This window comes from Cucurbita pepo, chromosome LG03, assembly GCF_002806865.2.
Source record: "Cucurbita pepo subsp. pepo cultivar mu-cu-16 chromosome LG03, ASM280686v2, whole genome shotgun sequence".
NCBI lineage: Eukaryota > Viridiplantae > Streptophyta > Magnoliopsida > Cucurbitales > Cucurbitaceae > Cucurbita > Cucurbita pepo.
Genome location: NC_036640.1, coordinates 3,864,297 through 3,933,399, shown reverse-complemented (window position 1 = coordinate 3,933,399; position 69,103 = coordinate 3,864,297). Strand labels below are relative to the sequence as shown.

The 69,103-nt window shown below is 34.0% G+C and overlaps 9 protein-coding genes, 1 long non-coding RNA gene and 1 pseudogene across 12 annotated transcripts; 6 read left to right on the top strand and 5 right to left on the bottom strand.

Annotated features, from left to right (window-relative positions):
* Positions 1–299: 299 nt before the first annotated feature.
* LOC111790424 (pentatricopeptide repeat-containing protein At3g26630, chloroplastic-like) lies at positions 300–2,234 on the top strand. Of its 2 annotated transcripts, none has more exons than XM_023671310.1 (2): positions 300–559; positions 693–2,234. In XM_023671310.1, the coding sequence occupies exons 1-2, from the start codon at positions 519–521 to the stop codon at positions 2,020–2,022; spliced, it is 1,371 nt and encodes a 456-aa protein (XP_023527078.1). In that variant the 5' UTR covers positions 300–518; the 3' UTR covers positions 2,023–2,234. The 2 variants fall into 2 exon arrangements, with proteins under 2 accessions (XP_023527078.1, XP_023527079.1); XM_023671311.1 differs by having other exon boundaries at positions 662–2,234.
* A 2,133-nt stretch (positions 2,235–4,367) lies between these two features.
* LOC111790422 (transcription factor ICE1-like) lies at positions 4,368–7,465 on the bottom strand. The gene is made up of 4 exons (XM_023671308.1): positions 6,243–7,465; positions 5,874–6,119; positions 4,864–5,034; positions 4,368–4,682 (listed from the first exon to the last, which is right to left on the bottom strand). Exons 1-4 carry the CDS (start codon positions 7,350–7,352, stop codon positions 4,599–4,601), a joined length of 1,611 nt encoding a protein of 536 aa, XP_023527076.1. The 5' UTR covers positions 7,353–7,465; the 3' UTR covers positions 4,368–4,598.
* A 3,921-nt stretch (positions 7,466–11,386) lies between these two features.
* Positions 11,387–14,499, bottom strand: LOC111790426 (short-chain dehydrogenase reductase 2a-like). Its single transcript, XM_023671313.1, has 3 exons — positions 14,232–14,499; positions 14,064–14,138; positions 11,387–12,345 (listed from the first exon to the last, which is right to left on the bottom strand). Exons 1-3 carry the CDS (start codon positions 14,249–14,251, stop codon positions 11,550–11,552), a joined length of 891 nt encoding a protein of 296 aa, XP_023527081.1. The 5' UTR covers positions 14,252–14,499; the 3' UTR covers positions 11,387–11,549.
* A 5,831-nt stretch (positions 14,500–20,330) lies between these two features.
* Positions 20,331–23,672, top strand: LOC111790425. Its single transcript, XM_023671312.1, has 2 exons — positions 20,331–21,137; positions 22,692–23,672. The coding sequence occupies exons 1-2, from the start codon at positions 20,553–20,555 to the stop codon at positions 23,391–23,393; spliced, it is 1,287 nt and encodes a 428-aa protein (XP_023527080.1). The 5' UTR covers positions 20,331–20,552; the 3' UTR covers positions 23,394–23,672.
* A 2,145-nt stretch (positions 23,673–25,817) lies between these two features.
* LOC111790420 (pentatricopeptide repeat-containing protein At3g26782, mitochondrial) lies at positions 25,818–29,377 on the top strand. The gene is made up of 3 exons (XM_023671305.1): positions 25,818–26,458; positions 26,718–27,201; positions 27,871–29,377. The coding sequence occupies exons 1-3, from the start codon at positions 26,007–26,009 to the stop codon at positions 28,912–28,914; spliced, it is 1,980 nt and encodes a 659-aa protein (XP_023527073.1). The 5' UTR covers positions 25,818–26,006; the 3' UTR covers positions 28,915–29,377.
* A 97-nt stretch (positions 29,378–29,474) lies between these two features.
* LOC111790427 lies at positions 29,475–31,921 on the top strand (annotated as a pseudogene).
* Positions 31,700–36,638, bottom strand: LOC111790429. The gene is made up of 4 exons (XR_002814475.1): positions 36,437–36,638; positions 36,321–36,367; positions 34,369–34,425; positions 31,700–32,061 (listed from the first exon to the last, which is right to left on the bottom strand). It is a non-coding gene; the product is annotated as an uncharacterized LOC111790429 (long non-coding RNA).
* Positions 36,639–50,270: 13,632 nt separating this feature from the next.
* Positions 50,271–53,220, top strand: LOC111790421 (protein AUXIN SIGNALING F-BOX 2-like). Its single transcript, XM_023671307.1, has 3 exons — positions 50,271–51,429; positions 51,647–52,142; positions 52,240–53,220. Exons 1-3 carry the CDS (start codon positions 50,978–50,980, stop codon positions 53,008–53,010), a joined length of 1,719 nt encoding a protein of 572 aa, XP_023527075.1. The 5' UTR covers positions 50,271–50,977; the 3' UTR covers positions 53,011–53,220.
* Positions 53,221–54,048: 828 nt separating this feature from the next.
* LOC111790428 (cysteine-rich and transmembrane domain-containing protein WIH2-like) lies at positions 54,049–55,846 on the bottom strand. Its single transcript, XM_023671315.1, has 3 exons — positions 55,686–55,846; positions 55,402–55,606; positions 54,049–54,372 (listed from the first exon to the last, which is right to left on the bottom strand). Exons 1-3 carry the CDS (start codon positions 55,738–55,740, stop codon positions 54,315–54,317), a joined length of 318 nt encoding a protein of 105 aa, XP_023527083.1. The 5' UTR covers positions 55,741–55,846; the 3' UTR covers positions 54,049–54,314.
* Positions 55,847–57,124: 1,278 nt separating this feature from the next.
* Positions 57,125–59,533, bottom strand: LOC111791560 (translocon-associated protein subunit beta). The gene is made up of 6 exons (XM_023672947.1): positions 59,251–59,533; positions 58,161–58,259; positions 57,956–58,064; positions 57,802–57,873; positions 57,669–57,674; positions 57,125–57,557 (listed from the first exon to the last, which is right to left on the bottom strand). The coding sequence occupies exons 1-6, from the start codon at positions 59,415–59,417 to the stop codon at positions 57,441–57,443; spliced, it is 570 nt and encodes a 189-aa protein (XP_023528715.1). The 5' UTR covers positions 59,418–59,533; the 3' UTR covers positions 57,125–57,440.
* A 3,187-nt stretch (positions 59,534–62,720) lies between these two features.
* On the top strand, positions 62,721–67,211 carry LOC111791015 (BRO1 domain-containing protein BROX homolog). 2 transcript variants are annotated; one of them, XM_023672186.1, is made up of 12 exons: positions 62,721–62,920; positions 63,276–63,515; positions 64,410–64,484; positions 64,565–64,614; positions 64,706–64,841; positions 65,012–65,108; positions 65,196–65,262; positions 65,413–65,511; positions 66,318–66,407; positions 66,487–66,641; positions 66,723–66,824; positions 66,912–67,211. In XM_023672186.1, exons 2-12 carry the CDS (start codon positions 63,317–63,319, stop codon positions 67,081–67,083), a joined length of 1,242 nt encoding a protein of 413 aa, XP_023527954.1. In that variant the 5' UTR covers positions 62,721–62,920; positions 63,276–63,316; the 3' UTR covers positions 67,084–67,211. The 2 variants fall into 2 exon arrangements, with proteins under 2 accessions (XP_023527954.1, XP_023527953.1); XM_023672185.1 differs by having other exon boundaries at positions 64,556–64,614.
* Positions 67,212–69,103: the final 1,892 nt, after the last annotated feature.

Genomic DNA, 69,103 nt, shown 5'->3' with positions numbered 1-69,103 from the left:
ATGATTTTAAGATACTAATGCTACTTTTAAAATTTTACCGGTATAGTTTTGAATATATGTATATATATATTTTTATTATTATTTTTTTTTTTAATTGAAAGATAGTAATGAGTAATTTAAATATACTATAAAATTATTTTTAAAATAATTAATGGTTTAAAATTATTTTTAAAATAAAATACTAAACACTTTTCATAAGTATTTTTTAGATTTTAGATTTTTTTTTAAGTTTTAAAATAAACTTTTATATTTTTTAAAATTAGCATTCATAAAAGCGACGCCGAAGAGAAAAGCTCAGAAGAATTTAGCCCACACAAATGGGTGAATATCGGTATGATCTGCAGCCGATAACAGTTCTTGGCTCATCAATCGGAACTACAAATTTCATCTCTTTAATGGCTCATCCATGGTGAACTGAATCCTTCTCTCTTGATTCAGAATCTCAAGTCTCCATTATTCCGGCACTCATTCCCCTTGGATTACGATTTTCTAAGAAAATCCGATTCAGAAATGTCCAAATGCTGCGATTGCAGAGCCTCTCCTGTCTCTCTAGCTTCAGGTTTGGGAATGTTTAATTTCGCAATTTCTTGATTGCTTCTTTGTATCCTGTGGAGTACTAGGAATTTGTTCTTCTTCTTCCTCCTCCTCCTCCTCCTTGCAGAATGTGTACTGAATCTGGATTCTTGAACTAGCTGTATAATGGTTCCATGTCTTTCATCTACGCATGACGTTTTTGCGACCACGAATTTACTCCTGAGCTCAAGAGGTAACATCGGAGCGAAGAAGGCTCTCTTCTTACTTCAGAACTGCAAGAACTTCAAACACCTCAGGCAAATCCATGCCAAGATCATTCGTAGTGCCATTTCTAACGATCAATTACTTACTAGGAAACTGATTCATCTCTACTCTTCCCATGGAAGAATAGCGTATGCGATTTTTCTATTTCATCAAATTCAGAATCCTTGCACGTTTACTTGGAATCTGATAATCAGAGCCAACACTATCAACGGCCTCTCTGAACAAGCCCTAATGTTGTACAAGAACATGGTATGTCAAGGAATTGCAGCCGATAAGTTTACATTTCCATTTGTCATCAAAGCTTGTACGACTTCCTTTGCCATTGACATTGGAAGAGTGATTCATGCGTCTTTAATCAAATACGGATTTTCAGGGGATACATTTGTGCAGAACAATCTGATTGATTTTTACTTCAAGTGTGGACATAAACGTTGTGCACTGAAGGTGTTCGAGAAAATGCGTGTTTGCAATGTGGTGTCATGGACGACCATGATATCAGGGCTGGTCTCTTGTGGTGATGTACAGGCAGCGAGAAGGATTTTCGATGAGATGCCATGTAAAAACGTTGTTTCATGGACAGCAATGATCAATGGATATATTAGGAATCAAAATCCTGAAGAAGCTCTTGAACTATTCAAGAGAATGCAGGCTGAGAACATTTGCCCAAATGAGTATACGATGGTGAGCTTGATCAAAGCATGTACTGAAATGGGAATCCTAAGTCTTGGTCGAGGGATTCATGACTATGCCATCAACAATGGTTTCGAAATCGGTGTTTATCTCGGGACAGCTCTGATTGACATGTACAGCAAATGTGGTAGTATAAAGGACGCAATAGAAGTTTTCAAGACGATGCCCGGAAAAAGCTTGCCGACATGGAACTCGATGATCACTAGCTTAGGGGTACATGGATTGGGGCAGGAAGCTCTCAATCTTTTCAGTGAGATGGAAAGGGTAAATGTGAAGCCTGATGCAATCACTTTCGTGGGCGTTTTATGTGCTTGTGTACATATGAAGAATGTAGAGGCAGGCTGTGCTTACTTCAAACGAATGGCACAACATTATGGTATTGCACCAATTCCTGAGCATTACAAGTGCATGGCTGAGCTATATGCTCGGGACGAAGCCTTCGAATCAACAAAAGCGATGTCGATGGAACCCGATTCGGGTTCCTTGGCTTTACTCGGGGTGATCGAGAACGCCGATGGTACTGATAAGGAGTAGAGAAATATGCAAATGCAGGAGGGAGGTCGCAAGCTTGGCCAGCGGCAGCCAGCCCTTCTCTTTGTTTTGATGCCAGAGCTAAGCAGGTGCGCATCTTGTGTTGAATATTTTGAGCTTACTACTTGCTTTTGACTGTCATTTCAATATGTATACCCTGTTGATTTTTATGAATTTCAAATTGTTTATAGCAAAATCAGTGTAATTGCCTGGAATTCCCTCGTCTACCATTTTCTCTTCAGTTTGAAGGTCTTTACATAGTTAAAAGTTTGGCTGATTTGTGTCTAGTTCTTGAGTAAAGCTCCTTTGGTGGAAACATTAGTAACCTCTTAAGGACCTCTCTTTGGTTAAAACCGGAACTCCCCATTGTGCCCGATATACGAAGTTTAGATTCGAAAACCAACTCGACCAACTCATCCTACTTATTAACTCGTCCCGTTTCTCTCTCCTACATCAATTCTCGAGCTTCTCAACTCACTCGTTTCTTTTTATCAATCTTCTCGCTTCCTTTATTTCCTTCTCTTTCTTTCTTATTGCTCTTTTACCTCCAAAAATAGTTCTGAAATGTAAGTTTGATATATTTTAAAAACAAAGAACAAAGTTAAAAGGTTTTTTTTTTTTTTTTTTTTTTTTTTTTTTNTTTATCAAAAAATAAAATAAAATAATAAACCGACCAAATTTTACCAAAGTAGTTAATAGCGACCACCCAAACTGCAGCTAAACTCCTGAAATAAGCACAACGTTTGTTTCCATCAACCCTCTTTACAATTAGAGCAACAAACCATGTGTTAGGCCTAGCCCAAAAGTATTTCGGCCCAGGTTGAAAATAAGTTCATTATTGGGCCTAGCTCAAAAGTATTTTTGGCCCAGGTTGAAAATAAGTTCGTTGTTGGGCCTAGCCCAAAAGTGTTTCGGCCCAGGTTGAAAATAAGTTCATTATTGGGCCTAGCTCAAAAGTATTTTTGGCCCAGGTTGAAAATAAGTTCATTGTTGGGCCTAGCTCAAAAGTATTTTTGGCCCAGGTTGAAAATAAGTTCATTATTGGGCCTAGCTCAAAAGTATTCCGGCCCATGTTTATCAAACCGTAGCTCTACCTTATATTTTGTTTGAAAATAAGTTGTAAGGCTTCCATTTCAATCTCAGTGAATCATTATTTGTAAGACTCTGAGCTATGAAATGTTCATTTACTGATTTAGCTACTTATGATTAATCACGACACATCGTCTAATGAGTCATATTGCATAAGTAAACGACTATATATGTTGAATAATACTTTTACTATAGTAAATATATATAGAGGTCTATTGCCTTCTACGAGGGCCAGAACCTAGTTTTAGTAGGACCGACCTTCGATCCAATTCAAATTAACCTATTCCGTTAAGTTGTAATCGGTGGGACACCGCCAAATTTGGCAGTGTATGTAGAGAGCAAAAATATCTTAGGAAATTCAGAAAGGAAGGAAGAGGAAGCAAAGGAATCTTATCCAGAGGAACAGGCTCTAATGTATCTTACACTGTTCTGTATAATCAGGCACTAGCTGATTCTCTTAAATCTCAAGCTTACTAAACACCATCACTTCCATTTTCAATTCCCCTTCTTAATCTCGTATGGCTCTCTCTCTCAGGTCACTTGGAACACAAAGCAATCACCTCGGTCGCCTACAACATATAGGTGGTCGATTATAATTTTGCTTATCTTATAAGTCATTTTTTCTTATCAGCTTCTCTTTCGTAAATCACTCATATATCGATAGAGGTATTCATTTAATTCGTAGGATTGAGATTCTGTGGAGACCCGTCCCATATGGGGAATGAGAGAGAGAGTGGAGAGAGATTTCTATCTATTAGCTACACGAGGCCGAGATTGTTGTTATTTGGAGTGTATTTTCAAGCTCATAGTTAGGCCATATCATTTTCACCATTCTAAACCCTTAAATGTTAACCCATTTTCTAATAGATGTTCGGACTGAATTAGATTTTTTATTTATTTATTTGAGTTAGATTGAATTTTTCGAAAAATTAAAAATTTTGGTTCACAAATTTTTATAGTTCAACACAACCAACCACCCAATTCAATCCTACTCTACTTTTAAAATTTTTTAAAATATTTAACGGTCAATCATTCAGTCACCAGCTCAAAATTACGAGTTGACCCAAAAGAGTTTTTCGACCCGACTCAACCTATATACACTCCTAACTAACTCCTAACAAAATCGTATATACGTTTCTTCAAATTGAATTATGTTTAGGTTTCTCTCATACATCTAAAAAGCACAAAATTATTGGAGGAAGGCTGTTGAGTTCATCATGGAGATGTTAGAGCAGTGAAAAATTTTCAAATGGGAGAAAGATCAAGAAGGAAACTACGTTCAGAAGAAAATCATATTCCAAAAGAACTCAACCAAATGAGGTTGGTTGATCATGCAGTGTGTTCTAAAAGCAAAATAAAATATAGTAGCTGTGGATGATGGGAACGCACCCGCCTTCATGAATAAGACGGAGCTAACTGTGGTTGCATTTACAGAACTTGTAGAAGCATAAAAACATCACTGCAATGGCTGCATTTCAGAACAGCTTCACTTAAGCAACACCATGTAAACCAGCTGAATCCAACAGCACTGCTTTAATTTGCTCGGGTGAGATCTCCTCGCCTTCCTTGGATTGCTGAAACGAGTCAAAACAACAGTGAATCTTTCGGATATATAAATACGAACATGGAAGAATTCGAACCAAAACGACAGAAATGGCGTGTTCCATGAGCAGATATGCATATATATCAAACCATACCAGATTGAGGAATTCGATGGGGCGAGACGAAAAAAGGAAAAAGGAAAACAGATCGAACCTCGGCGCGAAACACGTCTAAAGCAAATCCATTGAAACAGCTTATCACAGCTTGTTGGATGTCCAAGCCAAGGTTGTCCAGAGCCTTCATGGTTGATAGCAAGAGACCTGGCTTGCGAGAACAAAACATGTGAATATTGACAGCTCTACCTTCTCTGGCTCGGACTTCAACCTGTTATATATGAACGATACCGATACCGATACCGATACCGATCACAATTTGAAGCAGAACTTCATAAGAAAATGCATACAAATCCGATAAATGTTCGAAAACGAAACCAAGTTCATAAGAATAGTTGCAGAAAATGAATGTAAATCATGGTTAAGTTTCATATTCATCGGTATCCTGTTGATCTGACTTCCTTAGACAGAAGTAAGATGAAAGGGATTCATCTCCTACAGTTGATCATATTTTCTGAAGCTGAAAGAGACTGACACTCACATGATACAGCTAGTTTAAGAAACTACAGACAGTACACCATTGAAAGTGTGTTTGGTAGGACTCTTCAGAGTAACCTTGTACAAGCCCATCACTAGCAAATATTGTCCTCTTTGGGCGTTCCCTTTCGAACTTCCCCTCACGGTTTTAAAACATGTCTTCTAGGGAGAGGTTTCCACACCCTTATAAAAGAATGTTTCGTTCCTCTCTCTCACCGATGTGGGATCTCACAACCCAATAAGCTTGTGCTGTTACAATGTCCCGTCCCACACAAGTATCAGATAGATCATTGGATCTCATTATTTGGGGGACGTCCTATTGATTCATTTGACTAAAATTACGCTTCAGACCTAACCCATTCGATCAAGGAGAATTTAGTTCATGCAATGATAGCTTCTACATTCAAGCAAGCTTAAAATTACTAAGCAATCATTTAAATCACTAATATAAGAAAGAACTGCAATGCCCTTAGCTCTTCCGAACCCAATTTATTAGCTCTAACTGCATATAGATATAAAGCACAAAAATACCACCAAAGCTATAAGAAGCAAAGGGGGAAATTCGATAGTTACCCTGGCAGGCTGAGCTTTGGGGCTTGACATGGAGCTTGGACACAGCTCTTCTTTGACACGACAGGGAAGATTCGGCAGCGTCGGTATCGGCAGCGTCGGCGTCAAAGGGTGAATGCTTGCAGGAGGCTGCAACGAAGAACCAGGAGGAGGAGGAGTCGACTCAAGTTCATTATGGAGTTCATTTATCTTTTGAAGAAGCTCCTTCAGGTAATCAATGGCATCTCCAAGGATTGAAGCTCTATCCATCTGTTACACTTAACAGTTACAAATTCGATGCAATTATGCCAGAAATCCAAATGATTCAGAGCCATAAAAAACTAAGAACATTTATTCTATCTTGAAATCGAGAGCAAGAGCCAGAATCCGTACCTTGCTGATTTTGGGTACGACGGACCTAAGCATGTAGAGTCTATCATTCAGCTTCTTTCTCCGCCGTCGCTCCGCCATGAGATTTTTCGCCGGCATCCCCTTCCTCTTCCCCTTCTGGTTTCCGTCAGTTACAGTGGTGTTGGCATTGGAATTGCTTCCGGAGTTTTTAGCATTAACATTGTCCTCTAGCTTATTATACTCATTGGCTTCATCGGAATCGTAATTCAAGCGAGAAATATCCAGGCTGTCGTCCTCAATGTCCTCGTCGCTGTTCTTCATCAGCCTCTCCATATTCGGCATCCACATTGAGCCGTCTCCAAATTTAGAACCCGAAACCTCCAAATTCTCTAGTTTATCAACTCCGGAAGAGCCAACTCGATGCGCCGCCCGCTTCTGGAACAGCGTCGGCTGTGTGCCGCCGACCTGAGGGAACGATTCAGGAGGTCTCAAAGCCTTTGACCTATTCTGAAACAGAGCATTCCCGCAACCATCGAAGCTCTCGAAGGCATCCGTCGGATTAAATCCAGCGCCGAATGCCGGAGGGTTATCAGCGACCGGAAACTCCGCGTTGTTTAAGCTTAGTTCCTGATTACCGATTTGAGGAAGAGAAGAAATGCCGTTGAATCCCATCATACCTGAGGAATTCGAAACTTGGTTCCCCTGGTAAGAACCAAGCAGGCCATTCTCACCGCCCAAATCGAAGCCGTTTTCAAAATTACTGCTACAAGCAACGTTAAAAAGAGAAGGGAAACAGGATTTCTGAGGAGGCAACATCGATTGGGAATGGGAAGGATCCATAGCAAAAGCCTGTGATGCAGAACAGGCAGAGGAAGAATCTATGGGGCGTAAGAGCAAGTTATCCGGCGGATTGGAGTTGAAAGGAAGGTCTCGAACATCGGGGTGCGAAGAGAGGGAATGAAAATCTTGGTTGGAAGGATTCAAAGGAGTAGTAGAGTTCATGTACCAGTCCGATTGGAGCATGGATTTGAAGGAGGAAGCGGAGCCAGCAACAGCGATGTCATCGTTGTTGTGGTTGTTGGTTCTATTCCAAGAAGCGCCGTCGTGATGGTCGCCGTCAAGCCAAAGGATTCCGGTGGATTTCGGTAGCATTTGGGCGGAGAGAGTTGCAGAGCAGAGGAGAGGAGAGAAAATGGTGAAGGAAGGGAAAAGGCTTTTGAGAGTGAGAGATGGAGAGACGAAATGAACACAAATATATACTAAAACTTTGAAGGTTACGTTTTAGCGCAAAAAGAGTAGACCGCCAATGTGTGGTTCTCTCTCTCTCCCAATTTTCCTCTTCACAATCAAAATTCAACACAAAATGGCAAACCATCCCGATCGACATCGCCGTGTCGAGCATTTCGGTCGATGTGAGCTCTCAGAGAAGATCATACTATTGTCCCGAAGTAACATATATCTGTTGAGCAACGCCCTTCCACTCGGCTTTGTTGGACCACTGAAGTCGACCTTCATCCCTGCTTGACAAGCTAAAGAGAAACTGATCTCAAAGCAGCTCAACTCGACCGTTCTTCAATCTATACACTAACTGAAATATCGAAGCACGTTGGACAAAACATCATGTCAGGATAAATATCTTTGTGAGACTCCATGTCGGGAACAAAACATTCCTTATATGGGTATGGAAACCTCTTTCTAGTTGATGCGTTTTAAAATCGTGAGGCTGACGGTGATACGTAACTGGTCAAAGCGGGACTTTAGATGTTACAAATTGTATAAGAGCCAAACAGAGCATTCTTATATGGGTGTGGAAACTTTTCCTTAGTAGACGAGTTTTAAAATTGTGAGACTAACGGTAATGGGTCAAAACAGACAATATCTTTCGAAGCTTACCACTCAGCTAACTGAGCTAGCTGATCGAATATCTCAACTAAGATATTATGTAACTTAATTTATGTATATGTTGATCTATTTACGTCTTTAATGAAAAAACTTAACATTATCTAGATTTGTTATTAATGCAATTCATATGGTTATTTGAAGAAGTGAAAATGAATTTTTTTATAATTGGATTAGATTTATTTTTTTTAATATATTTATTTGAAAAAGTCGAACGTGATGCTTAATTGTCAGTTATGTCTTATATGAAGAAAAACGTTCATTGAACACAAAATTTGTGTGATTTAAAATGTCGCGAGATAATCGTTTTCCTGTTTTTCACATACATGTATCTGTAACTGTTCTACGCGTTTTTCTTAATTTAATCATCAAAAAGATGAAAACGACAATTTAAGATAACCGTTCCGTTGTTTTTATCTTTCGTATGAGTATGATATTTTTCTTTACCAATTTGGACGTATTAGCATGAATAATTTTTTTCAATTAAGTTAATTTCAAAATATCTTATCTCTTAAAATTGTAATTTAATGTTATAAAAGCAATGTTAATATTAATTTTGAATTTATTTTAAACTTACCGGAATTTAATGTTACCATCTTAGTCTAAATATCTCGTATAAATAAAGATAGCATCCCGAATTATCTATAAACAAATGAATGAATAAAATATAGAAAAACTTGTAAATATTAGTAAAATATAGATTTATTTATAAATTTAATCTTACTTTTATATATAACATAATTTTTAAAAAAAAAATTAATTTGATGATAAAATCATATAAATTTATAATTTTATGTTCATCCCGCTCTTAAATTATTTATGATTTTTTAAAATTTAAAAATTTAGAGATTTATCGGATTATTTAATAACTTCAAATACATTAAAAATTTTATCAACCCAATTTTTTTTTATTATACCACTTGTTACAATCGCACTTTTAATGGCAGCGGACTTGTGATTGTGCGCACTCACTTTTCAACAAATTAAGTCAATTCGTTCTTACGTCGCCTACGGCCAAGCGACGTATGCTTAAACCTCTGGCCTCAGTTTTAGAAAACGATGGCAGAAGAGATTTTCGAAAGAGAGATTTTGAAAGAGGTGTTATATATGCAAGTAACAACAACGGCTCACGGTATATAATTATTGGGAGAGGAAAGTTATATATAAATATATATAATTAAAAAAATATTAATTTTGTATTGCCATTGGAACCACGCCACATTAATTACAAATTGGAAAAGTAAATTAATAATGGAGGAGATGAGAGGCAAATTTTGGAATAAATTTTATAGAACAAACCCCAAGTTTCTCGTGATTCTCTTCCCTTCTCCAAAATTCACCGCCATTTTTCTAATTTTCAAATTAACTCAATTATTAAAAAAAAAATTATTATTTTTATTTTTAAAATCTATAGAAACCAAAATAAATAAAAAAATTAAGAATATAATTTTTTAATGATGATTTAATTTTTATATTCTCAATTTTATAATAATTTAGCCTCGAATATAAGTAATATTTGAGTCCATTTTCTACCAAATTAAGACGGACTTAATCTTTATAGTTTATAAATATTATGATTCCATATAATTTTTTATAGTTTATAAATATTATGATTTCATATGATAATTTTATTTAAATTTTTATAATATTTTTACAATCGGAACTGAATCGTTACAAATTGTAAAATACAAAGATTAAACCTTTATAAACTAATATTTAACGACTAAATTGTCAATTTTATGAAAGTTCAAAGACCAAAAGTGTTTTTTTTTTTACTTCCAACTTTATTTTCGAGTCAAAGGCATAGTCTTCTCCTTTGTTCATAGTTGATTTCCACTCCTTTCTCTATCTACCTCTAATAATATTCTCTTTTTTTTTTCTCTTTTCTTAAAGTCAACAAAGTAGGATATAGATTACGATGTATTGCGATTACAACAGGTATGATTTTTCCCTCGTAAAAGAAAATCTCTATTTATATAGAAAATGAAAGAGAGAGCGGAAATAGATTTTTATTACTGGACGGGGTTGGAACGGAGAGTATGATTCTTCCCTGTTAACTAAACGGGTCTAGGAACAGAGATTATTATTTTCTCGGTTAACTAAACAGAGCTGGAGATCGAGATTATTATTATTATTATTATTTTTTGGTTACGAATGAAATGTTAGTTCGAANGACACCAATAATTATAATGACCATTTATATCTATTTTTGAACAACGTGAAATCAAAATATAAAATTTATTAATGTATAAAAATCATAATAAAAATGATTATATTTTCATATTTTGAACTAATTAATATATTATATATGTTGGAATTATAATTAAGAGATAATATAATACAAAAAAAAAAAAAAAAAAAAAAAAAAAAAAAAAAAAAANAGAATGGGAGTGAATCTCCATCACATGGAAAGGAAAGTTGGGGTTTGAGAGAGAATGTGGATAGTATGGATAACGCAGGGCACACGTGGCCAACATGCAACTTCACCAGACATGCAGTCACTGTAATGCAAGCTGGATAATCCTCTCCATGTGCTCACTCTCATTTTTGTCCCTCTCCCTCCTTAAAACTATACCCTAAATTCAATTCCGACCTAAATTCTTCCTATATTAGTTCTTGTTTAGCTCTCGATCCCGTCGATATAGTCGAGTTTTCATATAACGCAACGTTCTCAAGATTCAATATAGTTGAACTTATAGTCGATTCTTTATGTAACGTTTCATACCCATATGTGAAATTTGTTATTTTCCTGCCTCCCGCACGATATGGTCACATAAAATGAGCTATCGAATAAAGATGCACTGTTAGATGAACACGACTCTCCACAATTGTATGATATTGTCAACTTTAAGTATAAGCTCTCATAGCTTTGCTTTGTGTTTCCCCAAAATGCCTCATTCCAATGAAGAGAGTATCTTTTGATTATAGACTCATGATCATTTCCTAAATTAGCCGAGGTGGGACTTTCATCATCNAATTATAATTAAGAGATAATATAATACAAAAAAAAAAAAAAAAAAAAAAAAAAAAAAAAAAAANCCCACCACATTTTGTCTTGATCTGTCTTTAAGCCGCATCTTACTGAGAGAGGTACCGCTCGGATACCATTTGTTTCATGTCTAAGATTCAGATTCGACATCTGTATACACTAGTATACATCTTCTCCCCTACACGTGTGTTATCCTTGAGCTTGACTAAATGAATCGATGTTAGATCGAGTTCAAGTCCGAATAGGGTTAATTTATTGGATTAACTCACTTAAAATTAAAATTATATAACTAATAAAATCAATGTTGCCAAATTCGCTCATTATTTGAACAATAAATTATGAACAAATAACAATTCAAAATACAAAAGCGGAATTTAAAACATTTTAGGCTTGGAGAACTAAAAAACAAACACAAGGGGGGGCTAAATTTGTCTTTTCCTATCTACACACGTGGCAGCAGACTAGTGGAGGGAAGGGAACTCGAGGTTTTTGAAACAAGTAAAACCGCCGTCGACGACAAGGTTATGACCGGTGATGTATTTGGCATCATCAGACGCCAAATACAGAGCCGCTTTCGCCACGTCACCCTCCTCGCATTTTGCGCCCTTGAGAACCCCAAGCCCATTGATAATTCCAATTATCTCTTCCCTACTAACCCCTTTGTATACTTCCCCTATCCCACTCACCGCCATCGCCGTCGCCACCGGCGCCGGCGATATGCAGTTCACCCTCACTCCACTCCGGCAGAGCTCCGTCGCCACCGCCCTCACTATCCCCGGAATGGCGTGTTTAGATATAGAATAGGGATGTGGGCCCAACCCACCCATGAGCCCACTTATACTCGAGGTACACAGGATGGACCCGGACCCAGTTGGGACCATGACTCGAGCCGCGTGCTTTATACCAGCCACGACACCACGTACGTTGACTCTCATTACTCGATCGAACTCCGCCAGGTCCAGCTCTGCTATACTCGGCGGCAACGCCGGTCCGGTGATTCCAGCATTGTTGTACATAATATCCAGCTTCCCGTGGTGGACCACCGCGAAATTCACAGCGGCGGCAACTTCCGACTCCACTGCCACGTCGCATTGTACGAATTTGGCGGTGGGGCCCAGTTGCTCGGCTACTTGTGAGCCCAGTGTGGTGTCGATGTCGGCGATGATTACATGGGCCCCATGATCGACGAACTCTTGGGCTGTGGCCCGGCCCAGCCCATTTGCTGCCCCAGTGATCAAAGCCACCTTGCCGTCCAGCCTGATTCGAAAAACAAAAAGGGAATAATTAAGGCCCATTAATAACGATTTTTTTTTTTTAATTTTCATTAATTCCAAATATATTCAGGACTAAATTTAAACTCACTTTTAATATGAATTATTAATAATAATAAAAAAATGTGGTAAAGAAATTAGGAGCAGGACTCATTTTCATGCTGTCATTTTCGGGCCTATAATTAAATATTATTACATTTTGCCGAAAAGGAATTGTGACAGAAATGACAGCTGCAGAAAGCGAAGGGGGGTGAGGGCAAATTCCTTAAATTTTCATATTTCATATTTATTTTTATTCGTATTAATCAAAACATTCCTACAAAATTATCGTCTCAATTATTTATAAATAATTGTCGTCGCAAAACAAAACTATTTAAGCACGATAAATTTTAACAATTTAAGAGTAAATGAGCTTTGCAATGATTCAACTAAACTCCTAAAACTCCAAATCATAAAATTTACGCATCAATTTAAATCTTAAACTTTCGTGATTAATTAAATTTTTCTCATTTACTTTAAAATATATTTTTTTAATTGGACAACTACCTAACATGTGCATGTCGACTATAGTTGCGTAGACAACAGAAGAAAGACGAGTTAAAAATGTTACACCAAATAAGGCATAAAGTTTATGACATATTTTCTCAATGTTTTTTTAATCTATTGTCGGGAAAAAAATGAGTCAAATCATTAAAAGTTATAGGTCAAAGACTATATGGATATTATTTATTAAAGTTTATTCTTCTAAGAACAATAATTTTTAAAAAATGTGTTTGGATGCATTATTCCCTTGTTGTAATTTCAATATTTATAGTAATAGTAATATTTAATATAAAAAAATTAAATTATACAAAATATTTTCAATTATATATTTAGATTTTAAAAGTTTCTTTTAAGTTTTTTTTTTTTTTTTTTTTAATCATGTGATCGCAACAGTTAAGCATGACCTATAATATCATTCACATAAATATATGTAATAATTAATATTTAAAAAATCATAAGGTAAATTATTATAACTATAAAACAATCTTATTTTACTAAACAAAAGTAAATAATAATATCAATCCTGTGATCTAATGTCTATGAATTATTTTTTATTATCAAATTTTATAATTTATATATATATATATTAAATAATTTTAAAATTCGAAATTTATTTTTTAAACAAATCAACTAACATAATTGAAACTTATCTCAAACTTCAACTTAAAAAGTAGAGAAATTAAAAATAATAATTTAAAAAACGAAGATCTATAAAATAATTTAATACCATTTTAATTTATATATTTGAAAAGTTTAATTTAGTTTTAATACTTTTAATTAATTTTAAAAAGGATCTATAAAATTCTCCTTACCAGCGTCCTCTTCATAAATTTTGAAAAAAAAATCACATAATTTATTTGTTTTTAATGAAAATATGAATACATACATTTAAAATGATATTTTAATAAAAAAAATTATTAAAAACGATGAAGCGAATCCCAAGGAGTCACGAAAGTAAAGTAAATCCATCAGAATCTTCTTTTCGAATTATTTTAAAAAACAAAGAAAATCAAATTAATCCAAACCGAAAATGCAAAAGAGATGAACAACCTCCACGAATTATTCATGTTCTTAACAGAATTCAGCAAAGCCAAACGGAAAAGATTAAAAATAAAAAATAAAAAAATAAAATCGGTGAAAATTAATCGAATTATTTATTACCTTCTGCGACTGGAAACTGAAGAAAATGCCCTAAAACCGCCTCTGAGAAGATCATTGCCGATAATCTCAATCTCTCTACAAAACGCGGCGTCGAAGATCAACGGCGGCGATCGCTTTCAACACAGTAAGAGAAAACAAAGGAATCGCCTAATAGAAACTAGAACTAACCTGGCGAAGGATCGGAGCATGGCGACGGCGACCGGACGGCCGGAAAATCGCGACGGCGGAGGTTGGATCTGGTATTGTGGAGTAAAAGTTAAAGCGAAAGTGATCGGAGAAATTAGAGAGAAAAATTGGAGAATTTATGGGAGAAGAAAAGGAACATTTCTGCTGCAGTTGTAATCGACACGCATTTTCATGCAATCACAGATCAGAAAGAGAGAGAGAAAAAAAGAGAGGCGGATTGATGTTGAAGTGAAGGGAACATGGGGTTGTAGACGAGCATCTGACCTGTCCTATTTAATGAACAGTTACTACTTAAATATTTATTATTATTTTTAAATAATATATTTCGTTAAATTATATGCTTAATTTCATAATTTTTTTAAGTCCGTGTCAAAAATAGTCTAAAAGATTTAAAAAATTAAAAAATTTATAATAAGTTATAAACTTTCTAAGTTAAGTTGTGTTGTCTCACTTTAGTTGGCTAAGAGAACGAAACACTTATGTGGAAACTTCTCACTAACATATCCATCTTGAAGTTAAAGTTTAAAGAAAACAATATCTATTTTCGGGGGTCTAAGTCGTTACAAATGGTATCAGAGCTCGACACCGGATTCTATGTCAGTGAGGAGGTTGTGTTCCAGTAAGGACGCTCGCTCGAAAGGGGGTGGATTTGGCAAGAGTCCCACATCGATTGGAGAAAGGAACGAGTGCCAACAATATCTGCTATTGGTGGGCTAGATCGTTACAAATGGTATTAGAGCCAGACACCAAACTGTGCTGACCACATCAATTGGAGAAAGAAACGAGTGTCAGCAAGAACGTTAGGCCCCAAAGTAGGATGGATCGAGAAAGCTATGTGCCAATAAGGACGTTGACCTAGAAGGAGGGTGGATTTGGCACGGATCCCACGTCGATTGGAGAAAGAAACGAGTGTCAACAGAACGCTGGACCCTGGAGGAGAGTTTATTGTGATGTCCCACATTGATTAGGGAGGAGAACTAATCATTCCAAGTATCTTTGTGTGGATATGACAACAGAAAAAAAAAAATTGTATTAATTTAAATCTTTTATTAAAATACATTTTAAGAACGTAAGATATAACTTTTTTTTTTTACTCGGGTATAAAATATTTTTAATTGCAATAATTGATATAAATTAAAAAAATAAAATAAAAAATGTAACGATTTTTCGTAAAATTTGAACCGTTTTATTTTTTTATTAGCTTGTCTTTCTCTATTTGTATTACTCATTTTAAAAAAAAAAATTATCTACACAATAATTTTTTAATTATTTTGGTGAAGTTGTTGTAGAATAATAATTTTATTTTAAGTAACTTGTTGTCTAAATTTATTAATATATAATATTTATAATTTAAATTAATTTTATTATAATATATGATGCTGGATACCGAGTTAATTTATTAACACAAATGGGTCAGTCTGAACTGAAAATCCCTATTTTTAGGGGGGAAACATGAAATTAAAAAAGGACTGTACTGTAAATTCAGAAAATGTTGGGGTTTTTTTTTAAGTGCTTAAAGTTTTATAATAAAGACAAAATATATATTTAATTATAAAGTATGTGTACGTACAAAATTATGTGCTGCCAAATCCTGCCTGAAATTGAGGAGAAAATCACATTTATAACATTTTTGACCCATAAAATAATGCAATTCCTTTGTCAACTTTGGGAATGCCTCTCTCTCTCTCATATTTTTGTAGCCATATTTATTTATTTATTATTTTTTTCGAAGAGAATAAAATAAATAGTTTATTTTATTTAATCTTGGATAATTTAATAAATAAAAAAACAATTATTATTGTAAAAAAGTTATGTTTTTATTTTAAAATATTTAAAATTAAAAAAATACGTGGCAAAAAAATGGTGGTGGATTATATAAAATTAATATAATGTAATAAAATGAAGCGCGTGTTAATAATTAGATATATGTTGGGAGACAAAAAGGTAATCAAGCTACTATTATAAACATATAATAATTAATAATAATATGAAAAGGAGGTTGGACATACAGATAAAATCCAGCTGTACCACAGTTGAAGTTATGTTCCACAATAAATATTATCATGCTCGTATTTAATATATACTTTTAATTAATTACAGTTCAATATATAAATTGTGGATTCGTTACGCATGCATCTTAATTTATTATTATTTTTTTTTTCTTTTTTTTTTCCAACCGACCATTTGCCTTTTAACATAATTTTAATTAATTTTACAATAAATGGTTGATTGAGCTAGTTAGTTAAACAATTCAAAAAGGGAAAGCTTAATTATTCTTTTATATATATATATATATATATATATATATATATATATATATATATATATATATATATATATATATAAGTGAGTTATTTATTTATCTATTCATTTTATTTTTTAGGATTTATTATAGTGCAACAAAGGCGGGAACTATTTCTGAAAAAAATAAATGACCTATTTCTCATTCTAAGAGTCGACATATATGAAAGAGTCCCCTCTCTCTCTCTGAGCACTAGTAAGTAGTTGTGATGGATAGATTCTGATCAAACTGAAACATCGACTATTATTAATAAGCTAGTGCAACTGTTCTTAACCAAAGACAAGTCGATGTTTCTTGTTTTTTAATCTGACTCTTTTAGATATTTGAATGAGTTTAGGCTGATCTCGATCTTGATATATATATAGGTAAATGTCATTACTAGCCCAATGAGGTTAAGCCTAACCATAGTATGAGTAATTATATTTATGATTTAAGATTTTAGAAATAAATTTACTAAAATGATTTAAGGATTTTAGGATTAAATTTAGGAAAATGATTAGGAATTTCAGAATAAACGTTGGAAAAAATTTAGGAATAGATTGATTACCCTACATCTCCACCCTACTTAGTTCATAAATCCCAAGCAACACAGATCAGTAGTTTCAACTATTTTGTTAATCTCCATTCGTCTTAATAAAGTATATATAAAATTGTTGGTCTTAATAAAGTATATATAAAATTGTTGGTCTTAATAAAGTGTGTGATGTTTCCACAGAACTTCTCCATTAGTCTTAATATATATATATATATATATATATATATATATATATATATATANTTTCTTTAAATTTATTTACAAGAAAATAAACTAAAGCTATAGATTCATGTACCTCCTCGTCCAATTTGGATTAGCTCACCATCTAACTCCTAAAATATTATAACTACAATAATGCTATACATATATGATCCAAGAAATAAACTTTATATATATATATATATCAAATTATTGGTACGATGTTTCCACATAGAGTTGTTAAAATATATATATATATATATATATATATATATATATATATATACCAGATGGAATTACTAGGTCATCCAAATTTTATGCCCAAATGAATAATAACATACCATTAAAAGAAAAAAATAAAAAATAAACACAACACTAAAAAAAACTTAAAATATGATAGAATAAATACTTCTCAAGCAAAATATTAAATACATGGACAAATAATGGACATGGACAAAAAAATGTGCCATAAATGTTTCCACGAGGGGACAAAATTTTATCATCTAAATTTTGTAAATATAATATTTTTAATGCCAAAAAATTGCAAGAGTAAATATAATATTTTTTAAATATTTTTCTTTAAGGTTCATTTTCATACTCTAAATTTTACGCATTAATTTTATTTTTTTACGACAATAATATATTTTAAAATAAAATAAATGGCAACAACCAACTTATTTTTTAATATAAGAATAAAAATATCACATATAACTTTTAAATTTTTATAAATTATCTATTACATCAATTTATATTCTTTATTTTAATTAAAAAATATCTGAAAAAATATATTTTTATAGTAAAATTTAAAATTATAGCAAATAAAAGAAAATTTTCAAAATTGAAACTTATTTTAAAATTCAAATATTAGTCGGAGTGTAGTCTATTACAAGTAGAAGGCTTATTCCTTTTGTATGGGGACTGGTCATTCAACAACTTGCCCTTACTATACAAAATAATTAATTAAAAAATCTTTTTTTCTCTTATTCATGGTCCCCAATTCTTTTAATATTTACTCATAAAGCCCTATTTTTATTCTTTTTTACATGATTGGTCACTTTTCAATGCCCCATTCCCTTTTCCATAATTATTTTATTTTTAAAGATAAAATCGTGGGTTATTGATTTAATTATAAACATTTTAATTCATGTAATTCTAAATATTTTAATTTTCAATTACAATTTGGTTATTATAATTATAGTTTAAAATAATAAGAAGTTAATTGAATTTAAATACATAATAATTAATTAATAGGGTCAAATGATTTATTTACCCTTTTAAAAATACTATAAAACAAGATCTAAATCTGATCCCAATATGAAGGGCCTCACCCATTGACATTGGAATATCTGCTGTACGCTGCGTTAATAAATAATAATAATAATATATATGCAGATATTAAAAAAATAAAAAGCTACAGAAATTAATAAATATATAAAATTTAGGTGGGAATCGCTAAAAGACAACGTTGGTGGTCGTGTTTAATGAAAAAAGGAAGACAATATTCGGACATATTGTGTGTATTTTAATTAATTGTCGATTGCCAGCTTGTTACATGGGATTTGTTTAATTAATTAATTAATTAGTTGTTTATGTTTTGTATCTTCTAAACACCACCTATTTCTCACTTTTTCTTTTTAATTATTATTTATACCCCATTGACTTAAATGCATATTAATTATTATTTCTGCCTCAATATATATATATATATATCGATATTTATTTATTTGTCTAAAATATAACATTAAACTTAACAAATATATATTATTACTATCTTTAAAATTTTAAATAAATTGTAAAAATTATGTGTTAGTAGTAAATATTATCCATTTTGATTCGTTACACATCGTCATTTAACTCACAAATTTTAAAAAGCTTATGTTAATAAGAGATTTCACACGCTTGTGAGAAATGATTCGTTTTACTTTCCAACTAATGTTAGCTTTTACATTATTAAGTTTCATAAAAAATATTAATGAATAAAAGTAATATTAATACCCTAAAAATTAATATTAACAAAAATAAATAAATAAATAAATAAATAAAACAAATCTTATCATTGATATATGAATGGAAACTGTCTATCTCTCATGAAAAATCACCTCTTTTTTTTAATTTTAAGAGCGGTAATATTTAAAAAATTTAAAATTTTTAAGAATATTAATATTAATTTTAAAATTTACGAGTATCTTCTTAAACGTGACATTAACGGTTCCATTTATGTATTGACGATAAGAATATTTAAATATATTTTTAAGTTGTAAAAAAAAAATTAAAATTAATAATAATAATAATTTTTTTTTTTTTAAGTTGAAAGGTATTTTTAAAATTATTTTAAAAGTTTAAATATATATTTTAAGTTTGATACCCCAAATATTATTATTAAGCGCATTTTAATGTCTGATAATCTGTCTCATCAATACCTAGGGTTCTCTTTTGGCCCATTGGGCCAGTCTTGTATGAGAAAAGGCTTTAGCCCATCAAAGAATGCCACGTGAATATTAAATATTACCAATTGCCACGTGTAATTTCTTCCTCTCTTGTTCACATGAAATGTTAAAAGGCCCTAAGAGCAAACCATAGACCAAGCCCACCGATCCGATCTAATAGAGCACGACCGAACTCTAGGTCAATCTCATATACATAGAAAGGGAAAAAGCATGCACGAGAATTGTGATGCTAACAGAAAACTTGAGTTGAATTCGTGTAAGATCCCACATTGTGTTATAAAGCCCAAAAAGAAAAGCTCAAAGATGACAATATCTGTTAGCGATGGGTTTGAGCCGTTACAATTCAGGCATCGATACATTTTCATGATACCGTAAATATTTTTTTTTTACCATAGTATAATGTTTTAACCTCGTGGAGTTTTGGACATGTGAGATTGGGCGGAGGCGTAGGCTTAAAAATGTTTGGTCTCTTTTGTGTATAACAAATAAACGTGAAATTTTTTAATTGTTTTGTACGAAACGGATCATGTGAAACAACGAATCCAAAAACCAAAACAATTTAATTCAAATCGATCTCTTGTGCTATTGAGAAAAAGCCCTTTGCCCAAAACCACACCCCGCGGCCCATCTCCGATCAGATCTGTTTCTCTTTTTAGCTCTAGATCTGCCCACCAACGAGGCAAAAAAAAAAAAAAAAAAAAAAAAAAAAACCCTCGATTCGTTTCTATGTAAAGTATTATGCAGAATTCTTGTTTCGAAATGCTCAATCATGGGCATTAAATCGCTGAGATTGAGAAGATTTGCGCATTGATTTTGCTGAAATGGGATCGGCTGAATCCGTTCAAGTAGCGGAGGAACGAGAGGAAGATGAGGATGAGGAGGAGGAGGAGGAGGAGGAAGAGGAGGAAGACGACGACGGCGATGATGGTGATGATAATGTCGAGCCGGTGAGGGCTGAATTGGAGAACTATTTGGTGAAGAAGGTTCTCGAGCAGGAGCCGGAGATGCTACCATGTCACGCATTGGCGTCGCCGTTGTCTCCTCAGCTGTCATCCCTCGGTACGCCTCGGTTAGGGCCAGCGATCAAGGTTTGGGATCCGTATAATGTCTTGGCGCCGCCGCCGCAGCTTCCTCCACCGCCGATGTTTACGCGGAGCTTCTCGTCGAGTTCTATTGACGACGATCGGGTGGTTATGGAGATTTTTTTGATCAGCCACGGGGAGTGTGAGTTGAATTTGAGATCGGACTTGGTTGGCGGGCGGTGCCCTGAGGCGGCTTTGACGCCGAAAGGCAAGCGGCAGGCGAGAGCGTTGGCGGTGTTCTTGAAATCTCAGGGGGTTCGTTTCAATGCCGTGTTTTCGTCTCCCTTGGATCGGGCTCGATCCATGGCAGTTTCGGTTTGCCAGGTAATTACTCGTCTCATTATGCCCATCAACTGTTTGTCATTTGTCCTCTGAGGCATTGAATTCTGTTTGAACTTGTGATTGAATCAATGTAACTTGGTTTGTTAGTCTCTTGTTCATGCTTTGTCTGAATTTTATGGAACGCTTTGTTCAAAGGACCAATGAATTCGATTTAGAATCTGTGAAGTTCTTAGCATAAACAAACTAAATAAGGAAGGGGCTATGCTGTGCCATTATAATGGTATAGTTTAGGCAAGCTAGCCATGTATAGCACTAGCATTCGTGTTAGATCCCACATTGGTTAGAGAGTGGAATGTTCTCTCTAACGACGTGGAAACCTCCCTAGTAGAAGCTTTTTAAGGATCGGTTAGAGAGTGGAATGTTCTCTCTAACGACGTGGAAACCTCCCTAGTAGAAGCTTTTTAAAAACCTTGAGGGGATCTGGAAGGGAAAGCTCAAATAGGACAATATCAGCTAGCGGTGGGTTTAGGTTGTTACTAATGGTATGAGAGCTAGACACGGGATGGTTTGCCAATGAGGACGTTGGGTCCCTCGCTGGCTCACAAAGAGGGTGGATTATTAGATCCCACGTCAGTTGGAGAGGGGAACGAAACATTCTTTATAAGGGTGTGGAAACCTCATCCTAGTAGACGCGTTTTAAAAACCTTGAGGGGAAGCTCGAAAGGGAATGGCCAAATAGGACAATATCTGCTAGTGGTGGACTTGGGCTCTTGCAAATGGTATAAGAGCCAGACACTGGATGGTGTGCCAACGAAGACGCTGGCCCAAATGGGGTGGATTATTAGATCCCACATCAGTTAGAGAGAAGAACGAAACGTTCTTTATAGGGGTGTGGAAACCTCTCTCTAGTAGACAAGGGAAGTTCGAAGAGGAAAGCTCAAATAGGGCAATATTTGCTAGCGGTAGGTTTGGGTTGTTAACAATGGTATCAGAGCTAGACACCAGATGGTGTGCCAGCGAGGACGCTAGGTCCCGAAAGGGGTAAATTATTAGATCCCACATCGATTGGAGAGGGGAACGAAACATTCCTTATAAGGGTATGGAAACCTCGTCCTAGTAGACGCGTTTTAAAAACTTTGAGGGGAAGCTCGAAAGGGAAAGGCCAAATAGGACAATATTTCCTAGCGGTGGACTTGAGCTCTTACAAATGGTATAAGAGATGGTGTGTCAGCGAAAACGCTGACCCCAAAAGGGGTGGATTATTAGATCCCATATTAGTTGGAGAGGAGAACGAAACATTCCGTATAGGGGTATGGAAACCTCTCCCTAGTAGATATGGGAAGCGATATTTACTAACGGTGGGCTTGGGCTGTTACACTTAGTGCTTCGTAGCGAGATGACGATGTTCTTAGGGAGGGTTATAGATGATTCGTTTTGTTGACGATGGATCAAAATGGTTGAAAGTATGGCCTGCATGTTAGAAACTGATTGATAACTGTAGCTGATACAGCCTACAAGCGACTCCCTTATGTCTTTGGTTCTTTTCTCTGCATTGTTTCTTGAATTATGCAAGCCATCTATGCAATGAACTTGCAGGAAATAAATTTTACGGAGGAACAAATACAAACTTCAGATGCCCTTACAGAGATGAGTCAGGGACACTGGGAGCGTTGCCTCCGGTCCGAGATATATACACCTGAAACATTGAGCTTCATCGATAGAATGCAGCCCGACTTCTCTCCACCAGCTGGAGAATCGCTAAGGCAGGTTGAATTCCGTATGGTTCATTTTCTGAACGGAACCATCTTGGAACTTCCTGAAAAGCTGAGGTCAGACGTCGTATCCCACCATCCAAACGAGACACTTCAAATCTCGCACGAACTAACCAACTCAATCCACGATCGAGATAGCCAGTCTCTCCCATCCTCGCAATGGGATTTGCCTCAAAGACAACGACACGGGATCACGAGGAAAAAGTCTGGCAAAAGCAGGCTGCAAACTGTGACCACCACCGGAGAACATGAAGCTGACGACGAGCTCTCCCCTCGCGATGCAACTCACCAAAGTACACTTAATGATCTACGTATCAGAAACTCTTCCTCGTGTACGACTTGTATCGCCGTCTTCACACATTCAATTCCTATTAAATGTCTTCTCACAGGCCTCCTAGAATGCAGCTTGGTAATGCTGCATAAGTTTTGCATTGAAGATTCATCTGTGACTGTTCTACAGCATTCACTGAAATCGGGCTGGCAGATTAAAACGCTGAACGATACCGCACACCTCAGGCTTCTCTAGAGCAAGAAATTCCATTCCCCTACGGGTCAAGTCGAACACCGAACACCGTAGGAGGAGGATCTGTTGTTACATAATGGCCAAATCTGCCATTTATATAATTTTTGGATTGAACATTTATTTTCCCATCCTTTTCCTCATGTTTTTTTTTGGCACTAGCAGGCAATATTCCTGCATTCCTGTTGTAAACTTCTAGTATTTATGATAGATTCCACCCCCAACCTCACACAGAATTATGATAGATTCTTTTGATATGTACCATTTTTATCATTGATCTTCAGGCATGATCTTCTCGTGAAAACAGGTCGGTATCAGCTCGAGGTGGATGGAAAATCTACTTGCTTGGTTGTTTTGATCATAAAATGCATAAAATGTTGTTCTTTTTATCATCATCTGTAGACATTATCACTGATCTTCAGGCATGATCGTCTCGGGAAAACAGGTCGGTATCGCAGCTCGAGGTGGATGGGAAGTCTACTTGTGTGGTTGTTTGATCCCAAGATGTTCTTCTTATCATCATTTGCAGACATTATCATTGATCTTCAGGCATGTCTCGGGGAAATAGGTTGGCGTTGGAGCTAGAGACAGATGAGAAATCTACTTGCTTGGCTGTTTTGATCATAAAATGTTATTTTTATCATCATTTGCAGACATTATCACTGATCTTCAGGCTAGATCGTCTCGGGAAAACAGGTCGGTGTCACAGCTAGAGACGGGTTGAAAATCTACTTGCGTGGTTGTTTTGATCCCAAAATGTTGTTCTTATCATCATTTGCTAACATGATAAATTGATCTTTAGGCATGATCTTCTCGTGTTAACAGGTCAGCATCGTAGCTCAACGTGGATGGGAAATCTATTTGCGTGGTTGTTTTGATCATAAAATGTTATTCTTTTTATCATCATTTACAGACATTATCATTGATCTTCAGGCACGATCGTCTCGGGAAAACCGGGAAAACAGGTCTGCGTCGGAGCCAGCTAGAGACGGATGGGAAATGTGACAATGTGTCAATGTCTTGATCCCAAAATGTTGTTCTTTTTGTTATCATTTGCAGACATTATTGTTAAGTGGAAGCAAAAAGACAGCCAAATTGCTACTAGAAAGTAGAAGGAAAGCCTTTTCATGTTGTCACAAAACGGTGCCGTCACATGGGACTGGAACTTGTCCGCCATTAAAATGGCCATCTACTCAGATCGCTGGAATCTTTCTGTACTTCGAGGACCGAAACCCAACAAAATTACAGACATAACAAACGACGTCGTAATTTCATGTGGATAACAAACGCTGTCGTTCCCGTGATGTTCAGTTACCCAATTCCCAAAACTTCCTCTTTGATTGCTTTATCCCTTCCTTTCGCCATAATTCCCATCAATCTTTCAACCCACCACCTGTAATCATTTCTTAAAAAGCTCTCTCCGACATCAATGGCTACCGCCGCCGCCGCATTCTGCTGCGTTGCCTTGTCCCTGTCTGCCTTTTTTGCCTTATCTCCAGCAGCCGTCTCTGCAATATCGGCTTCTCCACCTGTTCCGCCGCACAGAGCTTCCCAAAATATGTCTTCGTTTTTCCCATCTCCGGTCGATGAGCGTTCTTCTCCCATTTCTGCTGCTCCGGCGCCGGCGCCGGCGCTGGAATCCGGCGAGTTCATTGGGAAGAGGAGTGGGTCCAATTCTGTGAAGCTCAATCATGGGATCTCAGCTTTTGGTTTGGGTATTTGTAGTGTTTTTAGTTTAAGACTGTTTCTTAACGTTTGATGTTTTGAAATTGTGTTTTTAGAACTGTCTTGAATTGTTACCAAAATTGCTCTGAAGTCGTGTGGGTTGATGAATAAATCACTATTTACCTTATTTTAAATATTATTCAACAAATCAATTTATATATTTTAATTTTGGATTAATTAATTAAAAATATAAATTAATAATTGTATTAATCAAAACCCTACATATTTATAAGTGAATTGATGATGAGATTTTAATTGATACAACTCCAAAGTTTACGAGTATATATTAATATTTACCCAAATCCTAATAGAAGAATTAAACGAGAATGTTTTGTAATAGAAGAATTAAACGAGAATGTAATGTCAAAAAATAATTTATTAATTAAATTATTTTTGGATGAAATTGGTAAGTAAATTTTAATCCTCCAACTTTCAAAATTATAAATTTATTTCAGATATTTAAATTTTAAAATTAAAAAATGATTTTATTATATATAAAATTCAAATATATATCTAATTGTTAATTTTTTTTTTTCATTTTCAATCACATAAGACACAACATTAAAATTTCATAATTTATTTACTTTTTAAAAAAATTGACTCTCTTTCATAATTATTTTGTTTTTTAAAATAAAACTTATAAACACCAATAGTTTTATGGTTTCATTATTTATTTTTTAAAAACAATTAAAAAAATAGTTTATAAAGAGACTGCCTAAAATGTGTATGGTCGTAATTAACAAATTCATAAAATATGTGATTTTAATTGATATTGATATTAGGGAAACCGGAATTGCTTGCCGCCGCTAACAAGAAACAGATGTGGAAAGGGAAGCTAAATGAGCATGGCGGACACTGACCAGAAACAAGAAGGTTTCTACAAATGATTTGTGAATGGGAATTCCGAATCGCCGTTCAGTTGAATTGGCGCTCCATTTGAAGCTCTGTTGGCGCCGATACTCGAGCAATTCCAATCTCGCGACATGGTTCAACAAATACGTTGATAAATCCAATGTGCATTCATGGAACTCAGTCATCGCCGATTTGGCTCGCAGTGGCGATTCGGTTGAAGCCCTTCGTGCCTTCTTCTCCATGCGGAAGCTTGGCGTCAGCCCCACACGCTCCACTTTTCCCTGCGCCATCAAATCCTGTTCCGCTCTCTGCGATCTCGTTTCCGGCAGGATGTCTCACCAGCAAGCGTTTGTGTTCGGCTTCGAGAATGATCTTTTTGTGTCATCCGCTCTTATCGATATGTACTCCAAATGTGGCGAGTTGAAGGATGCACGAGAACTGTTCGACGAAATTCCCCTTCGAAATGTGGTCTCGTGGACATCGATGATTACCGGGTAATGTTATAACTAATGCTGTATCTGAAAGCTTAAGTTGATAGATTCAAGTAAATTTGAACTTTCACTCGTTGAATTTGAACACATAGCCATCTTTACATGACTTCCTCCTACTTGCTAAGGGATTATGATAAGTTTAACATGTTGTTCATATTCTTATTACTCTTGTACTCATATTCGCCATTTTTTTCAAGATAACCATGTTAAATCACCCAGAGTTTAAGTTGAAATTTAATCTTGTACATCTTATTCTTTACAGGTATGTCCAAAATGAGCAAGCAGACAACGCCTTGTTGCTTTTCAAGGACTTTCTGGAGGAGGAAACTGAGGTTGGAGATGCCAATTACATTCCTCTCGATTCAGTCGTGATGGTTTCGGTTTTATCTGCCTGCGCTCGAGTTTCAGGGAAGGGGATCACAGAAGGAATTCATGGCTTTGTGGTAAAGAAAGGCTTTGATGGGAGCGTTGGAGTTGGAAACACATTGATGGATGCATATTCAAAATGTGGGCAGCCTTTGGTTTCTAGGAAGGTTTTTGATTGGATGGAAGAGAAGGATGAAATTTCTTGGAACTCTATGATTGCAGTGTATGCTCAAAGTGGGTTATCTGGGGAAGCTTTGGAGGTTTTCCATGGAATGGTGAGGCAAGTTGGTGTTCTTTACAACGCAGTGACACTATCGGCTGTTCTATTGGCTTGTGCTCATGCTGGGGCATTGAGGGCTGGCAAGTGCATTCATGATCAGGTGATTTAAATTTTAACCCACTAAAAATGTGATATCCACGTTGCTTGGAGAGGGGAACGAAGCATTTCTCATAAGGGTGTGGAAACCTCTCCCTAGTAGACACATTTTAAAACCCTGAGGTTGACGACAATACGTAACGGGCCAAAAAAGACAATATATGCTAGCGGTGGGCTTGAGCTGTTACAAATGGTATCATAGCTAGACACCGGGCAATGTGCCAGTGAGGACGCTGGCCCCCAAGGGGGGTGGATTGTGAGATCCCACATTGGTTGGAGAGAGGAACGAAATATTTCTCACAAGGGTGTAGAAACCTCTCTCTAGTAGACACGTTTTAAAACTGTGAGACTGACGGTGATACTTAACGAGCCAAAGCAGAAATATCTGTTAGCGGTGAGCTTGGGCCGTTACAAAAAAAGCTTTGAATCTTATTTGTTTTAAGTTAAAAAATACCTTTGGCTCTCAAATTTTTACGGAAATAACAATTTAGTGCCTAAACTTTAGTTTTGTTCTTTCAAATTTGTAACAATTTAGTGTTTAATAAGTAATAAATTGATTAGGGATCAAATTTGTCTGTAAACCATATGAAAGACTAAGTTGTTATGTGATAAAAATTAACAATTAACTTTGTTGAGATTGATCATAATAGGAATTTGCTGCTGATTCATGTAGGTGATAAAGATGAATTTGGAGGAAAATGTGTGTGTTGGTACCTCCTTAATTGACATGTATTGCAAATGTGGTAAAGTTGAAATGGCAAAGAAAACTTTTGATCGTATGAAGGAAAAGAATGTAAAGTCATGGACGGCCATGGTTGCTGGTTATGGCATGCATGGCTGCGCCAAAGAAGCTCTCGACATCTTCTACGAGATGGTTCGGGCTGGAGTGAAGCCAAATTACATCACTTTTGTATCTGTTCTTGCTGCATGCAGCCATGCTGGTTTGATAAAAGAAGGCTGGCACTGGTTTAATGCCATGAAGCATAAATACGATATCGAGCCAGGTATCGAGCATTACGGTTGCATGGTTGATCTATTAGGACGTGCAGGATGCCTTAATGAAGCTTACAATTTAATCAAGGGAATGAAGATGAAACCTGATTTTGTTGTCTGGGGCTCTCTTCTTGGGGCTTGTAGAATCCACAAGAATGTGGACCTCGGCGAGATTGCTGCTCGAAAATTGTTTGAACTCGATCCAAATAATTGTGGGTACTACGTATTACTTTCGAACCTTTATGGAGATGCTGGAAGGTGGGCGGATGTCGAAAGGATGAGAACGATGATGAAGAATCGTCAATTGGTTAAACCGCCCGGGTTCAGTTTGGTTGAACTGAAAGGCAGAGTTCATGTTTTTCTGGTTGGAGATAAAGAGCATCCTCAACATGAGATGATTTACAAGTATTTGGAGAAACTAACGTTGGAGCTTCAAAAGATAGGCTATGTGCCAAACTTGACCTCAGTTCTTCATGATGTTGACGAAGAGGAGAAAGAACTCACTTTAAGAGTTCACAGTGAGAAACTTGCTGTTGCCTTTGGAGTGATGAACTCTGCTCCTGGAACAACCATAAACATCATTAAAAATCTTAGGGTCTGCAGAGATTGCCATACCGCCATTAAGTTAATTTCTAAGGTTGTTCGTCGAGACTTTGTCGTCCGAGATTCAAAGCGGTTTCATCATTTTAAGGACGGGGTATGTTCTTGCGGTGATTATTGGTGACACTTATCAAGGACTTGATTAAGTACTTCGAATCGACTCGATCCGATTCTCGGCTTGGATGAAGCATCTGAATTGTAACTGAGCTTGGGCTCGAACGTCGATCTTATTAAACACGGTATATGCTCGAATTGTTATAGGGGTTTCAAAAACATGGTTTATGGCCCATGCTCGGAATCTAGGCGAGGAGGGCGGTTTCAAAAGCAATGTCTATGGCCCATGCTTAGAATTGAGCCAAGAGCGTAAGCAATTATCTAATGTTGAAGGAAACTCCCCAAGTTGACAACAATCGACCCAACCGTCGGGTCTTCGAAATTTTGGTCGACTCAACGCACAACCCTGATCCCTATTTTAGATGACAAAAATGTATTAATAGAGAATTATCCTTCATTAAAAATACGCAATTTTTAGTTAGGAATGTGAATTATTTGAATGGCATAATGATGATATGAGACGAATTTGCAAATGTTGGAGGATGAAAGTCCCATCGGCTATAATGATCATGGGTTCATAAGTGAGGAATACTAACTCTATCGGTGTGAGCATTTTCAGGAAGCCAGCAAAACCAAGAGGGAAAATGACTCACCAGGGCAGCGCTGTCATTGGGAATTTTAATTTTTCTGACGAGGTATAAATACGAGGCGCAACACTCTGAACTCTTCATATTTGAATTGGAATTTTATTACCATTTTCGTTTCTCCCTCCCCCTCTCTCGCTCTCCACTTCTTCCATGGCCATCTCAGAATCTCCGTCCCGTTCTTCTCCTAATTTCCTCTACTCCTCTTCGACCTTTCTAATCCACAAGATCCTCGAATCCTCCATTTCGATGAAAGCCTTTGCGATTCCCTCTCCGACTGAACCGAGAAAGAAATTGGAAATGTATTCACCGGCTTTCTACTTCTCTTTGCCTCGGTGGAAGCCTCCGCTGCGGTCTCACTCGCATGGCCGTCCCTCCTCTCGATCTCGTCACGTGCAATATTCAGGTGAATACTGCCTTCTCAAAAGAGTAAGTTCTCAAGGTTTTTGAGCGAATTGATTTTCATCCGTATTTTAATATTTCGGAAATTTGTGGCTGTTGAAGCGTTTCTATAAATTTAGGCATGTTTCCTCAAGGATGCTGAACTATATTGATCTTTATGCTACAAATTTTCGGCATTATTAGTCATTTCAATCAGATCGCATTTCTTGCTTGTTTCTAGTCTATATGCTTGATCGTGTCTCGATGATCTAAATATTTAGGATTCAGTTTTATTGCAAGATAAACTAATAATAGATTAAGAAGGGAAAATGAGTGAGTTCTGTATGAAAGCTTCTTAAATGGCAAATATATATGTGTGTGTGTATATATATATGCTCTAAATATTTAGGATTCAGTTTTATTGCAAGATGAATCAATAATAGTTTAAGAAGTGAAAATGAGTGAGTTCTGTATGAAAGCTTCTTAAATAGCATATATATATATTGAAAGGATGCTCTGTAGTCCGTCCTGCAGATGGAGTGGATTAGCTATCTTGAGATTTTGGCACCGAGCGGTTTGTTGCAGAAGCATGATCTTATAGTTTCACGAGTCGTTTTAGAGTTCCATATTCGATCTGTTGCAAGGTCTGTGGTAGTCGTACGAAATTATTTGTTATAGCTCTGTTTTCTCTTGCTTGATAAAGACGTGCTAAGCTGCATTTCCTTGTGAAATTTGCTTTATCCGTAATGTTACTGACTGACCATGCTAATATAAAGCATAACTCGTTATATGTTGAAGAATGATAGCAGATCTCTCTCTCTCTCTCTCCGGAAAAGAGAAATGATCAATTATTGTGCTTAGGTTTCTCATCTTGATAATCTTAGTTCTCAAAATATACCAGATTATGCCGTGTGTTCTCTGTTTTGTGAAATGCTTGTTGGTTGTTTTCTTTAATTATTTTCTATTAGATGAAATCTCTTGCCTTCCTTCTTCCTTGCGTTTTGCTATCTTCTATGTATTCTATCATAATACTCTTCAATATATATATATATTTCATACATTTATTTTTATGAAATTATGTAAATAAACTTCTAAGATGAATTGAAATCAAATAAAATGTTCGATGCAACATGTGAAGGTATAGATTTCAGATTTCTAATTTTTGATCGATTGATGTTATATGTCTTAATCAATTAAAGTTACGTTGAAATTGACATACATTTGATGTTCTCTATCCATATAAAAACATAATTTGTAATTTAATGTTTTCTTTAAATCCACATAGCTTATAATAATGTGCATCATTATAATGTGCATCACTAAATTACATTGGGAAAATGTGCCATTTAGTGATTGTCTCATTATTTTCTTCCAATTGAATTTTCCGTTGTAATTGGCAATTTTGTTGGAATATGTTTTCTTTTGCTAAATATATCATACTCTAGCATATTTCTACAACAGTATGCTGTGTTTATTATGGACATAAGTCCTTATGATATATATTTTTTTTTCACTCAAAATTTTCTATGGAGATAGCTACGATCTTTCTTTTACGAGCCAATTTTGTAGGACTTAAGTCCCATTCCCAACAATACTTTGAAGTACTGTGTATGAAAAAAATTTGAATATCATAACTTATTCATACTAGTAATAGCATTTCCAACGTTCTAAACTTATTTTTCATCCTCAATCAATTTTTTTGTCCTGTGATATATATGATATTTCCTTGTGTGTTCAATTCATATGCCAACACTAGCATTTCATCTGATTTTGGAGTTCATCTAAAGGAGCAGGGAATCGGGCCTCTATAGGGGTGGGACGCAAGTATGGTAACTATGAATTCTTTAAGAAATACCATTCAGATATAAATTGGTCCGAAGTATGCAGCAAAGTACAAGACATTGATCTATCTTGCTGGCTCTACATCTGCTGAAGTGATTGCAGATGTTGCTCTTTGCCCATTTGAAGCTGTTAAAGTTAGTTCAAACTCAGCCAGGAGGTCTGTCTGATGGCCTTCCCAAATTTGTCAAATCTGAAGGTGCCCTTGGGTAAAAGCTCACTCTATGATCGTCTTCTGTATCCTCTCTGTATTTAATTGCAAAGCTTGGTGCCTGCTTGTACAATCTGTGTTTTTGTAGTAACCAATTCGTTTTTGCAGGTTGTACAAGGGTATACCATCTCCTTTTCCTTGGCTATCGCATGCAAAAAAATAAATAAAACCATTACGTTTTACAGATACAAGGATGAAGTTTGCAATATTTGAGAACCTGGTGGAACATCTACGAGCATAGCGTCTGTGAGGTAAGTATTTGTACCTTAAACAGTTTGATACATCCCCGACTTTTTTCTTTTTAAAGTAGGGTAAAAATAAATCTATACTACTAAATTTTAAAAATTCTATCAATTAAAAATTTAAAAATTAACTTGAAATTTCCACAAAAAAAAAAAAAAAAACTTATACTCTTACAAAATTTCTTTAAAAGCAAGGATTAAAATGTTCTTGCATCTATTATTAGTACTCAGTTGATCGAATGAGATGGAATTTTTGTAAGCAATTTTGAATATGAGAAATTAATGTTTAATGTTTTCCATTTTAGTCTATGAATTTTCAACTTACTAAATATCCATGTTTTTAATAGATCTTAAATTGAGTCTTTTAAAATTAATTTTTATCAAAAGTAGTTATATAATAACAATAATAATAATTTTCATGTGAATGGGTTTTCAAACTCTAAAAAGAAATGCTATACATGCTAATTAAAAAAACAAACTAATAGCATAGACAAAATTTGAGTTTCTTGAAAATACAGGATTGAATTTAGACATTTAGAGTAATTTAGAGTTAATTAGAATATTAGGGGAGGGTAGTTTTCTGTCACATTGCCTGCCGTAACGAGAGAACCATAAAAAAGAGAGCCACGCAGAACGGGTAGTAGTCTACACCCTGATCTCACGTGAATTTTCCTTTTTTGTTTTAGGGGATGATTCTACCTTGAATAAAACTAGAACTAGATTAAATTAAACCACAACTTCTTATTCTCTTATCCAACAAAAAATGCGTTTGAAGTATGTGACTAACAAGTATCTTGATCTATTCTATTTTTTTTTTAAGTTGTTACAAAAACAGACAATTAAAATGTTAAATATACAAAAATTCAATTCTTTAAATCAAAATTATTAGATGTAATTAATTATAGAACTATTGTTTTAATAGGATGATTGCTAGAATGGAAAAGAAAACTACATGTTACTATTATAGCCCATTCAATATAATTTATGAATTAAAAATAATAATACAAATCTACTATAAAATAAAATAATGTGAAACGGTGCAAAAGGAACTTTATTTCTAAAGTAGAATTGGAATGTGATTACACATTTAAATCGTTTAATTTTAACAAATAGCAAATACGAAAAAATCATATATGAAACATACCCAGGTTTAAAATCAGTCGAACTTTGAAGGAAACAATTTCTGGATACAAAAATGGGGGTCTTATATATTAGCTTTTAAAAGGCAGGAATCTTAAAAAAAAAGGATTAAAAGTTTTTCTTGGAAATTAGCTTGTAAAAGACAGTACCTTTAAACAAATGACTTTTCACTCAATATGCAATTTATGAATAATAGAACTGGCAAAATTGGTGACCTTTTAATGTTTTGAAAAATTAGAAACCGGTCACATGAATCTCCAATATAGAGACTTCCAAACTAATCTGGTTTTAAAAAAAAAAAGATTAAAAATCACATCGAAGATAAACCGATATTGGCACTATAAAAAAACGACAACAAATAAATGTAATCCTACGTGCCTAAAGTTTAAAATAAAATCCCCGATATAAACCCCACACACACTACTAAACAGTTGAAAAGAAGATAAAAGTGAAAACTAACTTCTAAATCCATTGTGAATCTAATGGCATGTTTGAGAGTAGAAATGGTTAAATTCACTCTGGTCAAATCCAAAATCACTCCCAAGCATGCCTTTAACTATTCAAAATCAATTTAATATTTGGCTCTATACTTTTAAATGCAATTTGTTGAATAATGAAAATTGATTTTGAAATGATTCGAAGACATATTTGGTGATGTGGAACAAGAGAACTGTGATTTTAGCAATTTCTAAACTATTCCAGAACGTGCCCCATGTAGTTCAGTGGTTGAGACGTCGCTTTTTCACCCCAGACCTTACATTTCTAGAACTATAAAGAATAAATTCATCGATTTGAAAAACACAGAGTTATAAATGAGTAAAACCAGAAACTGCATAATCAAAACACGAACCCCAAAATATTAATCCATTGCATCAAGCCCTTGAAGAAAAAGAAAACTAATGAATACGGGGAAAACAGAACAAAAACGGGGGAAATGGCCGTGATGCAAAAAGCAGCATAGAAAAATAAATAAATAATTGAAATTAAAATTAAAAAAAAAAACCATGGTGGAGGGGAAAAAACACACGAACAATGTGAGAATAAGGAAAAATAGTAAAGAAGTATACCTAGCAAGTCCTTCCATCAAAAGAACCTGGAAATAGTCAAGCAGCTCATACGGCCAACTAGAAACATGTTATTAACATTATGTCAGCGACTATTTGACTAGAAACTGCTTAATTGATTTGCATTCTCAGCCTAATTTCTCTCTAACCATATATTCAAGGCTACTGCAATTTGTAAAGAAGGTTGCCAACCTACCATAACTTCTATTATCGTTTACTCTAGAAAGATATTATTACGATGATAACATAAAAAAGACAATATTGTTGATGAAAGGAAAGTAGATGAGTTATGAGTTAAAAAGAATTAAGAAATGTGACTGAATTTCAAGAACGCTGATTAATTGAGTAAATGAATGCAAACGTAGGTAATGTCTAAACAAATATTGTTGATGAAAGCAAAATAGATGTGCTTCAGTTATTTTCATAGCTCAAATGTACAAAAAAGATTGATTTGTGGTCATGATAGTGAACCAAGTTTGTGACCGTGAAAAAACTACCCGAGAAGCAAATATTTACTGTATTCCCACCCTGGTTTATTTCAACCAGATGGATATTGAACTTCCATAGGTATCAATACAATAAATACCACCTCAACCTTCACAGAAGACTAAAAGGCAAAACAAATTAGAAAAGTTTTTTTTAAAAAAAGACTCACACACATTGGCCAATAAGATGGAAGTATTATAATAAATGTACGAGAATCAAAATGAAAATTGAATGTGCAGGCAAAAAAGAAACCAGCAGTATGAAAGAGAATAACCAGGAAAGAGAAAAGGAAGAAACGTAGCATAAAAAATATAGGAAAAACAACCGACACTTCATTATCAGTTTATGTCAAATCAAGAACTAGCTTACAAATCAAATGATTTAACATGCACTAAAACAACTACTAGGCGATAGAATGTGATAATATTCAAATCTTGAGCCAAAAATAAGCACCACTCGTTCTTAGTATGCGGTGCAACTTTAAGTATGTCAAATAATGACATGATTTCACGGGAAAACTTTTGAGACGGAAAATCAAACAAAACTGTTTCAGAAATAAAGACAGCTGATAAAATTAGAATTAGCGAGAAAATACAGCAATTTTGCGCAATCATGTTCACACATCATAAATTGCATCAACAAATGTAGTGGACAGAATAACTTTAGGCGTAATCTTAATTTAAATAAAATTGTGGAAACACTGAACACAATTGCATTTCACCTTTATATGACAAAACTAAAGTTCCGAATACAAAAAGATGAGATGAAAGTTTTATCAAGATCAGTTTAAGGTCCTTCAGTGTAACATCCTTCATTGTTCAATACTACCGTCCTCCAAAAGTAAAATCAAAAGAGAACAATCAAATCTGTTTGAAGTAGAAAGACAATGCACACATTAAAGCATAAGGTACCACATGCAAGAAAGAACCAGGATCTGCATAATATAAGATTGCGCAGCATTTCTATCATCTGGTTTGATATGTTAAATCTTTTTTTTTTTCTTTTTTCTAATCATCAAACGAAAACATAATTCGGTCTCTAACTGCTTCTTTATAAGATCTCACAGACAACAAGAAAAAGACTAAAGCATACGGTCCTATAATCCTCAGTTGGAAATGAAATCCTCACATTCCAAATACTAAAGCTTAATATTGGATGGCAACATGCAAATTTGAAATATATTAATCATTCAACTGATAAATATTTTGCTATGCCTATTTCTTATTAACATTTTCCATTTTCATTATAGAACTACCGTCCGGACTTCCAGTTTCATTGTGCACATGGACGTCAAAGGGAGGATACAAGTGAAGCTCTAACTAAATCGTCGATCATAATGTAATAAAAATTAGAAGAATCTAGCATAAATATTTCATATAATTTCTTTGTATTAAAGAACACTAAAACATATCAGGGAGAAAAACTAGTGAACGTGGAATATCAAAGAAAATAATAGAATCACATCTTACCTCCGCAAGAAAATTAACATACGTAGGAGAAATTTTCTACGCAAACACTGGAAAACAGAATAGATTATCAAGATCAGATGAATCCTTCGCACCGTAAGAAGAAATGATAGCGTTACCGGGAGAATGAATGAAGAGATCTCGAGTACGACCGCGGGAAGGCAATCGGACGGCGTCTTCTTCTACTGCAAACCTCGACGTACTTACGGTTCCCTCGGCATCAACGAAGTCGTTCAATGCGAGATCGATAAGTAGCCATTGATGATCGGAATACCGCTTGCGAATGCTTTCGCGCTCTGAAACTCGCCTGTCAATTACGACGAAATGTCCCTTCTTAGTTCGGGTTTTCAATGTTCATTCCTTTTATACCCCGATTTTTCGTACTGTTCCAGAGCCAGAGGAAGTACTATTAAATGGGCCTTTTGACCCGGCCCATTTCAGCGTGCATAACTACCCAGTTGGTGGGTAAATCAAAATGGGCCGTAATATATCCCTAACTTTGATAATTTCTAATTAATTATTTAAAAATATTAAATATTCAAAATTTCCGCAATATTACTAAACTCATAAACTTCAGAAATTATTCCACGCTCAAGTCACTTTTGACTACACTGTCATATTCACAAACTTGTAATTTACACATATTAGCAGATGTGGGATTTTCATCCAACACCCAACACCTTCCTCGCTCGACTCATTTTCTTTTGGAGTCTTAGTCATTTTTTTACTATGTTTTTCGATGCCTTCGAGGCTCACAATACTTTGTTCAACATTTGAGGATTCTATTGACATAACTAAGTTTAGGACATGACTCTGATAAGATGAACACGACTCTCTCCAGTGGTATGATATTGTCCACTTTGAGCATAAAATGGGTTCGTGAGTGAGATCTGTTTTCTTCCTCACTTTACTCCACGGAAAAGCGAGAACTCAAAATTCTCCCCAAAAAGTCTTGTTGTTTGTGGCCTTCCTTCTCTTATTTGGGCAGTCGCGGGCTCTTTGAGGTCCTCCTAATGTGTCGTGGATGTAACCGTTATTTGATTCCGACGGTCAAAGATGTTCCACGCCTCCCCTGTTCGGGCTAGAGTTCCTTAACTGTTATTTGATTCCGACGGTCAAAGATGTTCCACGCCTCCCCTGTTCGGGCTAGAGTTCCTTAACCGTTATTTGATTCCGACGGTCAAAGATGTTCCACGCCTCCCCTGTTCGGGCTAGAGTTCCTTAACCGTTATTTGATTCCGACGGTCAAAGATGTTCCACGCCTCCNAAAAATGATGCTCTAATACGCCGTTAAGAATGAGAAATAGAAATATAATTGAAAACGTGTGTATTCTCATTGATATTGATATCNGGAGTTCCTTTTTCACGGAAGAATCGACGAGCTTTTTCAAAAGATTCCAAAGCGCACACTCGAAAGTCTCATGCCTTTGCTCTGGGATTCCCAAAATGCCTCGTTACAATAAAGATAGTATTATTTGATTATAAACCCATGATCATTCCCTAAATTAGCGGAGGTGAGACTTTCATCCAACAGGCACCTGAGAATTTTATTGACAAGATTAAATTAAGGGATTGATTTCTCGAGAAACGTTCATAAGAATAGAGATTGTATTTTTTACTCATAAACCTATGATCTTCCTCATACTACTGATTTCAATAATTCTCGACAGATGTCGGTAAAAATAGGTATAAAAAATGACAAAATGTAATACCTTAAATTGGAATAATATAATAGGAGGAGGAGGAGGAGGAGGTGATGTAAGCAAAGCAAAGCATAGCATCCAAGTTAAAGGGTTAAATGTTAAAAAGAATAAAAAGATGGAATTGGCAGAAGGGGAAGGGAAGGCGTTAGGGACTGCCTTGAAATTTCCCTATCAAACGCAGAGAATGGAATGATGCCAGCATTTCCCATTTACGTGGTCCATTGCCAAATTCACCCACCTATTCATTCCCATTTCATTTCACTCCAAAAAAATTATTTCACTTTTAGTCTTCAATTTTATGAATATTTCATTTTCGCCCCTAAACTCTTTAAATAAATATTTCATTTAAACAGCATTATGTTTAATTCCGTGAACTAATAATAATAATAATAATAATAATTTCATATAATGTTAATATATTTTCAAAATTTTATTAATGAAAAACTAATTTTTTTTTCAGTGAGTTAAATTTTTAGAAAATTGAAAATTCGGGTCAGTTCACGAGTTGAAATTTTTTTGGGTAATGATGCTCTGATACCCTGTTAAGAATGAGAAATAGAAATAGAATTGGGAAGGTGTGTATTCTAATTGATATTGATATTATTTCAATATGATACAAGCTGGCACGTACAAATGAGGAAAATATAAAATAATTAAATACTGAGAATAAAATAAAATATACTAAAAATGATGCTCTAATACGCCGTTAAGAATGAGAAATAGAAATATAATTGAAAACGTGTGTATTCTCATTGATATTGATATCCTTTAAATACAATACAAGCTAGGCACAAACGAGGAAAATATAAAATAATTAAATATTGATAATAAAATAAAATNGTGAGACTTTCATCCAACAGGCACCTGAGAATTTTATTGACAAGATTAAATTAAGGGATTGATTTCTCGAGAAACGTTCATAAGAATAGAGATTGTATTTTTTACTCATAAACCTATGATCTTCCTCATACTACTGATTTCAATAATTCTCGACAGATGTCGGTAAAAATAGGTATAAAAAATGACAAAATGTAATACCTTAAATTGGAATAATATAATAGGAGGAGGAGGAGGAGGAGGTGATGTAAGCAAAGCAAAGCATAGCATCCAAGTTAAAGGGTTAAATGTTAAAAAGAATAAAAAGATGGAATTGGCAGAAGGGGAAGGGAAGGCGTTAGGGACTGCCTTGAAATTTCCCTATCAAACGCAGAGAATGGAATGATGCCAGCATTTCCCATTTACGTGGTCCATTGCCAAATTCACCCACCTATTCATTCCCATTTCATTTCACTCCAAAAAAATTATTTCACTTTTAGTCTTCAATTTTATGAATATTTCATTTTCGCCCCTAAACTCTTTAAATAAATATTTCATTTAAACAGCATTATGTTTAATTCCGTGAACTAATAATAATAATAATAATAATAATTTCATATAATGTTAATATATTTTCAAAATTTTATTAATGAAAAACTAATTTTTTTTTCAGTGAGTTAAATTTTTAGAAAATTGAAAATTCGGGTCAGTTCACGAGTTGAAATTTTTTTGGGTAATGATGCTCTGATACCCTGTTAAGAATGAGAAATAGAAATAGAATTGGGAAGGTGTGTATTCTAATTGATATTGATATTATTTCAATATGATACAAGCTGGCACGTACAAATGAGGAAAATATAAAATAATTAAATACTGAGAATAAAATAAAATATACTAAAAATGATGCTCTAATACGCCGTTAAGAATGAGAAATAGAAATATAATTGAAAACGTGTGTATTCTCATTGATATTGATATCCTTTAAATACAATACAAGCTAGGCACAAACGAGGAAAATATAAAATAATTAAATATTGATAATAAAATAAAATATACCATAAATCAAATCATAAATAAAGAATATTAAGATATAATATCTANGGAGGAGGTGATGTAAGCAAAGCAAAGCATAGCATCCAAGTTAAAGGGTTAAATGTTAAAAAGAATAAAAAGATGGAATTGGCAGAAGGGGAAGGGAAGGCGTTAGGGACTGCCTTGAAATTTCCCTATCAAACGCAGAGAATGGAATGATGCCAGCATTTCCCATTTACGTGGTCCATTGCCAAATTCACCCACCTATTCATTCCCATTTCATTTCACTCCAAAAAAATTATTTCACTTTTAGTCTTCAATTTTATGAATATTTCATTTTCGCCCCTAAACTCTTTAAATAAATATTTCATTTAAACAGCATTATGTTTAATTCCGTGAACTAATAATAATAATAATAATAATAATTTCATATAATGTTAATATATTTTCAAAATTTTATTAATGAAAAACTAATTTTTTTTTCAGTGAGTTAAATTTTTAGAAAATTGAAAATTCGGGTCAGTTCACGAGTTGAAATTTTTTTGGGTAATGATGCTCTGATACCCTGTTAAGAATGAGAAATAGAAATAGAATTGGGAAGGTGTGTATTCTAATTGATATTGATATTATTTCAATATGATACAAGCTGGCACGTACAAATGAGGAAAATATAAAATAATTAAATACTGAGAATAAAATAAAATATACTAAAAATGATGCTCTAATACGCCGTTAAGAATGAGAAATAGAAATATAATTGAAAACGTGTGTATTCTCATTGATATTGATATCCTTTAAATACAATACAAGCTAGGCACAAACGAGGAAAATATAAAATAATTAAATATTGATAATAAAATAAAATATACCATAAATCAAATCATAAATAAAGAATATTAAGATATAATATCTAAGATATATTCTATAAATAAGATATACTCTAACTATTATATTTCAATATCGGGTTATTATGGATCAGTAGAATTTTTAAAATAATTAAAATAAAATAGACAACCCAACCAAAAAATAAAAGGTTGAGTTGGATTATGAACTTTATTCAAGTTGTTCGGGTCACCTATCCAACCAAATCGAAATTTCGAGTTGGTCTAAAAGATTTTCCTAACACAACTCAATCTAACAGGTGTACTCTCTATTATGGTTAATTGTCCACGTCTTCTAATATTTAATATTAACTACCCGATATTAAAAAATAAAAATAAAAATAAAAAATTTCATAAAAAATTAGANTTTTCAAAATTTTATTAATGAAAAACTAATTTTTTTTTCAGTGAGTTAAATTTTTAGAAAATTGAAAATTCGGGTCAGTTCACGAGTTGAAATTTTTTTGGGTAATGATGCTCTGATACCCTGTTAAGAATGAGAAATAGAAATAGAATTGGGAAGGTGTGTATTCTAATTGATATTGATATTATTTCAATATGATACAAGCTGGCACGTACAAATGAGGAAAATATAAAATAATTAAATACTGAGAATAAAATAAAATATACTAAAAATGATGCTCTAATACGCCGTTAAGAATGAGAAATAGAAATATAATTGAAAACGTGTGTATTCTCATTGATATTGATATCCTTTAAATACAATACAAGCTAGGCACAAACGAGGAAAATATAAAATAATTAAATATTGATAATAAAATAAAATATACCATAAATCAAATCATAAATAAAGAATATTAAGATATAATATCTAAGATATATTCTATAAATAAGATATACTCTAACTATTATATTTCAATATCGGGTTATTATGGATCAGTAGAATTTTTAAAATAATTAAAATAAAATAGACAACCCAACCAAAAAATAAAAGGTTGAGTTGGATTATGAACTTTATTCAAGTTGTTCGGGTCACCTATCCAACCAAATCGAAATTTCGAGTTGGTCTAAAAGATTTTCCTAACACAACTCAATCTAACAGGTGTACTCTCTATTATGGTTAATTGTCCACGTCTTCTAATATTTAATATTAACTACCCGATATTAAAAAATAAAAATAAAAATAAAAAATTTCATAAAAAATTAGAAGAATAATTGAAAATTAGTTTTACTTATTTTAAATTTTGGAAGGAGAAGAAAAAATAAAATGAAATTTAAGAAAAGAAAGAAAAGCTAGGTAGCCAATAGAATAGAAGGGACCACAGTTATATTTATGGGGCATTAAATTAAAGGATATATTATTTATTTGTTTGTTTGTTATTATTATTATTATTATTATTATTTATTTATTTATTTATTTACTTTTTCTTCTATTTTACTTGTTTCCTCCCAATCCATTTCAACAGTCAAAAGTAGGTAGGGCGCCCAATCCTTTAGGACCACGTACCTCTCCCATGCGCTATCATGCCGCATGCTTCCCTCTTTTAACTTCAAATTTAACATTTTCATTCTCAATATTCATTAATTTATTTTTTATTTTCCAACTTAAATCATATTCAATATTATAACATATGATTTTAATTTCCTCAAACTCATACTTCGAAGTCGAAATCAAAACTATTTCTAGTGTTCGTTCGAGTAAAGCAAAGGGCGTTGGATAAAAGTCCCACATCGACTAATTTAGAGAATGATCATGAATTTATAATCAACAAATACTCTCTCTAGCGGTACGAAACCTTTTGGAGAAGCCAAAGCAAAACCACGAGAGCTTATGCTCAAAGTGGCTAATATCATACCATTGTGGAAAGTCGTCTTCATCTAACGTGGTATTAGAGTCATACCCCTAAACTTAGTCATGCCAATAGAATCATCAAATGTCGAACAAAGTGGAGGTGTTGGATTCTAGAAGTTATGATAGATCATACTTCGATAATTTGAAATCTTGTGATCCAGCTAGCTTTATACGAAAATTCTGTAATTGAATTACTCTCTTCTCTTATGACAGCGAGACATCGATTGTGGGGCACTTGTTCTAACTCAGCGAACAAGTCATCGTGTAAGATTCAAACTTTACAGACAATATTGAAGTATGCTTGAATCTTATATTATAGAAAACGTGAGCGATAAAATTTGTAAATTAAAATAAAAAAATTTAAATTGACCTAATATGAAAATCAAATACGAAATACCCACGTAGTTCACATGGTCTATCTCATCACCAAAGGAGCAATCAAAGAGAAACGATAATGATTTTTCTTAAAATAGTTATTATTAATTTAAAATATTATTATTATCATAATTAATAATAATAATAATATTATTATTATTAGTATTGATTATTGCTCCACTTCCCGGTCTCTCTTTTCCGCTTTGAATTTAAAGAACTGAATCCATAATCCCACGCAAGTGGAAATTATTTATTTTGCTATTTTATTTAATTTCCATAATTATTTTCTCATTAAAAATCCTTAATTATTTTCTATTTTAACTCCATGAATCTTGCATTGCTTTTAAATATTACGATATTGCTAAATATAATTAGGTACGAGAAGATCCTATATTACAAAATATCTCCTTTTTCCAGGGAAAAACCATATATTAATGGTTTTATTATATATTACAAATCTTTTTAAAAATAATAATTTAAACTAAATAATAAATTTATTAAATCAGTTATGCAGCTAATATAACTGGATTGTTTTTTCCACGTCATCTATTTCACTTAAATATATATATATTTATTATTGAGTGGGGGTGGTACGTCTAATATCAGACAAAATTTGCCAGGCTATATAACCACTCTCCCACTCCCTAATTAAATCTTTGTTTAATTAATTATTTTATTTTATTTTATTTTATTTTCTCACATGACAATTGAATTTTAAATTATAAAATTAGGAAAATGGTGTTACATTGACAGACGCCCAACGAATAGACCGAGTCCAACTTCCTTTTATTTTATTTTATTTTATTTTATTTTATTTTTACAATTTTTTTTTATTGCTCGCTTTTATTTTTTAACCACTGAAAAAGTCATAATACTTCATTAAATATATAATTTAATTGATAATTTAATGGCATTTTCGTTTTATAATACAAAAATAATGGAATAACTGTAGTTTATATTCTATGAAAAATTTAAATAAATAAATGATTTTTATTTAAGAAAACCCATGTGCTTGAATTTAAAAGAAAAAAAAAATAAAATAAAAATAAAAATGATAGAGAATAAACACGTGGCAGATTAGATAAAAATTTGACTAGAAAATGGATATCAATTAATTGTGGCTTACGGCTCTTAGATAAGACGTACGGTTCTAACTTAGAAAAGAAAGAAAGAAAAATGAAATGAATTGAAAGAGAAAGGGAAGTTTTGTAAGGTAAGAAGAGACGTTGAATAATGATTGTTTTTTTTTTTAATCCCTAATTAATTAAGTATTTTTATTATATTTAATAATTATATGACCTTTTTTATTTTTATTTTTTAAATGAATAATAAATTTGTGTCCGACCAGCAAGACCAAATTAACGCTGTCTTTGGTTGTAAACAAGAAGGTGATCTTCGACCGTGACTTGGTAAGTTTGGAATTCAACGGTGTACCTATCGATGCTCTACACAGAAATTCTTTCTTTGTGATGTTGTGACTTGTAATAGCTCGAGGTTTTACACTTTTAAAAAGTTTTCAACCAATTGAGAGATCTCATATTGGTTGGAGAGGGGATGCATGAAACGTCGGGACTATTAAGTGTCGAATTATGATTTCGAATTTTGGACATGAGGCGTTATAAATGGTATTAGAGTAATACTTCACAATAAGATGGGTTCAAGGATGAACCAACACAGAAGCTGGTGTGCATGTGACACTCGAGTAAAAGAGGAGTATATGAATAAATTGAGACTACATTCGAAACTCATGGACACTCATAGTAAGATGTGGTTTAAGGACAGAGAAGATCACGAAGGAGGAGGAGTTGACTGAAGAGCGTCAGACGTTATATGTTATTATTTAATTAAAAATGACTCATAATTAAATAATATTATAAAACACATAATTACTCAAAAAATTTCCATTTTTTATATTCAATGAATGAATATTTTAAACTGTTTTTGATATATCAATTTTTTAAAATTCATAAATATATTAATATAAAATTAAAATTTTAAAGATGATATTTAAATTTATATATAATAAATTAATTAAAGTTTAAAATTTTAAATATATTGATAAATAAGTGAAAGTTCTTACAAACTATTAAAGAAAAATGTAAAGGTAAAAACATGTTTTTTTTTCCTTCCCTTAATTACTTTATTAAATTTTTATTATGAAAAATCATGATATTTAATTTTTTTTAATGGATGGTATCAACAAAACTTTTTAAAATTTAAGAATATTTTTAAAATATTATTAAAAATACAAATATATTTTAAAAAATAATAATCGTTTTTATCTAATTAAATTTTTTAGAAAACTTAAAATATTAATTTTTAAAAAATAAAAATTTATAATGTAATTATAAAAATAACATTCCATAGATAAACCAGGGTTAGAAAAGTACGTGCAGTTCTATTACTGGAAAGTACAATAGAAGAATAAATATATTATATAAAGAATATTATTGATTGGATTTATTTAATAATTTAAAAAGGGAATAAATTTATAAAAAATAGTCTAAAATATATATATTTTTTTCCAATATTCCAAAAATGTGTTCAAACGGTCCCGTGGACTCTGTTTAATGAAATGACAAAAGCACGAGAGATGTGAAATAGAGTGGAAAAACGGTCTACAAAACAAAAGTAAAATTAATTAATTTTTTTATATTATATTATTGGAAGTTATTTTTATTATTTTAAAACGAAATAATAATAATAATAATAAAAAAGTATTATTATTCTTATTGTTTATTAATATGGAACGAAAATCAGCTCGAGGGAAATAAATATTAGAATTAAATTTTCTTGAACATGAAGAAATTATTGACAGATTTTTTTTTTTTTTAAAAAAATTAAGTCCCATTTCAATTTTAAAATCCAACATCAATATTCAAAATAATTTCGTAGATGATTGTATTTCGGTCGTTAAATTTTAATATTAATTTTATTTCAATGCATAAATAACGCTTGATAATTTAATGAAAATATTTAAATTATCTCTAAATTTTGGAGTAATAAAAAAAAAATTTATAAAAAAAATACCATTTATCGTTAATTTTAGATGAAAATTGTTAGTATTTGTTTTTTAAAAAAAATCTTAAATTTTTAAATTTTTCATTAATACTCTTCAACTTTCTTAAAAATTTAAAAAATACCCTTAATCTTATTTTTCAAAAATTAAAAATATTTTAAATAGACCTACTAACTTTCTATCATTAATACTTCTAAATTTTTAATATGTGGTCATAAATTATTTATCTACCATTTAAATCAATTTCTTTATAATTATCATGAGCGAAAAAAAAAGCGGAAAATAAATAAATTATCTATTTCAAAGTTGAAATTTATTATATTAAATTTTTTTAAAAAAATTAAAAGTATTAAATACAACTCCTAAAAGTAACTATATATTATAAATTGAAGTATATCTTTGGTATTATTGAAACTTTTCAAAGTTGAACGATGTTTCCGAGGTATTTTTATTAATTTACGTATAAATTAAAATATATATATATATAATTTTTTATGAAAAAAAAAAGAATATAGAAATAAAATAAGGAAAAATGGAGCATAAAATATAATAATAAATCGTAAATGCAGGAGGCATGGTGTTGGTTATTTAGGCATAGAAAATAAAAATTGGGAGCAGATTTGGGAAATAATTGGGTGCGTCAATATTTGACTTAACAGAGTTTCAGAATTGTGATCCAAAGGGGTTTGATTAGGTAGGTTTTAGGGTTTGAAAAAATTGTATAATAATATGGATATTTGTCACGTTTGTGCCGTATAAAACAAACCATCCGCCAAACCGCATTACCCTGTCACATGCCTCCCCCCCCCCCCCCCANTATATATATATCTATATATATAATCAACAACAAATTACTCATACTTTTCAAACCTTTATTTATTATTATTATTTTTTTTACCCGAATCACGCTCGGTTGAATTTTAATGTTGTTGTAACATGTCTGATAAGATAAGGAATCAACTACAAGGGGAATAAGATTCGGATTACCTTGTTGATCGAATATCTCAAGGCAAGAACATTGTTTGAGATTCGAATCACTCCACAAGCAAGATCGATCATGTCTAGCTTGAATGACTCTTGTTGATCAAATATCTCAAACACTTGTTTGAGATTCGAATCACTCCACAAGCAAGATTGATCATGTCGAGCTTGAATGATTCTACATGCAATCTAAACTACATAGAATTGCAAAGAAACTTAGCCATTGGCTAAAGAAAAGCACAAATGCTTCTTTCTATATTTTCCAAGTCTACCTTACAAATACAACATACATGGCTTTATATAGCCTCAAAATGAAACTATTAAAGGCATTCCAAAAGTTGTAACATTCATACTTAATGGCCATAATTAGCCATTATGTAAATGTAACCTAAAGTAAATAAAATGTCTTAAAATACAATAACTCTAAATTACTCTAAATTATAACCCACCCAAAATTTACAACAATCAAACTTTATTCTTCTTCAATGTAGCATGAATTGAAACATATTTTGATAATTTTGACAACCTTTTCTTCACATCTTCATTGAAGTATATTGTATGATTGATGTCTCTCAGTTCATATCAATGTCACTCTTTGCGTCCTCCAAATATGTCAAATTTAAGCAATTGAATGTCCCATTCAGACCTATATGACAAATACTTTGTGATTAGAACCCTCCGTTGTTCTAAACACATGACCTGAGATTAGAGGTTTGAATCCTCGACCGACCTGTTAAATTATGAATTTAACTTTGATGAGGGGCGAGTTATAATAGAGGGATAAAAGGGAGGGTTAAGAGGCAATGAAGAGAAAATCTGTAATAATGTAAAAATCAAAAGGGGGTTGATAGGAAGGAGTTTGGGGTAATAATAATAATAACTAATAGAGATTAAAGGTGGATTAATGAGTTTGGGATTGGATTAGTCAACTCCATTAATCATTCCATTATATACCTCTTTTTTATTCCACCAAATTTTACTGCCATTTTTAATTTTAATATTCCGTGAGAAAAATACATTTGGGTTATTGTTATTACCTTTTTGATATGTCAAATATTGTTGAGTCTATGTCGAGCTTATACCAAGATGATTTATCTATTTTGGTCGAGGAGGCCTCGAGGCAGAGGTCAAGACCCAGGTGGAAGGTCATGCCACTGAATAAATTTAAGATAGATAGGGTTGGATTGTAACTTTATTTTCTTTCGGGTTTATTAGGTCGATCCGTTCAAAAAAAAGTCAACATGTGAATTGATCATAATTTTCGATTTTTTAAAAAAATTTCAACCCAACCCAAATGGTAAAAAAAAAAAAAAACATGCATGTAATTTTTTTAATTACCAAAAATAAAAAAAATAAAATAAGTTATGAAACAAGAATTAAACAAATAAATAAACTTAGGACCAAAATGTAAAAATAATTAAGAGGAGAAAAAAGGGGCGCGTGTTGGGTGTGGTTAGTGGGGCGCGTGGAAGTTCTCTCAGCGACATAGTGACCGACTGATTTGGATAAGATGAGGGAACCCTCTGATGCAACCAATAAAGTTAGACTATTGCACTATAGTACCGTACACCATATCGCACTGAATCATCATCGTCATCATGTAAAAAGTAAATATTAGTAAATTTTACACCATTTTGTGTGAATTTTATTTATTTACTTTTAAATAACAATATCACATTTATATTTAATGTACGAGACAAATATAAAAATAATTAAAATAATTTTTTTTAAAAAGATTTGATTCATACAATAAATTCGATTCTTACAAATTCTTCACTCGATCACTATAAGAAAGAATTGAAAATTTTTGCGAGAACAAAAATTAAAATAAAAAGTGGAGACGAAAAATAGTTTCCGAAAATCATTAATTCTAAATTTTAAGTCTTATATTATCGGATTACGAAATATAATTTATTGATAAAATTTTAAAATAGTCTTCTCTATAAATTATTTATTATTATTTTTAATCATTTTGAAAATATATATATATACTTCCAAAGGCTAAATTTAAGAAAAAATGCAATAATTAATTTATTTATTTGTATTTTCAAATCATTATTTTAGTTAGTCTTAAAAGCAAAGTCCAAATATGATATGATTTTGTTCAAAATTTTCTTAGATTATGGTTTCAACTTTAAATGGCCAAAATTTTAAGGTTTTTATTGCTTTCAAACTTCGTACATTACACAAGATTTGATCATCTTCTAATAATTCCAACATGTGACATTACAAAAGTAAAAAATAAAGTTAATTTGTTACAAAAAAAAAAAAGTTAATTACGATAATATATTTATTTTATATAATTTTAATTAAAAATATGAAATATTTTGATCGATATTATCGAATTTTGATTCGTTCAAACTATTATCGTAAGCTGGGCCGTTCATGTCAAATATTGCACCACTCGCATAATATTTAATAAATAGAATCTAAATATTCTTAAATGACATTTATATATTTTTGTGATATATATATATATATATTATGAAATATTAAAAGAAATAAAGAAGAATAATCCAACTTTTATTTAGCAAAATTTGAATTTGACAAAATAAAAGATTGCAAATTTCACATTTTTTTATTAAACGTATAATACATTTACGAGTAATTAATAAAAATAAAAATCTCGACCCATTTTATAAAAGATCAAGGGTAAGAAGCAAAAAAAATAATAATAATAAAATAAAATAAAATATTGTTTACGATATAATTATATTTAATTTCATAATTATTTTTTATTTTTTATTGTTTATATAAAAATAAATATTAATTTAATGTTTGAAAATAAGTAATGAATTTTTAAAAAATATTCGTGGGACCCACGTGGGAGATTTTTTAAAAAAAACATTTTTAAAACCAAAGGCAATGCCCACTGCTGCGAATAGGGAAAAAAACTATTACTCGCTCAGCTAAGCTGAGTCATTAACATTCGACCCACATGGACGTGTCTCCGTGAGCGGGATCACACTAACATAGGAACGGCCGTAGCGTATCATAGCCTCATGAAAGTTACCGATGGCAGACTCCGTAATTTCTTGCAAAAACCAGTGGCATTTATCTGACACTTCATTTAAAAGACTTTGGCAGGGATATGGTCATACATTTACAGATAAAGATAGAGAGAGAATGAAATAAAGAAAAAAAAATAAAATTTAAATTTAAATTTAAATAATTTAAATTTTAGACAAGAGCCAGTGTGGGGGCCTCTCTCTCTCTCTCTCTTCGAAACAAGAGATAAGGACACATGCATGTTCCCATGGTTAAACTACCTCCGGTTAAAAACTAACCATGGTTACCTCTCTCTGTTTCTCTCTCTGTTTCATCTCCAGTTCGTTTTTGAGTGGGAGAGACGACGCTGTTCTTCTGCATTTGTTTTTCTCTCTCTGTCCGTCACTCTCTCTCTCTCATCTTCATCATTAGAATCGAATCCGGAGTTTAATTTCTGTACATATTTGTTTGTGTTCTTGTTCAAAGGATCTAATCGTTTCCATTTCGAACTCGGTTCGCTTTTCATTCGTCGTCATCATCTTCATTTTTGTATCCCGACTTCTTCAATCGCCTGAAATTCTCTCCTCCATTTTCGACCACTGCAGCCATTTTTGTTGGTTTTTGAGTTTCTTCTTCAGAATATTCCACTTTCTTTCCCCCAATCTCTCTGCAATTGCAGATCTAGGTTTTTGAACTGGTCGAGATGCAAGATTTGTTCTTATATTCTCTTCAGTTCCTTGGATCTGTCGACTTCGCCGCGGATTTTGAGTTTCATTAGAGAATCCGTTGGAGATCTGTTTGAATTTCTGGATTTTTTTTTGAGTTTCTTTCTTTATTTAGGGCTTCTCGAGCCTTTTTTTCCCCCCTACGGTATGTAATGGTGCTGGATAAAGAGAGTTTTTCTCGTTTTCTTTTCGGAAGTTAAATATATTTTTTCTCAGAAAGTTTTTGGTTCTTCTTTTTCCTTTCCCTTGGGAAAGTTGCGTCCATTTTTAATTTTTTTTTTTCCTGGAAAGTTTTTGGGGAATTTTCCGTTTGGATGCTGAGAAATCATGAATTATTTTCCCGACGAAGTTTTAGAACATGTTTTCGACTATGTAACGTCTCACCGTGACCGGAACGCGGTGTCGCTGGTGTGCAAATTATGGTACAGAGTTGAGAGATTTAGCCGGCAGAAGGTATTCGTCGGAAATTGCTATTCGATCACGCCGGAGAGGCTAATCGGAAGATTCCCCTGCGTTAAATCCCTAACCCTAAAAGGAAAGCCCCATTTCGCCGATTTCAATTTGGTTCCTCATGATTGGGGCGGCTACGTTCACCCTTGGATCCAAGCCTTCGCCAAGCGCCGGATTTCCCTGGAGGAGCTCCGTCTGAAGCGGATGGTCGTCACCGACGAGAGTCTTGAGCTACTCTCCCGATCCTTCCCCAATTTCAAGTCCCTGCTCCTCTTCAGCTGTGAGGGATTCACTACCAATGGCCTTGCCGCCATTGCTGCCAATTGCAGGTAAAGAACAAAGAAAACCTTTAATTACTCTTGCTTGTTGTGGCTCTGTATTGGTTTCTGAAACTTTTGTTCTGTCTGAGCTGAGCATTTTAAGGTTAGATGTTCTTCAGCTTCTGTGTAGATAGATCATTGATTATGTAGGGTTTTTGGTGATGAAATTATGCTTTTTTTGATGCATTTTCCTATCTGTTCGTCGTGGCGATTTCGTTCGGGTTAGGTTTCTGAGGGAGCTCGACCTGCAAGAGAATGAAATTGATGACCATAGTAATTACTGGCTTAGCTGCTTTCCTGAGAGCTGCACATCGCTTGTCTCTCTGAATTTTGCTTGCTTAAGAGGAGAAGTAAATCTAGGCGCTCTTGAGAGGCTTGTGGCGAGATCTCCTAACCTCAAGAGTTTGAGGCTGAACCGTGCTGTGCCTCTCGAAACCTTGCAAAATATATTGGTTCGTGCTCCTCAACTCGTCGACTTGGGCACGGGGTCTTACGTTCACGATCAAGATTCCGAGATCTACGACAATCTCAAGAACACCATTCTGAAATGCAAGTCGATCAGGAGTTTATCTGGATTTTTAGATGTTTCTCCTAGCTGCCTGGCTTCCATTTATCCAATTTGCTCGAATTTGACATCCTTGAACCTGAGCTATGCTCCTGGGCTTCATGGCATCGAGCTCATGAAGGTCGTTCGGTATTGCGATAAACTTCAGCGCTTGTGGGTACGATCATCCGACCTTTCTTCTACGATATAAACCTTTATATGTATATGTATATGATGAATGATGAGAAATGTTCTGGGTGATTGATTCTTGACAGATTCTGGATGGTATTGGTGACAAAGGACTGGAAGTTGTTGCTTCAACTTGTAAAGAATTGCAGGAACTGAGGGTGTTCCCATCCGACCTCTCCGGGGCTGGTAATGTTGCTGTCACGGAAGAAGGATTGGTCGCTATATCGATGGGTTGCCCGAAACTTCATTCGATATTATACTTCTGCCATCAGATGACGAATGCTGCCCTTGTAGCTGTAGCAAAGAACAACCCGAACTTCATACGCTTCAGGTTGTGCATCCTCGACCCCACGAAACCGGACCCTGTAACTGGGCATGCACTGGATGAAGGTTTTGGGGCGATTGTTCAAGCGTGCAAAGGTCTTAGACGTTTATCTCTCTCGGGCCATCTTACTGATCGGGTCTTCTATTATATCGGTAAATACGCAAAGCATCTTGAAATGCTTTCGTTAGCGTTTGCTGGGGACAGTGACAAGGGAATGATTCACATACTGAATGGTTGCAAGAAGCTTCGCAAGCTCGAGATCATGGACAGCCCGTTTGGCGACATGGCACTTCTGCAGGACGTCGGGAAGTATGAAACAATGCGATCCCTTTGGATGTCCTCCTGCGAGATTACTCTTGGTGGCTGCAAGACGCTAGCGAAGAAGATGCCGAGGCTGAACGTGGAGATCATCAACGAGAACGATCTGTCGGAATTATGCCGTGACGACGGGCAGAAAGTAGGGAAAATGTATCTGTACCGTACATTAGTAGGGCCAAGGAAAGATGCACCTAAGTTTGTATGGACATTGTAGATTGAAGATACTTCTTTCCTTCCAAGGCGCTTTTGAATTACTTGTACCTTTCTTTCTGTTTTTAGGGCAACTGACCAGTGGGATTTTTATTTAGCTACGTGAGTTTAGTGTATTTTGGTGTTTATTGTAATTATTGGGAGTTTTTCAATTTCTAAGCTGCATTGATGTTATAGCCAGACTTCTTTGCAATTCCACTTCTCATTTCTCAAATGCTTCTTCAATCTCTCTTACTATTGCTCTGCTTCCTACCCCAGACTCTCCATGCCCATACATTCTGACGTCCGAAGATTGGTCGGGCCGAGCGAATCGGTTAACTTCAAAGTAGATTTATTGTGCCAAAAGTGTGTTATGACATGTGATCGCCTCTGCCTTGTGGTAAGGCTGCATAGCAGTAGTTCGGGCATTAAGTAATGCAAGTGAATGAATCTCATCTCCTATCAAGGTCAGGGCTTACGCCCCTTTAGAGACAAGGAGAGGGGCGAGTAAAAGAGCTCGTTCTTCCATTTTTGATATTATATTCTAAAAACTCCCACCTTACAACTAGTATAATATAGCAAAAGCTATCGGCTTCAAAGTTCACCTGATTATTAGTGAAAATGGCATTCCATTCCATTTTCCATGTAACTGATTTAGATGCCGATGATGAAAATTTTGGATCTCCAACCTTTGGAAATACATGTTATCGATCAAATAGGTTGTTCTCAAATTTAGAAGAAATCTAGTATTAGTATCCGTGGTTCCAATTCCAAAAGTATATGATTGTGGTTATTATTGTAAAAAACGAAGCTTCATTCAACCATACACAACGCTCGTATGTATATTTTTTTTCAATTACGACTCTAGCTAACTTGACTCTACTCTAAGTCAAGTCCTAATACTCAACCTTGGCTCTACTTTCAGGCCGAGATTCTTCCGATGCAACCTCACATTCCCATTTATCGTCTAGGTTCTTTGGATACCAAAAAAGGAACAAAAATAAAATTAAAAAAAGGATGGAGGATTAAACCAAGTTCCAAATAGCATATTCTCCACAGAAACTTAGCATAAAAATCTCAAAGAAAGTTGAATCTGGATGACAACAATAAATAAGGATTCCAAGTCTACAAGTATTAACAATTATTTGTTCAGGTATATATATATATATATATAAGTAAATAACAGCATTTAGATATCACAAACAATACAGATAGTTTACGATCACACAAACCAGAAACTGCAATTCTTATTCCAAGTGATGCGAAACACAGCTCGGCCGAAGAGACATGAACACAGCTCGGCCGAAGAGACCGAAAAAAACACACGGTCTATCGGAAGCAGGCCAAACACTCCTCCAACATACAACAACAACACAGTGTAGCTAAGCTGCACAAGACAACAAGTTTAAGGTTACACTCATAATCAAAAGATATTCTCCCTTGAATCCATATTTGGTACTAAAAGCTAAAAGAAGCCCCAGGAAGGATCTTATGATGTACTTGTGGCCACGGTTATTCCACACGTCTTAGACATTCGACATTCGATTTCTCTGGTGTCCAAGATTACTAGTTTACGTACTCGTTCGACCCTAATCTTTCAGCATCCATAGGAGGAAAATGGCATAAGCTTAGGTAAATGCTAAAACATAACCAATTGCAAGAAGGCAAGTCCCCAATAAGAAAAGGGATCAAACAAGAAAACAACATGTCGAACGAGATCGAGCTTGTTTCGCTATCTCACGCACAAGAACGTTAAAACAGCGACGAACATGGATGAGAAAAAAACAGAGCAAAACATGAAAAGAGACAGTCCAATTCAACAGTTTAACCAAAGCTATATAACATAATTAGAGGAAGAAAGGATTGGATCATAAGGTAGCATTAATGGGGAAGCATCAGATTATCTGTGCACCAATTGAAAAATTCTGCTTAGTTCATGATAACAAGAACAAAGATGATTGTTATTGGTTCGAGATAGCTCCTTGTATCGAGTGTTTTCAAAATTCTAAGTCAAGTTTTGAGAACTCAAATGTTTATTTAAATAAGCACGATTTTAACCAAATAATTATCAAGCAGACTCGAGACTATTGCGAGATGAAATTGTTCGAGACGGATGGAACAATGTGGCTGACAATTCTACATTGAGCAAGATTTTTAAAATGTAATTCAAATTGAAAGAAGATCAAGAAACGCCTTCGATGTTTAAACAGCTTGATCATAACATTCATTGAAAATCCAAATCCAAATTGAATTCCTGATTTCCAAATCCAAATAAATCGACAAAACATTCATTGCACAAGAACAATCAATTTTCACAACACAGAATCAATCGATCAATCAATCAACGAGATCACGAAGACAAGCAAACAAATCAAAATCGTGTCAACAAGAATCGAAGAAATGGAGGAAAACGTACCATCCATGAAGGAAGGAGGAACAGTCATTTCGATCATCGTAATGATAGTGCTGATGACAATAAGGCGGTGGAGGAGGGCCCGGCGGAGGAGGAGGAGGCGGCGCCGATGGAGAATATCCATCGTAGAAATAACCTTGATATCCTTGATGTGGCGGCGGAGGCAGCGGCTGATGGCCGGGATATCCAGGCTGCGGCGGACGGTACCCTATGGAAGAGAAGAAAAAAATGAGATGAAATGAAAATGGAAAATCAGAATCAGAAGAAGAAGAAGAAGCGGATCTCACCGGGAGGAGGGTAGGTTTCCGGCGGAGGATGTTGGTAGCCGTAGGGGTAATTCATAATTCTTCGGAAATGGAGAAAAATGGAGATGAGGAAGAAGAAGACGATATGAATGATGAGCGAATCGGCTGTCTGCCTTTGTTTACTGAACGTGGTGGGTCTCTATCCTCTTTGTTGCAACTGTAAGCATTTATAACTTTGGATATTTACACAACATACCCAATCACAAAACTTTTAAATAATTGCATATTGGGTACCTCAGTTATATTAAATTATAAGTTAAGCCCTTCCACCTTTAACAATTAAGTATTAGGTTAGATATAAAATTAAAATTTTTAATTATATATTAAAATTTTTAATTATGTTTATGAGGAATTTTTTTAATTCAGTTTAAGAACTTGTCTTCAATCCCGTGAGCTAAGCAAGGCAAATCTTTTTGTATTGAGTTGACGAAGAGAAGAATCGTAGCAACTCGATCTGGAACCACCGTAGCAACTCGATCTGGAACCACCGTAGCAACTCGATCAGGTAAATCTTTTTGTATTGAGTTGACGAAGAGAAGAACCGTAGCAACTCGATCAGGTAGTCAAACTATGATGAGAGTTTCGTAAGACGTATTTTTTAAGGTTTGTGAATCTAAAAATTTAGTGATTTAATTCGAAAGATAAAATACTTATATACTTGAAAAATAATAGACCTATTAGATATAAACTCGATATTTTTATCTGGGTAAATTAATATTTAATGGCCATTAAATATTAGGAAATATGGAATATCACCAAATTTATTAAATATAAAATTAAAAAATTACCAAATTCTTTTAAACTATGGAACTTATTAAATCTCTATGGTTTATATCTCTAAACACCATCTTTCAAAAACATTTTTGGATAAAAAGTACCCTTATTTTAATTTTTACATTTACAAAAATGCCATTAACATTAGATATTAATAATTATTTTTATTATTTAGATGTTTAAAAGTGTAACTTCTTTCTCTTTGGTTAACTGCAAATTTATAAGTTATATTAATTTTTATGTTTAAATTAATATCATAAGTAAATACAATCATTTTTTTTTTCTTGGGGAACAATTTATAGGGTAATGTACCATATGAATTTATAGAAAAAGGAATTAAAAGAAAGTGTCGACGGTCACCGACGATGAAATTGAGTTTAAATTAGAAAAGTTGAACCCTAAACCACACCAACGTCGTCCGATTGTTAAGAAATCATTGTCGTCGTCGGAAGAGGTAACGGGGAATTGTCATCACACCAATCCAACGGTCTCAACAGGGAATCAAATGAGGGGCAAGACAAGATCGGGACCGATTCTACAATTTAACGGGGAATTGGACGAGGGGAAAAATAGGAACGGGAAGTCATCATCGACCGCCCCGAGAATGATCCCCCTCAGATTTGTCCAGAACGAACACAAGGCAAAGAAAATGGGAATCAGAATCATGTCTAAGAAAGAAGAAACAAGTGAGTAATATGATGAACAAATCCGACATGACTTAAAAACAAACAGCTCAACTACTGGACCATGTGTTTAACTGACTCACGTGCGTGTCTATAATTAGCTCTGTTTCCTCCGGCTCTACTACTCATTAGGGATGGATGAACAAAAACTATCAACTCAAAAAGTTTCTGTACCTTTGTGCTAACCCAACAAATATATCAACCAAACATATCCTCAATTTGGGTGGCGGATCAAAAGTAAAACACAGCTAAGAACTACTTCCCGGTCAGCGATTAACGATTAACGCTTCTTCTTGCTTCCTTTTGCAGCAGATTTCGATGGGCTGGCCACAAGATAGACGAACAGAACGACAAAGGAGACCACCGAGATCAGGGAGCCATACTTAGCGAGCAGCCTCTGCAGGGAGGAAAAAGGAATCTTGTGTGAATAAAAAGACAGACATTCATTCTATTTTCTTATACAACTTTAAGTTTTATAGAAGAATGGAGAGCACGGAATGGATCGTACCTTGACCTGTTGAAATTACGCCCCGGTGAAAGATAAATTCCATGCAAAGGCAAAAAGATTGTTACATTAAACCAATTTGAAAAGAATACATCATTAAGCTTGAAGTGGGGAGAAAAATAAGGGATGAACTTACCCACTCAAACTTCTTCTCTGGTGGCCTATCAGCGAGGACATCCAAAGGTAGAATTGGGGTTGATAAGGCCTCCTACAGCAATCAAGAAGAACACGGTAAAACGACTGGAACCTTACGTAACCAGACTAAAATCATTATTGAAAGGATATTTGACCTGTAAAGCAGACTTCGTAGGGACACGGAACGTGATAACAGCAGGTGAACCATGGAACATTCCTTTTGTTTTTGCTTCTAATTCAAATGAATGAGATAAATGACCACCACTGTCAAACAGCAGATCTGTGTGTTAGTGGCACGAAAACCCAATGGAGGGTACCATGGCATATAGGAAAGAATACTAAACAAATCATATCACTTACGCATCGAGTCTTTCCCACGATTTGGATGTCTCGCCACTGACAATATCAAAGACATCTCCTGGCCAGCTTGCATCGTTCAGAGTAACATCATATGCGGTCCTGTAATCGTTATAAGTGAAAATACCAAAAAGAGGGTGAAGATTAGAAACCAGGCTACTTAGAAATGAAAATATATAAAAGGCAACAGAGCAACGGGATAAAAGAAAAGATTCCCTCAAATCAGGGATTATAAGATAGGAAACATGTCAAAAAACATCTCGGGAATCCCCTTCCAAGCTTCTCATGATATGTATCATGCAAGACAAGTAGATAATTCTGCTACTTTGATCTAGACAGTTTCTAATGCCAGTTAATGCTCATCACACACACACAGCCCTCCTCTCACCACGGCTACCGTTTATAAACAAATAGAATTACATCAAATTGTAAAGTTTCTACAAAATATCACTGGAAGAACAGTTTATATCTTCCCGTTGCAGGGCAAATGGCAGCCCTAATGAATTTTTTTTTAATGTGAAACAAGATCTAGGCACTAACTCCTGGAATGGCAACGAATATCATGGCTGATCGAATATTCTGACTGTCAATGTAGTAATCATAAAAAAAAAGTGACCTGTTCAACCCTTTTGCGAAATTTACATAGAAAATCCAAAATACAGAATTTATTGATGCAGCTAGGAGAGCTACGCCTGGTTCCAGTTCATAATAGCATTCAAGATCTTTGTGTCAAACCAAGAACCAAGACATTACGAACTTTTCCACAATTCATAAAATAAAAATGCACCAAATTTCACAGCTATGAAAGCATCTAATCTTCTATCAATTGGGAACATTTTCCTGACGCCTGAATCTAACATTTATATCCCCGAGACGACAACTTAAAACCAATCACATGAACAGAAGGAAGCGAAAAAAAAAAGAAAAGAACAAAGTACAAACAAAACCAATTTAGATCCAGAACAAAAAATATAAATCAAACCACGCATGCGCAAAGAACGATTCGATCTACATCTCAGAGGCCACTTGATGAGTAAAGCTCATTCCAGAAAACAAAAGCGAAATCAGATTAAAAAAATTAAACAAAACATACGAAGATCCCTGATTGTAAATTTCGATTGAGACCGAGACGCGTTCGACGCCGGATTTGAGACGAGTGAGCGTCGCCTTCTTGTGCGCGACAATGAACGGGACATCGGAGCTTGCGATCGTTGACGAGACGAACAGAAAAGCCAGGAGGAGATGGATCAGATTCGCCATGAAATCGTCGGGATTAGGGCCACAGAGATGATCGGCGGAGACGAAATGGGACTTTGAGAAGAAGGAGCCGTCGGATAAAATAGGTACGCAAAAGTGTGGAACAATCAGAGAACATATGATGATTTTTTAGAACCCCACGAAATTTCAACAGGGGTAACCTAGTCATTTCCCTCAAGTTGAGAACTCCACAAATTTTAACAGGGGTAACCTAGTCATTTCGCTCTAGAGGAAGCTGATATTGTCCCTAGAAAATATATATTTGTTTCTTTTTTTCTTTTTTTTTTTCAATATATATATATATATATATATATACATATATATATATATATATATATATATATTTGTTTGCGTTACATATATTTATTAAAATTTTATTTAAGTCTATAATTATTTTTCTCTTAATTATTCTTTAATTACCTTTAAAATAAATTTAAAATCGTTTGAAATGTAATTTTTTTAAATATATATTGAAATTAAGTTATAAATCTAAATTCTTATAAATATATATTGTAATTTGTTTCAGTTTTGATTCGAACTCTTGCCCATTGACCGTAGAAAGTAAAATTGGCAGTTTTTTCAAAGTAATAGGTAACCCACGTGAACAATAGAGCTTGATTCCATTACCAAATCGATACCATTTTCGATGCTATTTTAAAATTCAACTAATTTCCAGCACGCAAAGTTATTTATTTACTTTCTTTTTTATATAAATAATACCAATAATTCATTTTAATTTATTATAAATTCATAAAGCAGGTAGGATATTTGATTCCGATCACTTGGGCCTCAATGTAATGGGCCGATTTGTCGGCCCAACAAGACAGGCCCTTTCAAATCCCAAATCAAATTAGAATGTCCAATGTGTTAGAACCCATAATATATTTAATTTATTTAATTTTTGTTTCTAAACTTCAAAATGAAAATTTTAATATTAAATTTTTTTAATTGCCTAGTATATAAAGTTTAAATCTGTATATTAACTAATTTATTAGTAATTATATGATTAGTGAATTAATATATATATATATATATATATTAAAAATATTATATAATTTTGGAGAAAATAAAATATGAATTATTAATTTAGTTTGGTTTGATTAAAGATACAAATAAACCAACATTCCGGACCCACAGATCCTAAGAGCCGTGAAATATAAGTAATCCGTCGTCGTTTTGATTCCCAATGTATCCGTTAAGATTTGGGAATTGTTCAACTCCTCATGGAACCCCACCGCCAGCTGTCCACACCACAAATATTTGTTTATTACCTCTCCACCTTATTTTAATTATAACATTAAATATTTGCCCATATGTTCACCCACTTTAAAATTTATATTTAAAAATTTTACCATTAATTAATTTATTAGATATAATTTAAATTTATAGTTTTAAAAGTTTGGTAATCAAATAAATATAATTTAATTTAATTTTTGAACTTTTCATATAATGAAATATTGGGTTTATATTATAAAAATATTTAAAAATTAAAAATTAAAAGTGCATTGATTTATGCTCCCCTTGAAATTCGAAATAGCAATCTCTTGTCTGGTTACATCTTTCATGACTATTCTTTTCATCCTCTTATAAGTGAACCGACATAGTTGTCATCATGTGTCCGTCAAATCCCATGTTAAATTTTCATAGCGAAAAAATACCTAATTTTTTTTTAGAAAATAGCTCTTGTCCTGGATAGACCACGCATGTTCGAGTCCGCAGTGATAATTATCCCATGAAAACTCGCTTTCACTACTACTTCGAAGGATTCCCTTACCTAAGTGTAACAACTTAAGTCTACCGCTAACTGATATTGTCATATTTGACTTTCTCTTTCAAACTTCCTCTCTCAATTTTAAGATGCTTATGATAGGAAAAGGTTTTTATACATTTATAAGAATGATTTGTTATTCTCTACAATTTACGTGGAGATCTTACAATTTGAAATATCTCATAGTAGACATGTTTTAAGACTTTAAGAAAAAATTCAGAGATGTCAATATCAGCTAACGGTGGGCTAGAGCTGTTACACTAAGCCACTGCATGAGTCGTCAACTCATCTTTCAACCAGCACGTGGTCAAAGTCTTGAGAATATGATTTTAGGTTGTTGTCCCATCATTTGAGATCTCAATTTTCCTTTATATTATAATAAATTTTAAAACAAATGATAAAGTTTTAGGTTTTTTTTTTTTTTTTTAAATTTAAGCAACCAATTTGCATGTATTTAAATGATTAATTAATAAATTATTTACTTTTTATTTTGAATATGATTAATTAATTAATTGATATCTATTTACCAAAATTAGTTAAATAAAGAAAATGATATATGATTAAAATATACTCAATTCAAATTATAAATGAAAGTGTATTAAAGTAATGTAATTTACTAACATTATCGGATAATTAGTTATAATATTTAAAAACAAATATATATATATATAAATTAAAATTTCAATCACTATTATTAATTATTCATTAGAATCAATCGATGAGCTCATTAATCATTTATTATTAATATACTGTAATTATAAAATACTAGGGTTGTAACAGTTGAAGTCCACTGCTAGCCGATATTGTTCGTTTTAGTCTGTTATTCGTTAAGCCGTCAACCTCACAATTTTAAAACGCGTCTATTAGGGAGAGGTTTCTACACCTTTATAATAAATATTTTGTTCCAATCTTCAACTGATGTGAGATCTCACAATCCATCCCCTTGAGAGCCAACATTCTTCCTAGCACATCGACTAGTTCTCGTTTTGATATCATTGTAACAACATAAGTCCACCGCTAGTCGACATTGTCTACTATGGCTCATTACTGTCCCGTCAACCTCACGATTTAAAACTCGTCAATTAGAAGAGGTTTTCACACTTTTATAAAAAATGTTTTGTTTTCCTTTCTAACCGATGTGGAATCTCACAACACTGGAGAGTATGGCCATCGTCATTAGCCACCTTTCCTTTCTTTATTTGTATAGGGTTTATTAAGTATACTCTTATATTATTTCATTAAAATTAATTGATCTAAATCAAATTTATAATGTTAAATTACAATAAATAAATTTGAACAATTTATTTAATAAATTTTTATGGGTAAATATTAAATTTAAATTTAAATTTGAATCGAAGTTGTTAGATAATAATGATAATAATAATAATAATTCTTATACAGAAAATAATCCATTAAAATATATTTTCAAAATTTATAGTGGAAATAATAATAAGTTTTTTTTTTTTTTTAAAAAAATTATATTTTAATAACATTTACCGGAAAATTTAAAGTCAATGGTAGAAGCATAAATAATTTTGGCGCCCTTTGAGAAGGGGGGTTTCCAGTCGGCTCCTTGGGCAGCGGGGCGTCTTCTACGTCTTCGCCATGTGAGATATGTCTCGGCCTCTGGACCTTCCTATTCCCAGATTCTCTCTCTTTCTGTGCATTTGATTCTTATCAGATCCTCCTTTCTAATGCCCCCAGGAACCTTCTCACCTCTCGATCCTCTCTGTAACCAGTAAGTCATTTCTGTTTCTCTGACACTGTTTTTAATTTTTTTTTTGTCTATTCAACTTGTGATCCTATCTGTTTTTTCGCATTAATTTTTGAATCTGTCTGCTTAATCATTCATTCCACTGCCAACGATTTTCTTCTCTTTTGTAATTTTTTAAGCTATTTCTTCTATTGTTGTACTGCTATTCGTCTGCTTCTTGGCCCCTTTTCTGTCTACTTTAGAGATTACATTCGTAGTTCATGCCCATGATGAAACCACCTCCTGGTTTTGATGTTTAATGCCTTCTACGATGGTCAACTCTTGTAATCTGTTTAAATGGAGCTGTAAATCGATGTGGAGTTCCTTTGATTTTGTGTAGGATGTTAAGATTGGGGCAATTTCCCACTAAGAAGAAGACCAATGGGTTGCACTTCTTCTGTTTACGCTGTTGGGAGGAAGAAGAAACTGAGCATCCCCGAGATGGTTATGTTTGTTCCTTCCATACGAATTCCTGTGCAATCTGATCTTCAGAGACCTCTTAGAGGGCTTATTTCTAAAGATCTTGCTGATAGACTGTCTTCACTTCGTAATCAGATTGTGTTGGTGGCTGAGGATACTGGTTTGATTCTGCCCTTTTTGACTCTACTGCTTAAATTCTTGTTTAGGCGTTAATCATTGTAGACATTCCAGATTTTTGTTTTTGTTCTTGTTAGACATAGATTTGATTTGTAACCCCAATTAGTTTCTTCCATAACTGAATGTTATTGTGAGATCCCACGTTGGTTGGAGAGGAGAAGGAAGCATTCCTTGTAAAGGTGAAGACGCGTTTTAAAACCTTGAGAGGAAGCCTAAAGAGGATAATGTCTGCTAGCGGTGGGCTTGGGGCTGTTACAAATGGTATCAGAGTTAGACACCGGGCGGTGTGCCAGTGAGGACGCTGGACTCCCAAGTGGGATGGATTGTGAGATCCCACATCAGTTGGAGAGGGGAACGAAACATTCCTTATAAGGGTGTGGAAACCTCTTCCTAGAAGACGCGTTTTAAAACCACGAGGGGAAGCCTAGAAGAGAAAGCTCAAAGAGGATAATATTTACTAGGGATGGGCTTGGGCCATTACAAATGGTATCAGAGCCAGACACAGAGCGGTTTGGACCCCAAGGGTGATGGATTGTGAGATCCCACATCGGTTGGAGAGGGGANAGCGGTTTGGACCCCAAGGGTGATGGATTGTGAGATCCCACATCGGTTGGAGAGGGGAACGAAGCATTCCTTATAATGGTGTAGAAACCATTTCCTAGAAGACGCGTTTTAAAACCTTGAGGGAAGCCCAAAAGAGAAAGCCCAAAGAGGATAATATCTGCTTGCGATGAGCTTGGGTTGTTACAGTTATAAAGTCGAATGATTGTCCGGTGAGATTAACCGAAATGAGTTTAAGCTAGTATGAACACTCACATGTTCACAAATATGAGAAAAAACTACTTGTTTTGGAATGAAATGAAAACTTGTTTTGCAGGTGGATCTGCTATTACAGAATTGCGGCGAGTTCTGGAGGAGTATCTATCTGTTTTGATTTGTCTAACAAAGAAGGGTATCTTCATCTCATCCTACAGTAATTCTCTGTTTCTCTCTTTTATGGATGACAGTTCCAATTTTATGCAGAAACCATAGATGATGGACTAATAGAGTTCAAATGGAGAAATTTAGAACATGGACGACAAGTAAGACTAGCTTCTACATTCATACATTGTATTGTTTACTTATATAAAATCTGCAGCCATGTAATTGAGCTTCAAACAACATGGTGGGCAGGAAATATGTGTAGCAAACTTCTGGTTTGAATTGCTATCTGTTCTTCACTTAATGGCCATGCTGACTCTATCAGAAGCTGACTCCTTGATGATCCCCAAGGATCCCACTGGTTCTGGTTTGAGAGTAGTGTCCTCAGGTCCTATTTACTAGCCTATTTTATCATACTTTTCTTCTCGAAACTGAAAATAAGTGTAGATTCAGAGATTCTCGAATAGGTCAATCTTTCAAACGGCTGCTGAATCCATGGTCAGTGAAGAGACAAGTTCAACGGTCTACCTATTAAACTAAACATATCTTAACTTTCAGATTGCAAGAGGGAGGCCATTGATTTACTTCTTAAAGCATCGGGGTACCTCGATTGCTGCATTCGGGATATTCTGGTCCACATTCCATTTGATATCAAGTATGCAAGCTTCAACCGTTTTAAACCTTTCCTAGTAGACTTGTGCTGCAGTATCATTGTCTGACATCTTCTACACACGTTTCCTAGGAAGCGAATGCCTAAAAGTTTTCAGCCTGGTGCGCTTGAAGCCATGTCAATTCAAACATTGGGTCAGGTACAATGTTGTTGTCGTCCTATCGATCGATATGAAGTGGACGTGTCTGTCTCAAGTTTTCGATCTGAAAGTTATTTCTATTATACTTCTTACTAGGCTTTATGTCTTCTTAGTATCTATAGCTAACTTCGGGTATCTGTTTATAATCAGGGAACTGAAATCCAACTTGGTTTAGCTGTTGAAAGTCAGAATGCCACCTTATCTGTTAAAAGGAGATTGGCTTGTGAGCAGTTGGTCTATTTCAGCCAGGTTTGAGTTATTTTCTTTCTCCCATTTGAATTCTGTGGGGATAGACTGAGTCTGTTTGGTTAAGATTGTAAGCACGTCCCGACAAAAAGTCGAATCCACCCACTCACCTACCAATAAAAGGATAAGAGGGAATGTGCGAGATCCCACATCCATTGGAGAGGAGAACGAAGCATTTCTTGCTTCTTATAAGGGTGTGGAAACCTCTTCCTAGCAGATACGTTTTACAACTGTGAGGCTGATGGCGGTACGTAATGGGCCAAAGCGAATAATATCTGTTTGCGGTGGATTTGGGCTGTTGCAAATGATATCAGAGCCAGACACTGGACGGTGTGTCAGTGCTGTGTCAGCAAGAACACTGGGGCTCCAAGAGGGGTGGATTGTGAGATCCCACATCGGTTGGAGAGAAGAAAAAAACATTCCTTATAAAGGGTGTGGAAACCTCTCCCTAGCAGACGCGTTTTAAAATCGTGAGACTGACAGCTGTACGTAACGGGCCAAAGCAGATAGTATCTGTTAGCGGTGGGCTTGGGTTGTTACGTAATGAGTTCATGCTATGATGACGCCTACCCATGATTTAATATTCTACTAGTTACCATGATTTAATATTCTACTAGTTAACAACTAAACGTAGTAAGGTACGTATAAGTTGTCCCAACACTTTTATAAGTCTAGTGAACGTAGGTGACGTTTCTCTTGAAGACATCTTTTCCCAAAAACGAAGAACATTGCCTTACTTTTGCTGGGTATCAATCTCCCTAGTTTTGCATTTCCTTGGAGTTTGATGAGTTGAGTCTCTTGTTCATCAGGCTTACCAATGCTTATCAGAATGCGACACGGATCGAGGATACGAAAAGAAGCACATGTCATTCATCAAATGGAAATTTCTTGAATCCAAGGTTTTCCCATAGCTGTTAAGCGTTGTTTCTGCATTTCTCAAACATCTTTATATAAGTTTCAAACATGTCATTGCATCAGGCTGCAGCTTACTACTACCACGGTCTGATCCTCGACAAGGGTTCGGAACCGTCGTGCCATGTCAGTGCCGTGTGCTGTTTCCTTGCTGCAGAAGAGCTTCTTCTTGAAAGCAAGAGAGCCTGCTTGAGCTTCTGTCTTGCATCTCCTGTCACCAGGTTAGTGATGAGCCTAATTCAATCAGTTCAAAACTTGAATCCTCAGTTTTCTTCATGTTCTTTGCTTTCATTTCTGGCAAGATCTCCTCCACTTTGGGGAGCCATGAAGCATTTACATCAGAAAATCCCAGAAGTTGCTTCTAGGAAGTCTCAAATGTATGGATATCTGTTGGAACAAGAAAAGTAAGACTAAAATAGTGTTTTTATGTGTATATGTAAACATGAATTTGAATGTAAAGTAATTGAAACTCGATGAACTGTCACAAACAGGGCCCTTCAAGCATTACCTGAATTACCAGAATTTCAGCTGTCGTTAAGGCCAGAGGAATATCAGCTGCCTGAGATTGATTCTTCAGCTTGGAGCTCTGAAAATTGTGAAGCACAGAGTCAGACCTTGAAGGAACACCTCAATGATAGTGATTATGAGACTTTGTCTGAATGACTTCTTTTAATCTCTTTTGTTAAATTTTATTCTTTCTTCTGTAAGCTAAAATATATGAATATCACTGATTATGGGCATACTTAAGAATCTAATTCGAGGGTATACACGGGTTGAGTTGAATCGGGATGAGAAATTTTTTTGGATCAATTTTATATTTTGGTTGGTGACCCGAACAACTCAAATAGAGCTCATAACTATGAGATCCCACATTAGTTTGATAGGAGAACGAAACATTCTTTATGAGTGTGGAAACTTTTTCCTAAAATTCACGTTTTAAAATTGTGGGTTGACGGCGAGACGTAACGGACCAAAACAAACAATATTTGTCAGTGGTGGGCTTGAGCTATTACAATAACCCAACCTAATCTTATATTTTTAAGTTGGGTTTGATTGTCGGGTTGTCTTTTATATATATATATATATATATTTAAAAACATATTTATCTTCCATATTTGTTACATTCATAACTAAAATCTTATAAAATTTAAATATTAAATATTCACGGGTCACAATACATCACTAATATTATATAAGTTAATCAAATTAAATCATTATGACATAATATTCAATTTGTACAAATTTAAAAAAAAAATCAAATTTTAGGGATTTAACTATTTAATATTGGAAGGTTGAATTTATAAGTTAACCAAGTTTTTAAAAATTAATTTAATCGTGCATCCCTAGGTTACCCTTTTAACAAATTTAAAAATTTAAATTATAGTATTTCAAAATATTTATTATAGTAGTGACCAAATTGTACCGAGACATCAACCACGTGATGATTATTAAAATAACTCCTTTTATAATATTTAAATAAAGATGGGAATATTTTAATTTTCAAGATTACAATTAAATTTATATAATATTTGTGAATCGTTGCATGTTTCGTAACATGGCAAATTCCACAATTTATGGAAAAATATATATGCGGTTTATTACCGTTATACCCTTGACCTCTTAACCTAAAATAAAACGTTATTACAAAATAAATTTAAAAGTTGAGGGGCAAATTAGAATTTAAACCATTTTTTTAGAATGGTAGTAAGCGCTCGAAAAACGAAAAACGAAAAACAGGTTTGATTCATTTTCCATACTAAGATTGAAGAGTCGGGGGAATGTCTCCAAAGACCAAGGTTAGCTAATCATTCCATTGATAACGAGTGCGATGATTGATATAAGGTAAGTGTGTCGGTTCTCCTGCTCATAGAGAGGGTTTATACTTGTTCGGTATCCAGATTCACCCGAGAAAGAATTTCTTCAGCGAACGTCGAGTCAGTTCGAAAACTAGTCCCTACACGAACATAAACAAAAAGAATGTATTATTTTTTAATTTGCGTAAAATATGGTGGAAGATAGAAGATAAAATTAAAAACTTGTCACATGTCTTGCTTCAATTAAATAGAGAAAGAGACGAATCTGATCCAGGAATCCATGTTTGATTCTTGCAAATATTGCGAAATTGTGGGGCTTCTGGAGAAATAATGCTTGTAGAGCCCTTTTAATGCAAAAATGTCATTGTATAAGTACTAAATTGAAAAAAGTCCATATTTTCCCAACTTTAAAATAGCATTAATTAATATATTTATTTTATTAAAAAAAAATTGAGTTATGTTCTTCAATTTCGGTGGAAAACAATATATAAATTTAACATATAATATATATATATATACCTAAAAAAATTAGCAGTAATTTTAATTAATTATTTGTCCTTATTATTATTATTATTATTAAGAGACAAATAATTAATTAAAATTTCATGTCTTGATGTCTGATTGCTATCAAAAATAAATTTCCTATTTTAAAATAATTATTCTTTTATTTATTTACTTATAATTTAAATTTTGTATAAATAATGTTTCGTTTTCCGCTCTAACCGAGATAGTTAGTTTTCAAGTCATATCACCGAGAATTTGTGTCATAGCAACTAAATCATACGTGTAATTATGGATCGAGTGATTGTGCAACAAATCATAAATGGAATCAACGACTGAACATACAGTTACGAGGAAGATGTTGAAAT

What these genes read in the sequence shown, in the direction of transcription:
- LOC111790425 (XM_023671312.1), top strand. Translation starts at nt 20,553, where the DNA reads ATGGGATCGGCTGAATCCGTTCAAGTAGCGGAGGAACGAGAGGAAGAT. An exon ending in TGGCAGTTTCGGTTTGCCAG is followed by an intron (nt 21,138 to 22,691) that starts GTAATTACTCGT and finishes ATGAACTTGCAG; the next exon opens with GAAATAAATTTTACGGAGGA.
- LOC111791560 (XM_023672947.1), bottom strand. Translation starts at nt 59,417, where the DNA reads ATGGCGAATCTGATCCATCTCCTCCTGGCTTTTCTGTTCGTCTCGTCA. An exon ending in TCGTGGGAAAGACTCGATGC is followed by an intron (nt 58,065 to 58,160) that starts GTAAGTGATATG and finishes GCTGTTTGACAG; the next exon opens with TGGTGGTCATTTATCTCATT. An exon ending in CTACGAAGTCTGCTTTACAG is followed by an intron (nt 57,874 to 57,955) that starts GTCAAATATCCT and finishes TGATTGCTGTAG; the next exon opens with GAGGCCTTATCAACCCCAAT.
- LOC111791015 (XM_023672185.1), top strand. Translation starts at nt 63,317, where the DNA reads ATGGGTTGCACTTCTTCTGTTTACGCTGTTGGGAGGAAGAAGAAACTG. An exon ending in CAATTCAAACATTGGGTCAG is followed by an intron (nt 65,263 to 65,412) that starts GTACAATGTTGT and finishes GTTTATAATCAG; the next exon opens with GGAACTGAAATCCAACTTGG. An exon ending in AGTTGGTCTATTTCAGCCAG is followed by an intron (nt 65,512 to 66,317) that starts GTTTGAGTTATT and finishes CTTGTTCATCAG; the next exon opens with GCTTACCAATGCTTATCAGA.
- LOC111790426 (XM_023671313.1), bottom strand. Translation starts at nt 14,251, where the DNA reads ATGCTCCGATCCTTCGCCAG. An exon ending in ATGCTCCGATCCTTCGCCAG is followed by an intron (nt 14,139 to 14,231) that starts GTTAGTTCTAGT and finishes CGCGTTTTGTAG; the next exon opens with AGAGATTGAGATTATCGGCA. An exon ending in TCAGTTTCCAGTCGCAGAAG is followed by an intron (nt 12,346 to 14,063) that starts GTAATAAATAAT and finishes TTTTCGAATCAG; the next exon opens with GCTGGACGGCAAGGTGGCTT.
- LOC111790420 (XM_023671305.1), top strand. Translation starts at nt 26,007, where the DNA reads ATGGGAATTCCGAATCGCCGTTCAGTTGAATTGGCGCTCCATTTGAAG. An exon ending in TGGACATCGATGATTACCGG is followed by an intron (nt 26,459 to 26,717) that starts GTAATGTTATAA and finishes TATTCTTTACAG; the next exon opens with GTATGTCCAAAATGAGCAAG. An exon ending in GCAAGTGCATTCATGATCAG is followed by an intron (nt 27,202 to 27,870) that starts GTGATTTAAATT and finishes TGATTCATGTAG; the next exon opens with GTGATAAAGATGAATTTGGA.
- LOC111790421 (XM_023671307.1), top strand. Translation starts at nt 50,978, where the DNA reads ATGAATTATTTTCCCGACGAAGTTTTAGAACATGTTTTCGACTATGTA. An exon ending in GCCATTGCTGCCAATTGCAG is followed by an intron (nt 51,430 to 51,646) that starts GTAAAGAACAAA and finishes CGTTCGGGTTAG; the next exon opens with GTTTCTGAGGGAGCTCGACC. An exon ending in ATAAACTTCAGCGCTTGTGG is followed by an intron (nt 52,143 to 52,239) that starts GTACGATCATCC and finishes GATTCTTGACAG; the next exon opens with ATTCTGGATGGTATTGGTGA.
- LOC111790422 (XM_023671308.1), bottom strand. Translation starts at nt 7,352, where the DNA reads ATGCTACCGAAATCCACCGGAATCCTTTGGCTTGACGGCGACCATCAC. An exon ending in TCGTACCCAAAATCAGCAAG is followed by an intron (nt 6,120 to 6,242) that starts GTACGGATTCTG and finishes TAAGTGTAACAG; the next exon opens with ATGGATAGAGCTTCAATCCT. An exon ending in CCAAAGCTCAGCCTGCCAGG is followed by an intron (nt 5,035 to 5,873) that starts GTAACTATCGAA and finishes CATATATAACAG; the next exon opens with GTTGAAGTCCGAGCCAGAGA.
- LOC111790424 (XM_023671310.1), top strand. Translation starts at nt 519, where the DNA reads ATGCTGCGATTGCAGAGCCTCTCCTGTCTCTCTAGCTTCAG. An exon ending in TCCTGTCTCTCTAGCTTCAG is followed by an intron (nt 560 to 692) that starts GTTTGGGAATGT and finishes TTCTTGAACTAG; the next exon opens with CTGTATAATGGTTCCATGTC.
- LOC111790428 (XM_023671315.1), bottom strand. Translation starts at nt 55,740, where the DNA reads ATGAATTACCCCTACGGCTACCAACATCCTCCGCCGGAAACCTACCCT. An exon ending in GGAAACCTACCCTCCTCCCG is followed by an intron (nt 55,607 to 55,685) that starts GTGAGATCCGCT and finishes TCTCTTCCATAG; the next exon opens with GGTACCGTCCGCCGCAGCCT. An exon ending in TCCTCCTTCCTTCATGGATG is followed by an intron (nt 54,373 to 55,401) that starts GTACGTTTTCCT and finishes TGTCTTGTGCAG; the next exon opens with CTTAGCTACACTGTGTTGTT.